The sequence below is a fragment of the Mytilus trossulus genome, chromosome 8 (genome assembly GCF_036588685.1).
Source record: "Mytilus trossulus isolate FHL-02 chromosome 8, PNRI_Mtr1.1.1.hap1, whole genome shotgun sequence".
Taxonomy (NCBI): Eukaryota; Metazoa; Mollusca; class Bivalvia; order Mytilida; family Mytilidae; genus Mytilus; species Mytilus trossulus.
The window spans coordinates 59,412,061-59,484,149 of record NC_086380.1 but is presented as its reverse complement, the minus strand read 5'-3'; the positions used below and the strand labels follow the sequence as shown (position 1 = coordinate 59,484,149).

Sequence of the window (72,089 nt, the reverse complement as noted above, 5' to 3'; positions counted from 1 at the left end):
CACAGGGAGTTCGATTAAACATACTTCGATACAGAAGATACTTGTCAAGATATAATATTTCTATAGAATTTGTAACTTACAGTTGCCTTTGAAATGGCACAAAGAAAAAAACCATAAGAGGTGTACTCCAAATTTAGAATACTATGCATGAACATGAAACTGAAGCATTTTTAAGAAAGCTCGCTACTCTCTTTCAGAATAACAAGCTTTTAAAAGAGACTATTATTAATTGAGGAAGTAAATAAAGGAAGTAAAAAAGTAGAAAACAAATTTGGGTCCGTGTGCTTGTTTTTAATTAAGACATTGAAAATTTGCCGGGAAATAATTATCTCTTTACTTTTTATACATTTAAGATTGGCGAAGTTTTCCTTCAAAAGTCATGAAAAAATAAAAGGGATTTTCGAAAACTGTTAAACCATTATTATGACGTCATTCTCTTGTCTTACTCGTTCTTTATTTCAGTGATTGGCATATCATTTTGAAACACAAAACACCTTTTTTCACTCTTAATGAAAATAAATTTTTGCTTGTTTTTCTTTTTTAATATATATTTTTCGACGTGTTAAACATTGTTTAAAAAAAATATAAGCCTTTAATAGTCCATTCTGTAAAATACTGATCAGGTCTTCGGCCTGCGGACTCAGACCTGTCCACTATTTTACAGAATGGACTGTTATCGGCTTATATCCTTTACTGTAAACAGTATTAAAATTAATACTTGAAGTCAGAATCGCAGTACTAAAACTGCCTGTTATTACAATTTCCTGAAAATCATAGACATATTCTATTTAAAACCCCATATTTGTTGGCCATGTTAGCTATGTTGATAAGAAATCAAACCTTGATAAAATATGCCATATATGTTCTTCAACATAAAAGGTTTTCTTTCAATTCATCAAATTAAATTGAGAATGGAAATGGGGAATGTGTCAAAGAGACAACAACCCGACCAAAATAAAAAAATACAACAGCAGAAGGTCACCAACAGGTCTTCAATGTAGCGAGAAATTCCCGCACCCGGAGGCGTCCTTCAGCTGGCCCCTAAACAAATATATACTAGTTCAGTGATAATGAACGCCATACTAATTTCCAAATTGTACACAAGAAACTAAAATTTAAATAATACAAGACTAACAAAGGCCAGAGGTTCCTGACTTGGGACAGGCGCAAAAATGCGGCGGGGTTAAACATGTTTGTGAGATCTCAACCCTCCCCCTATACCTCTAACCAGTGTAGAAAAGTAAAAGCATAACAATACGCACATTAAAATTCAGTTCAAGAGAAGTCCGAGTCTGATGTCAGAAGATGTAACCAAAGAAAATAAACAAAATGACAATAATACATAAATAACAACAGACTACTAGCAGTTAACTGACATGCCAGCTCCAGACTTCAATTAAACTGACTGAAAGATTATGATTTCATCATATGAACATCAGGCACAATCCTTCCCGAAAGGGGTTTAGTATCATACCATCATAACATATATGAGAAGAACATAACCCGTGTCATGCCAACAACTGTTTTTAGAATAAATGTGTTTAGTTCCGACGCAAAGACCTTATCAGTGACTCAATATTAACTCCAAAATATGCAATCTTTAATGACTTGACAACAGTATCGTAATTATATCCCTTCTTAATAAGTCTATTCAAAGGTTTTGTAAGTTTATGAGGTGAATACTGACACCTTTGTGCTTTATAAAGAATATTTCCATAAAAAATTGGATGTGAAAGCATTGTATGTCACCACAGGTAAAGAAAATGTGGCAAACATATTTAAACGTACAAAGTAGGAAAATTGTAAGAAAGAATTCAAAAATATTTCTTTTCATTACTAAAACGTATCAATGTACATAGACATATACTGTAGTTAACTTTTTGAAAAATAGAGAGTGCAACTTCAAATTGTTTTACTAATTACGTTTATTCCTTGACAGATGCAATGTATGCATTTTGTTTTTCATTTGATATTCATCTGCTAGCTTATTTGATATAGCAATCTCTATAAATTTGATAATTATCTTAAAGAAAAAGCACCTTGCGAAATTCTTTAATTTTACTTTTCAAAATAATGATGATGTTCTATCATTGAATGATCCATATTTCAGCCAATAATTACATCTCATATATCCCAGCGAACTTGAAATTAGGGATACTCCGTATACTAGAAGGACTGCTTTATACCTTGATCTTTTCCTCAATATTGACGCAGATGGACGACTTCACACGAAAATCGTCGATTAACGGGACGATTTCAACTTCCCAATTATTAATTTCCCATTTCTCAGCGGTAAAATATCCTCTGTCCCTTCGTATGGTGTTTACATATCACAATTGATACGTTATACCCCTGCTTGTTCACACCATACGGACTTCATATACAGGATTGTGCTCCTTACACAATAAACTGCTCCAACAAAATAATGAGGAGAACAGACTAAAATTGACACTCCTTAAATTTTATGGACACCATCACGAATTGGTTGATCCATACGATGTGTCTTTGACCATGCAAACTAGCTACGGACATTTTTACCACATGGTAGATTGTGGTTTGTCATTACGTCGTCTTATCTTTTAATTACCGAACGTGACTTATTCCCGATTGTGACTGTTTTGCTGAGTGTGAATTCGCATTACTATAAGACGTGTAACGGTACTTATCTATCCCAAATTCATGTATTTAGTTTGATGTTATATTTGTAATTCTCATCGGATTTTGGCCAATGTGTTGACGTCTTTTTTATTATATTCATGTGGTATGGTAAAGAAAATTAATCACCGCCTTCATTTATTAGATTTGATTTCGTTCAAAGTTATCTGTACGATATTTAACGTTTGAAGTTAGATTCAAAACAAACCGGACATAGTTATTTAATATAATTAATTGCTACCTCTGTTTGCTTTTAATAAGTATTGAAATGCTCATTGTTATTAAATGTTATATCAGTATTTAGTTCAAATATAATCTTAAATCAATCTTCATTATATCTTACTTTTTGAGAGATAGTTCTATTCAATCAAATGTGACGTCATTTTTATGCTGTTTCAGAATTTCAAATGTGACGTATTTTTTGTGCCTTTTCATTACTTCGTATATGCGTCACTTTTTTTCACCTATTGCGTTGAGGCCTTGACTTAGTCGTGTCGGTTTTTTTTTGCGTTGGTCTTTGTAATGTATCCGGGTTTTGTTTTCTGTAATTAGTTAATACTTCAGTTTTATTATGTATATCTTTTATATACATTTGATAAAATTTACTGTTTGCAATAGCATTAATTGTTTTTAATAATAAAGATGTTCTTATCCCAAGCAGAAAATCCTAGCCGTATTTGGCACAACCTTTTTGAATTTATGATCCTCAGTGCTGAATTTTGTACTTTTTTTACTTTCGAACTTTTATATCTTGGCGTCACTGGTGAGACTTGTGTGGACGAGGCGCGTTTCTGGCGTATTGCATTTTTTAACCTGATGCCTTTTGCTAGCTATTATTCATATGTTTCTTTGTCTAATATGTTCTCCTATTTATTTGTATTGTAGTCCTGTTATATTATGCTGACATTTTAATGTTATATTTAAAATTGCAATTAAAGTTTGGCATGCCACAAACCAGGTTCAACCCATTATTTTTTTTCTTTAAAAATGTCCTGTACCAAGTCAGGAATATGGCCATTGTTATATTATAGTTCGTTTCTGTGTGTGTTACATTTTAACGTTGAGTTTCCGTTGTGTCGTTTGTTTTCTTTTATATTTGAGTGTGAATTCACATTACTGTAAGACGTGTCACGGTACTTTTCTATCCCAAATTCATGTATTTGGTTTTGATGTTATATTTGTTATTCTCATCGGATTTTGTCTAATGCTTAGTCCGTTTCTGTGTGTGTTGTCTATTGTATAACCAAACGTTATCATCAGGATTTAACTGCAGTGCGACAACAATAGAACCGGTTTGATGAATTGTAATAGGGGAATCACTGTTAAATCCAGTCATTGTGTTAGTAATCTGTCTTCCATTCAGGTAAATGTGATAAAAGCCATAATGTTTAGTGGACATGATTAATTTAATTCTTTATTTATTTAAAGAGGATTGCCAACAGCCAGAGGCTACGTGTGGATCTCCTCAACATAAATATATACATATTCACATAACAAAGTCTTGAATACAAACATGTTAAATCCAAGACAAGATAATATGTACAGGACAAAACATACAAATATAATTTGACTACACACCCGTCCAATCACTCGCTCATTCTTACTCACATGCACACATGGACATGATTGACGCAGAAATCAGATATATTCCCTTTTTCTCACAAATAAACTTTCCAGTATTTTTTTACGATGCGAGGTTATTGATGCCAATACTGAAGCTGATGTCGTCAAACTAGAGTATGCCTGGGGCTGTTGCACTGGATGGAAGATGGGCTGTCATGGTCACTGAAAAAAATATTTCAATTGTACTTGTATTTGTTCTGTTTTCTTATTATCATTTGCTTTGTGTTTATAAGATAAATAATACAAAATGAAATATTTCAATTCCGCTTGTATTATTTTTTATTATTATTATTCCTTTTGTGTTTATATATTTTTATAAAATAACTGATACAAAATGTAATAAGTAAAGAATAACTAATCGAAAAATTCAAAAAGAGAAAAATATTCATCGAGTGACCGAACAACACATTAATTCACGAGTAAGATATCAATTTTGTTAGGTCACGGGTTGAATGATTTTCGGTATTTGAATTTTTTAATTAGTTATTCTTTTTATTACATTGACAAATTGTTTTTTTAAGAAATTAATGTAAAACATGTAAGAACTATATTTTTTTTCTACGCAACGACAATCAATCAGTTTATTCAGATTAGTGAAAGAAATCATATGTAAAATTTCTATTTTAAATGGGGAGATATACAGCTTATTATATTGGTATAGTTTTATTGAATGGTTTAATTACACTATTCAATGAAGGTGTTAATAGCAGGTCGGTGATCATTTTTAAGAGAAAATAAATCCATCACTGTTTCGATTCAGAAAGAGATGGAATTTCACTTTTAACTTAAAAAAAGTTGTTAAATTAGAATATAGATATTGAAATTGAAATTGTTTTAGAAGTTTTTCTTTTAGATTTTAGATTTGAAAAAGATGTTTACCTCAGTTTTGATACTTGGCCTTTCACAACCGCGCTGAAGTACTTCCATTATTCATAGCTCACTATTAATTAGTCAATATTAAAAAATGATGAACAATGAATAATGAAAAAGTTTATGTTTCATTATTTAATTTGAAGCGGTGAATAGTGAAATGAATATAAAAAAAATGACCATAGCACTATAGCGATATCCTGATTTGCAATGACCATAAGAGGGTTTACGGAGGACCTTAATGCCACAATACGCGTAAAAGTGAGCAAATAGCTAAGTTTGAATAATGAAATGGATATTTTGAAAAATGGAATGGACTGCTATGACCCTTCAGCCCCTTATTACATATATATATATAGTATACCTCAATTGAAAAATTGAGAATGGAAATGGGGAATGTGTCAAAAGTTACATAGTCAATTTGTTCCGCAACGGATATTACAGAAGTAAAGAAGGACTTAAATATCGAAAAACGCGTGAACATTGAGAAATAGACAATTTTGAATAATGAAATGGAAATTTTGAATAATGAAATGGATATTTTGAATAATGGAATGAAATAATATGACCCTTCAGCCCCTAATTACAAAAAAATATTATACCTCAATCGAAAGCTCATCAAGAGAGGAACAAAAGGTATATAGTCAATATGTTCCGCAATGCATATTAGAGGAGTAACGAAGGACTTAAATGTCGAATTACGCTTGCAAATTAAGAATACCCAATTTTGAGTAATGAAATGAATATTTTGAATAATGGAATGGACTGCTATGACCCTTCAGCCCCTAATTACAAATGTATTTCATACCTCAATCGAAAGCTTATCAAGAGAGAAACAAAATGTATTTATTCAATATGATTCACAACGCATATAAGAGGAGTAACGAAGGAAATAAATATTGAATTACGCGTGCAAATTAAAAGATAGCCAATTTTGAATAACGAAATGGATATTTTGAATAGTGAAATGGACTGACAGGACCCTTCAGCCCCTACCTACAGATATATATTATACCTCGATCGAAAGCTTACCAAGAAAGGAAAAAAAGGTATATAATCAATATATTCCGCAACGCATATTACAAGAAAAACGATCGACTAACATATCGAACTACGGGTGCAAATTAAGAAATAGCCAATTTTGAATAATGAAATGGATATTTTGAATAATGGAATAGACTGCTATGACCCTTCAGCCCCTAATTACAAATATATTTTATACCTCAATCGAAAGCTTATCAAGAGAGAAACAAAATGCAAATACTCAATAGGATCCACAACGCATATTAGAGGAGTAACAAAGGACTTAAATATTGAATTACGCGTGAAAATTAAATGATAGCCAATTTTGAATAATGAAATGGATATTTTGAATACTGGAATGAACTGGCAACACCCTTCAGCCCCTAATTACAAATGTATTTCATACCTCAATCGAAAGCTTATCAAGAGAGAAACAAAATGTATTTATTCAATATGATTCACAACGCATATAAGAGGAGTAACGAAGGAAATAAATATTGAATTACGCGTGCAAATTAAAAGATAGCCAATTTTGAATAACGAAATGGATATTTTGAATAGTGAAATGGACTGACAGGACCCTTCAGCCCCTACCTACAGATATATATTATACCTCGATCGAAAGCTTACCAATAAAGGAAAAAAAGGTATATAATCAATATATTCCGCAACGCATATTACAATAAAAACGATAGACTAACATATCGAACTACGGGTGCAAATTAAGAAATAGCCAATTTTGAATAATGAAATGGATATTTTGAATAATGGAATGGACTGCTATGACCCTTCAGCCCCTAATTACAAATATATTTTATACCTCAATCGAAAGCTTATCAAGAGAGAAACAAAATGTAAAAACTCAATAGGATCCACAACGCATATTAGAGGAGTAACAAAGGACTTAAATATTGAATTACGCGTGAAAATTAAATGATAGCCAATTTTGAATAATGAAATGGATATTTTGAATACTGGAATGAACTGGCAACACCCTTCAGCCCCTAATTACAGATATATATATATATTATACCCCAATCGAAGGCTTATATAAAAAAGAACAAAATGAATATAGTCAATATGTTCCACAACGCATATTAGTGGAGAAACGAAGGACTTAAATATCGAATTACGCGTGCAAATTAAGAAATAGCAAATTTTGAATAATGAAATGGGTATATTGAATAATGGAATGAGCTGCTATGACCCTTCAGACCCTAATTACAGATATATATTATACCTCAATAGAAAGTTTATTAAAAAAGGAATAAAAGGCATATAGGCATGTATCGAATTACGCGTCTAAATTAAGAAATAGCACATTTTGATTTATGAAATGGATATTTTAAATAATGAAATGGACTGCTATGATCCTTCAGCCCCTAATTACAGATAAATAGTATACCTCAATCAAAAGCTTATCAAGAGAGGATCAAAAGGTTTATAGTTGATATGTTCCGCAACACATAAAAGAGGATTAACGAAGGATTTAGATATCAAAATACAAGTGAACATTGAGAAATAGTCAATTTTGAATAATGAAATGTATATTTTGATTAATTAAATGGACTGCTATGACCATTAGGCCCCTGATTACAGATACATTGATGATCGAAAGCTTGTCAAGAGAGGAAAAAAAGGTATATAGTCAATATGTTCCGCAAGGGGAGTAACGGATGACTTAAATATCGAAATCTGCGTGAACATTGAGCAATAGGTTATTTTGAATAATGGAATGGACTGCTGCTACTTGTCAGCTCCTAATTAAGGAAAACAATACAACAAATCAAAGTTGATTGATAGAGGATTAAAACTGAGTATATACAATATGAGCCGTTATGACGATTATAGGGGTTACGGGGGACCTTAATGCCAAAATACGCGTGAAAATGAAAAAAATAGCCAATTTGAATAACGAAATGGATATTTTGAATAATGGAATGGACTGCTCCCACCCTTTAGCTACTAATTACAGATATACATTAAATCTCATTCGAAAGCTTATCAAAAGAGGAACAAAAAGTATCCACAACACAGATTAGAGGTGTAACGAAGGCCTAACACATCGAAATACGCTCGAATATTAAGAAATAAATTATTCTGAATAATGGAATGGACTGCTGCAATTCGTTCGCCCCTAATTAGGGATATATTTATTTACCAAATTAAAGCTTATGGATAGGGGAATAAACTGACTATAAACAATATGTGCCGCAGTTACCATTAGAGGGGTCACGGAGGACCAAAATGCCAAAATACGTATGAAAATTAAGAAATAGCCAATCTTAAATAATGAAATGGATATTTTGAATAATGAAATTGACTACTGCGACCCTTCGTTCCCATAATTACAGATATACAGTATACCTCATTCGACAACCTATTAACAGAGGAACGAAATGTATATGTTAAAAAGAATCGTAATGCACGAATTCTGTGTTACAAAAATTCCAAGAAAGGGCAGCTCGAATTAATTTAATCGAACACGATATTTGTATACCATTTGAACTTTTAAAGGATTCTGGAATTATTCCTGTTACTAAGATAATACTTTACCACTAGTAAATATTGATGTATTAATTAAAACACGAACTCGCACCAAACTATTTATCAAATCTAATTGTGCCTACAAATAGTAAACAGTCGTGCAAAACTTTCATCATCAAATATTGTCCCTGAATAGTAGTATGATTTATGAGACAGCTGCCACACGCCCATTCTGATGGGAATTTCTGATGGGACCGGACTAAAAAATCTTAGAATCTCACACGCTTGTTAACGAGGTTGTGCACTCAATTTTTTCGTTGAAAGCTGCATTATAGTCGACTGTAGAATAACGTTCTGAGTTGAGGGTGACGTAGATATTTCACAACCGGCAGTGGTCGAACAAGGCTGCATTTTGAGTCTCATGGTTATCTTTACCGGTCTGCAAAGTGGCTCTCTCTCATGATGGCATCGGCGTCTGAGTCACGCACCATTGACAATTTATGATTATTGAATCCATTCACAATATTGTTATAATCGTCTGCAAAGCCGAAAAGCTGAAGGTCGTCTCCGGATGCTGGTGTTTCTCGCCCCATTTAAGACCTTTGGTCTTTTGCTGTCTATTCTATGGTAGGGTTGTTGTCTCTTTGACACATTCCCCATTTCCATTCTCAATTGTATTCAGAGGGATAAAGAAAACGATCCTTTGTTGGTGGGCTTGGTGATAACGTATATCCATGGTGAGCTGCAAATCCAGTGTTCTCATCCTCGGTATCGGTGGAAGAATAATTATACCACAGTTGGTTGAGACCCTGCGATTTGGAGAAGTCGTTGGGGTAGGATAACCTTTCCAGCATAGTGGTGGCGATGCCGGGTCGTTAATATGTTCAACCTGCTAACCGGAAAGCCTGTTACTGATGCTCTTGAAGAGATACATGATACCATTATGGGCGAGGGACACAAGATCGGCATTGGCAAATTTTATGTTATCATTCTTAAAAAGTCGACCTTCCACCTTAAGATACACTCTCGGCGGGTGTATGAACAAATCCTGGGTGTCGATGTTGATTCTGATTTCGCCGGAATTTTTAAGCTGGGAACCGGCTTGTGGTTCGTATTCTCGAAACATGATATTCCTTTCGTAGAAGGCGACTGTAAGGATGTCAGGCATGTATTTATTTATATCGTTTAACGAAATCGTGGATGATTTTGATACCAGAGCCGGAGATTAGATTGTTCATCCGAACTTTCTCAGGTTTCTTGCGTTGAACACTGTGCTGTTGAAGGGTTTTACTGCGTTTCCTGGGGCAGGTCACTTTATCAACCACATGGTCGACGGCTTTGGAGGCCTCATTTCAAGGCTGCACTGATTATCCACTTTTTGTTCCTTTCTTCATAAGCTTTCAATTAAGTTATAATATATATCTGTAATTAGGGGCTGAATGGTCATAACAGTCCATTCCATTATTAAAAAAATCCATTTCATTATTCAAAATTGGCTATTTCTCAATGTTCACGCGTATTTCAAAATTTAAGTCCTTTGTTACTCCTCTTATATGCGTTGCAGAACATAATGAGTCCATTCCATTATTCAAAATATTTTCATTATTCAAAATTGACTATTTCTCAATGTTCACTCGTATTTCGATATTTAACATGTTTAAGTCCTTCGTTACTCCTTAAATATGCGTTCCACAAAATATTGACTATATATCTTTTGTTCCTCTCTTGCAGGAACTTCTTAGGAAGAAAGATAAGAAGTTAGCAATATCCTTTAACTCTACTTTCCGCTATATAGATGACGTTCTTTCACTAAACAATTCAAAATTTGGTGACTATGTGGATCGCATCTATCCCATCGAATTGGAGATAAAGGATACTACAGATACAATTAAGTCGGCTTCATATCTTGACTTACTTCTAGAAATTGACAATGAGGGTCGGTTGAAGACAAAACTTTACGACAAAAGAGATGATTTCAGCTTTCCAATTGTGAACTTTCCATTTCTAAGTAGCAACATTCCAGCAGCACCTGCATACGGGGTATATATCTCCCAATTGATACGATATTCCCGTGCTTGCATTTCCTATCATGATTTTCTTGATAGAGGGTTACTGCTCACAAGGAAGCTATTAAACCAAGAGTTCCAAATGGTGAAGTTGAAATCATCCCTTCGTAAATTTTACGGACGCCATCACGAGTTGGTTGACCGTTATGGAATAACCGTTTCACAAATGATATCGGATATGTTCCTTACGTCGTAACTACAATCCCCTTCCCTTTCATGAATTTGATCTACCGAATAAGACTATTTACCGGATTTGTAATCACATAAGCAACACGACGGGTGCCGCATGTGAAGCAGAATCTGCTTACCCTTCCGGAGCATCTGAGATCACCCCTATTTTTGGTGGGGTTCGTGTTGTTTATTCTTTAGTTTTCTATGTTGTGTCATGTGTACTATTGTTTTTCTGTTTGTATTTTTCATTTTTAGCCATGGCGTTGTCAGTTTGTTTTAGATTTACGAGTTTGACTGTCTCTTTGGTGTCTTTCGTCCCTCTTTTGATACGCTTTCGATTGAGGTATAGTATATATCTGTTATTAGGGGCTGAAGGGTCATAACAGTCCATTCCATTATTCAAAATATCCATTTCATTATTTAAAATTGGCTATATCTCAATGTTCACGCGTATTTCAATATTTAAGTCCTTCGTTACTTCGATTGATGTATAATTTATATCTGTTATTAGAGGCTGAATGGTCATACAGTCCATATATTAAAAATTGGCTATTTCTAAATGCTCATGCGCGTATTTCGATTAAGGTATGATATATATCTGTAATTAGGGGCTGAAAGCTCCTGCCATACCATTCCTTTATTCAAAATATCCATTTCATTATTCAAAATTGGCTATCTCTTAATTTGCTCTTGTAATTCGATATTTAAGTCCTTCGGTACTCATTTAATATGCGTTGCGGAACATATTGACTATATACCTTTTGTTCCTCTCTTGATGAGCTTTCAATAGCGGTATAATATATATCTGTAATTTGGGGCTGCAGGGTCATATCAGTCCATTCCATTATTCAAAATATCCATATCGATTGGGGATAAGTTAGAGCGAGGTTACAGTGAAAGCTTGGAATAGTGTCCCGTTAGATTTAAAAGTTGTCTTGTAAAAGAAAAATGTATCTTATAGCTAGAAATAATCACATGCTGTAAGATTTTTTCAACTTATTTTTTTTGTCTGAACGATTATCAGTTAATTTTTTTCCAAAAGTTCGATAGAACACTAAAAAAAAACACTATTTTATGAAAGGGCAGGCTAGAATATGTCAGAGAATGAAGACGAGCTAACCTAGAGAACACTAACAAAACTAAGATTTCTTAGCTTTTTCATTTCAAAATAAATATTTTTGATAAAGAATTACGGGGGAGGAAGTGAACAATGTGTCCTACTTTTCTATATTTGAATATTTTTTTATGAATAAAAATCAAATGTGCCTTGATTATAATTGAAAATGAGCAAATGGAAAAATTACCCAACTAAAATACACTTTTATTTTGATATTGGTAATATCACTAATCTTTTAAGTTTTGTGTGTCAAACACACCATCTTTGTTACTAAGATATTTCACTTCATCCATTTTTTTTCTGCATTTTTTTATATTGTGAATGCTAAAAATTATTATATTAAAATGTAGCCTTAATTTATATTAAAACAACCGAATCTAAAGCCAGATATATCAAACATTTTTGTTTCAATCTATCCGTTTTTCAAGACTTGAACAATCAGCAATAAACACGCCTGGAAAGTAAAACGCGTACTCGGCTGTCTGTAATCGACCATTTTTAGAAACCCCAGGCTCTCAAAAAACAAGCATGGGTGGGTTTCAGAGATGCAAATTAAGTACGTATTATTATTATTATTATACAATATTTATATAGCGCATTATATAATTTGAAAAAATGCCCTAAGCGCTTAACATGAGTAAACAAAAAATAAGATACATAAGGTAAAAGCAAAATATACATTCACATAAATACAATTTCTGAGCAGTGGCGTGTAAAATGAAAACATTGATTGTCAGTTAAATAGAATAATATAAAAGAATGTACAACCCACACAAAAAATATCAAAAATTTAGAATAAATCAAAATGAAAGAAAAGTAAAAAGTTTCAAAAAAATAAAAATGAGTTAAGAAAATAAAATTTCCTCTGTATAAATTTAAAACAATGATTATCATTAAACCACAGTGACTCAAGTACTTATATCAATATTTTATCTTTTCGTGTACGGTTTATGACCCCTTCTGTGGCCTGTCAATTACGAAATATGCAAACTGCAATAGTATCAAAACAGCACAGACAATGAATAATAGAGATATAATTTTGTACATTTATCAAGGGTAAACTTCTTGCAAAGCATTATTATTTATAATTCATTATTGTATTTAGTAGAAAAAGTTAATTTAGTGAAAATAAAATCACTATTTTTGTAGAAAATTCACATTGTACAGATATTTTTGTTTTGTTTAGCATGGGATCAACGCAAGGGTTCATTACCGAGTAAAAAGATCAAAATGTCTATCTACCTTGCACATTTCAAAAAATTCAGATCAGATAACGAAACTGGGTCCAGCAACATTTATAAGCAATTTAAGATTGTGACCCTCACAGTTTCTATTCACCACAAATATTCTCGTTACAACGAATTATTTTAAATACAAAAATACCAGTTGCAGCCTTTTGTTTATCTATTAATATATGTATACGGAAAAAAAAGATATGAAAGGCAGCAGGGTCACCAGGGTGAGGAGTCCATGTCATCTGAAATAAATGCTAAGCATAGATCTAGAAAGCGACAGATAATCATGACATTAAAAAAAACTCTCTTCTTTTCGACTTTTTTCGAACAAATTGACACATAAAATGAATCACACAGCATTGTGGAATTTTTAACTTATTTTAGATACTATATATTGGTATCTGATATTGAACGAAAGATGTTGCCATTTTATGTAATGATGTAATACAAGTTGAAAGCTTTATCTTAAAAAAAATGGCTATTCTAGAATATCATTTGTATATTCTACACATTTTTTTTTTGAAATTAAGTATACTTTTACCAAATTCTTCATATTTTGCAGTCATTCAGTTTAAAAAGGAAAAAATATTCTAAACATAATAATAATATTATCTTATTGAGGTCTGGAGCTGGCATATCAGTTACTGCTGGTAGTCTTTTGTTAATTCATGTGTCACTGTCATTTTTTTTACTTTTGTTGCCTGTTCTGACGTCGGACTCGGACTTCTGTTAAACTGAGTTTTACGGTGCGTATTTCCGTGTGTTTCTTTATTTTAAATTGCCTAGAGGTATAGGGGGAGGTAGAGATATATCAAAACATGTTTAACCCCACCACAATTTTTCGCAGGTCTCAAGTCAGGTGCCTCTTTGTTAGTCTTGTATTATAGTGCTTTTTTTTAATTTAAATTCATTTATATGTTATATGACGTTCAGTTTCACTGAACTAGTACACAATTATATTTAGAGGCCAGCTAATGACCGCCTCTGGGTGCAGTGATTTCTCGCTGCGTTGAAGGCCCCTCTTGAAGACCTATTGATAGCCTTCGCCAGTTTTGTGCTCTTTGGTGCGATTGTTGTCTTCGACATATTACCTATTTCAATTCTCAATTTTAAACGGACGTTATATACGCCCCAGTAGCCTACCTTAAATTTTTTTTTTTAAAACAAAAAAAGAACATAAACCCCAATTACTTAGCTGTGAAATGTTCGTTCCGTTAACACTAAATTGAACAAAAATTCTTGGTTTTTTTTAATACAAATGTTCATTATTCCATGGACTCAGAATCAGAAGAGCCTGAAGAAGAGATTCCAAAGATATCATGTCGATGTTTAAAAAAATACTTCAACATTTTGTGCGTCAAAATTTCATTTTTCCTCATCAATTGTTTTACTTTTTTTTACTTGGCAACTGCATATATCCATCGAGACATCCCCTGATAACACCATTTACTTCAGCTCCAATCAATCGACGTCCGTTTGCCCGTAGACGAAGTTTAAAACATTTTAATCGTGTAGTGAGAAAGTATCGTGTCTATGTAGAGCATGTTATTCGGTATCTCAAACTTTTTAGAGTTGTTGGAACTTTGTACAGACATCATAGGGATACTTTAAGTAGGGTTGTTTGTTTGTATACAACTCTTGCGGCCCGAAGAACCAACTTTATTTATTTAATTTCATATTGGGTTTATCATACGCGACGAATTGATTACTGATACCAACGATAATAAATTTATAAATTAGCAGGCAATATTTGTTCCGCAAACGGATATTACAGGAGTAACGAAAGACAAAAATATCGAACAACGCGTGAACATTGAAAAATAACCAAGTTTGAATAATGAAATGAATCCCTCCCCCACCACAAAAAAACCAAACAAATAAACAAACCCGCAATACTATTGTCATTCTTATAGTCAGCACTCAATTGTTCACAAACAAATGTGTTTTATGTTGCTAAAGACATATGATTCAAACGCTCAGAAAGTCCCTTGTTCTTTATTTTTGCTCTCCATTTTTATGCAAAACTTTTTACATTTTTATTTGATGGGTTATTGTTGAAGGTCGTACGATGACTTATGGTTGTTAACAAATACTTCCTTTGGTTTCTTATGAAAAATTTTCCATTGACAACAAACATACCACATTATCTCATCTACTTAATATAAGTATTGTAAAAATTGCAACGTATTTTGGTGATCTTGCAAAATGATCGGAATCCCGAAAATCGTAAACATATTTTCTTATCTTAAAAGGGGGTAAGAAGGGTTCCATTAACAGGCCAATAAATACGATTACAGTTAATTAAAAAAAAACAAAAAAAACATAAGGGTATATTTTCTCTCATAAAAACAATAAACAGATTCACAACAATGTCAATTTCAAGAAAGCAGACAACAGCTAATACGTCATTGACAGTACAGCATCAATGATCTTGAATATATGCCACTTTTAACTAAAATATAAAGGCACAGAACCAGGACATAGGAGCACATAACCAGGACCGTTTTTCTTATCACCAGCACAGCGTCAGGACAATTACGTTTAACGAACTTTCACGACTTTTGCAATATAATATTGTTGTAATATACTTTGCATGGTACTTAAGACGCATCAGAGAAAAATTAAGCAACAAAACAGTCGTTTTATTGCCGTTCTGATACAATGTAAACAAACCCACCAGCACAGAATCAGGACCCACCAGCACCCGTCGGGACCACATCACCAGCACATAACTTTATCTAGCAGGACAACCATACCCACCGTGTATGTTATAGATCTAATTAAAGCAATAAATATTTAGTGTTTTAACTATATTTCAACAACATTTGGTTCATATTTTACATATGTTTAGTTTTAATTGAAGTCGGGACAAAAAAAATATTTATACAAATCTACCCGACACATATACATCAATCCGTGCACGTATTAATAAACATGAATAATGCAAATACTTTAATAGTTGTTACCCGTGTGTTCATTATTACATGTAAATTTAAACATTATAGTAACAAATAGTTCTTCACACATCGATTGGTATAATGTAGTATTTAAGGTCAAGGAACAGTAAATGGGCTATGTCACAGATTTTAGTAAAATTTTGCATACAACTCTGGTTCGATGAACTTCAACTGAAAATCGAAAAAATAATACATTTATCTCTTTTATTATCTGAAAAATTGCAGATTGATTTCTTTAAATATGGGTGAATATTTGTATAGAAAGCACATACATTCCAAGAAAATCCTTCTAAAATTTGTCTTAAAATCGCCAAAACTCTAATTCTACTCCATAGATTTTTCTTAAAAAATTATATGTTGTTGATACATAAGTTTTCGTTATAATGATGCAAAATAAAGATAGGGTCACCGACTTCATTTTTACGGTATTCATCATTCAAAGTTGCGTTCTTTGTGAAAAAATCAAACAAAACGTCGAAATAATCGTAACGTTATCGCGTTGCAGTCCGTAAAAAGTTGATTTTTGACGTTTTTCACTACCAACAAGGTAAAAAATTGATTATTAGACAAAAAAAGAAGTCGGTGACCCTATGATTATTTTGTATCATTAAAACAGAAATTTATGTGTCAACAATATATAGTTTTTTAAGAAAAATCTATGGAGTAGAATTAGATATTTGGCGATTTTAAGCCAAATTTTAGAAGGTTTTTCGCCGATTTTATGTGCTTTCTATACAAATATTCACCCATATTTAAAGAAATCAATCTGCAATTTTTCAGATAATAAAAGAGATAAATGTATTATTTTTTCGATTTTCAGTTGTAGTTCAACGAGCCAAGGTTGTATGCAAATTTTTAGCAAAATCTGCGACATAGCCCATTTACTGTTCCTTGACCTTAATCCTGACTTGGTTTATAATTGAGTCTGATTGAATGCATATATTTATAATATATACATTTAAATAGTATTGGGTGTAATCTTTCAGAAAAGAGTAAGATTATCGTATTTCATACATGTACTTTCCGTTATATGTATTAGGGTAATATCCCCTTGTACACCGTACTGTCTATGTATTCATGTTTTGTTAATTGTGTTCTTACAGGGTTTTTATAAATGTCATATAAACAAACATTACGAAATACTCTGATTTTAAAAACATGTGATTTTCCAAGTTCAGATGCAAGGTTGTCGGCTCTCCGAATTTTCCTGAAGTCCTGCGTTTAACGTTTGATTGCCGAGTTTAGGAGCTTCGATCCTTGCTTGGAAGTTGGTGATCTTGGTGTAAGTCAAAGAGAACAGGTATCTTCTGTCGCCATTTATTTGAACGATTATTTAATAAGAACATTATTCATCAAAAATGAGGAAATCAAAATAGACGCTTTAAGAACCTTTAGTTTCGAGAAAGTAGATATTTGTAAGATGTACAAATGGAAGGTTATATCAATGATATATCATGTCAGTACAGGAGTGTACAGGAGTGTATATCGGAACGTTAACTAGTAGTTTCATTGACCCAGGTTTTAGACATAAAAACAAGAAAGTGAGGTTAATGTCTCGTCCATTACTTCCTGATCGAAATCGACTACGTCCCTAAATGCCTGCAGTGCATGGAAAATATCTAGTTTTTCGATTGAAAAAACATAAACAATAAATGTATGTTGTTGGAAAATATAAAATTATTTGTATGATCTTTAGAAACAGGACGAATAGCGAGGCTCCGCCGAGCTTTTCTCCTGTTTCGCCGCGAGTGTAAATAAATTATATATTTTCCTGCAATGTACATCTATTGTGACTAGGACACGACAAAATGACACATTTTGTCAGGATTATACAGGAGAAAACACCATTTTGTGAATAGAAACCAAACAAAATGATAGAATTGTTAAATACTTACCGAAAATGCATAGAGTTACCTCCCCTTAAAATGGCAATTTAAAAAAAAAAACACACCAAACAAACAAACGAAAATAACCAATTTTGCAAAATAGTAATATTTATAAGTTATACTCTTATAAATTGGTTCTTTAAAATAAAAATTCATATTAAATATCTGCATTCCTGCATCAAATTTTGCTAACTTGATAGAAAATATGGACCATTGGTACACTGTTTTTTACAATCCAAGATGGAGGAAGACACCCATAACACCTTAAGAGTCCTTAAATATCAAATAAGATATCTTTAATGTTATATAAGAAATCTTTAATGTAATATAACATGTATAAGAAATCTTTAATTTAATATAAGTAGTGACCGACTTTAGATTGTATTTTGAATGTATTGGTTCACCAGACTCAGATAGGAATATGTTAGGTATTATTTTAGATACGCTGAGCGCTAATAATATTTACATAATACATAAACATTATCTTAACATAAACTTATACTTATATATAAATGACATTTTCCTTTCAAATGATAAACTTAAGACTTAACATTGATTTTCACGAAAGACGTCATTATTCTAATTTTATTCAGGAAATTAACCAGATTTCGTGTCAAAATTTAAAGTAAAAGTATAAGAAAGTATAACAAAAACAAGCACGCTGAGAATTGATTATTCAACCTTTGCATGTATGTTTGTATGCACAAATGTCATATATTAATGATTTTACAAACATTTCTAATTATTTGCGTGTATGCACTACTCGGTAGGAAGTGCAACAACATTTTATGGTAATGTTTTTATTAAAAGTTTATAACCTGCCCTCAACAGTACATTCACAGTTGGGCATATAATATCAAAGTCATTACATTACCTAATACATTTTGGTTCGATTTATGCATGTGATGACTTTAAAAGATATAAATTGAAATATAAAAAGGAGGTATTTTTTTAGGATACCTTTTTTTCTCAAAATCATCCTGCAAATAGAAAGAGAGCATTCGTTGGATATGCTAATAAAAAAATAATGTTTAAAACTGAGACCAAATCAAGTACTGTTTAATAACTAGAGATCACCCTGCAAACTTCAACAATAAGTATAACTCATACCACATACTAGTTGTAAGCTTTTAAGTTGGTACCTAACACTACAGGGAAATAACTCTGTAATATCAGCTAAACGTTTTAATTACGTTGCATTGTGAAGGCAATGTAAAGCTTCTCCATGCTCAAAATTAGTGTGTGTCAAACTGCTATATAACCTGTGTAATTTTTCTGATAAAACGCTTGGTTCAAATGTTTAGATTTTTTTATATTTTTGTAAGAGGGTCAAAATTAATACTTTCAAAATATTATGAAAATTTAACGAGTAGAATTATTTTTTGGGAATGTGTTAGGTCCCACCTAAAAGGCACCGAAATGACGAATATAGATCATTTAAAATGAAAAAGAGGTAGTGGCCTACAAGACCATAAACGGAAAATAAATATGATTCATAGCAACAAACGACAACCACTGAATTACAGGCTCTAAACATAATTTGTGATAGGCACATACAAGATTAGACGGAGTTAAATATGTTTTCTTGCGCCAAGCCCCATCCCAACCCCAACATTTGACAGTGATATAACAGTACATCATTAGAACAAACTATAAGCATCAGTTGAATAGGGTTTTCAGAAAGAAAAAAAACAAGAGACACAATAGACAGACTAAAGAGTACTCGCAGTTCCTAAAAGCTAGTTCACTGTCAATAAAACTAATAATAAAGTCATATGTGACCCAGATATAATATTAATATCAACGTGATATAACTACAACATTACCTCGATGCAAATACAATAGTTTTTATTTACTTTTATATACAACTAGATCACACCCGTGATATCGCGGGTCCGTGACTGAATTAAAGTATATATAACTATGCGCAAGCCTTATTTTAGTATAAGTATGGTCATCTGATAAAGTCATGCCGATTATAAGATACACAGTTTTCTCTGCTTTCAAATCTTTCTGGTCCGTGAATGGTGTATTTTTTAATCAACAGCATTGTCCTATATTAGTTATAAATAAAGTTGAATTATTTGATTCCCTGTTTTACGTCATGCCCACTAACAAATTGAAAACTGTACCTATACGCCTTATTTTACGTCCAGAGTTTTAGTATTCTTCGTATTGTTATCTTAGAAAGTCTTACTGATTAAAATACTACAATAGGTAACAATTTGATAATTAAGTAGTGTCAACCGTGTGATTATGACCCGTGTATATAGCATATTAATCCTGAATACACCGTTTGGTGGTGCACCTGTCAGATGCGGAACGTACAGATAAGGTTATAGGTAACAGGTGAATATATTACTATTGGTATCAGTATCGGACTCGACCCGGAACTTCTTAATTATTGGTAATATTAATTACGTTGAAAACAAAAGCAAGGGGTACAATCAAAATCACGTGATGGATAAACACACACCGGAAGTAACAGTCGAGCAGACCGCTTGAAAGGTAAGTAGTCGTATTTACTTGTTTATATCAATAAAATTTAATAAATAAGGTAGTGCACCGAATGTCGGATAGAATGTAGTTTTAAAATACACAATTGTTTTTGCTAGAAAGCGTGCAGTTATTGCAAACACTTCGACACAGAAATTTTGGAACTGTGTCGAAGTGTTAGCATTAACTGCACGCTTCCCATCAAGGATAATTGTGTATTTCAAAACTAGATAGTATCCGACATTCGGTGCACTACCTTATTTATTAAATTTTATTGATATAAACAAGTAAATAGGACTACTTACTTTTCAAGCGGTCTGCTCGACTGTTACTTCCGGTGTGTGTTTATCCATCACGTGATTTGGATTGTACCCCTTGAAAAGGGCCTGGAGTGGTTTTAATTTTTAATCTACACCTCTGTACTATATAAGTAATATATAAAGTTGAATTCTTTGATTCGTCGTTTTTACGTGATGACGGCTGACAAATTGGACCTCGTAATTATAGTATTATAGATATATTTTATTCCTTTACAATTATCGCCTCTGAACCAACATAACAGTATAAGTAAGAGATTGATACAGGACAAGGTAAAAATAATGTCCCTAAAAGTAGAAAAATATATGATTTAACAAAACCAAAGAGATGATTCAAATGCTTCAGAATTTTACTTTTCTTTTAAATTGAAATCTTTATCACTTTCTTGATGGGACCGTATCATATTATCTAATATATTATTTAAACATAAAATTTACATGTTAATATATATAAGAAGAACCACACCGAATCTATGGAATTCACAATAGAAATATTTAAGATACCATTACATGAAATTAGAAAACCTGCATTTATCATACGTTCCAATGAAAAGTGATGAAATTGCTGATATCCCTCCCCTCCATTTTAATGTATGTGGTATTTTTTTTTAATAACTAATATTGTTCAACCCCATAAATAGATTTCCTTAGCTTTATTTGTCAAAACATAAAACATTCAGAAATTTTGTGTTCTCAGTGCTTTTCACTTTCGTACTGTTTTTAGTCTTTTTAACTTCTTTGATTGACGCGTCACTGATAAGTCAAACTCATAAATCACATAAACTCATAAATCAAACACAGTTAAGTCAGCTTCATATCTTGACTTACATCTAGAAATTGACAATGAGGGTCGGTTGAAGACAAAACTTTACGACAAAAGAGATGATTTCAGCTTTCCAATTGTGAACTTTCCATTTCTAAGTAGCAACATTCCAGCAGCACCTGCATACGGGGTGTATATCTCTCAATTGATACGATATTCCCGTGCTTGCATTTCCTATCATGATTTTCTTGATAGAGGGTTACTGCTCACAATGAAGCTATTAAATCAAGAGTTCCAAATGGTGAAGTTGAAATCATCCCTTCGTAAATTTTACGGACGCCATCACGAGTTGGTTGACCGTTATGGAATAACCATTTCACAAATGATATCGAATATGTTTCTTACGTCGTATTTACAATCCCCTTCCCTTTCATGAATTTGACCTACCGAATTAGACTATTTACCGGATTTGTAATCACATAAGCCACACGACGGGTGCCGCATGTGGAGCAGGATCTGCTTACCCTTCCGGAGCACATGAGATCACGCCTAGTTTTTGGTGGGGTTTGTGTTGTTTATTCTTTAGTTTTCTATGTTGTGTCATGTGTACTATTGTTTCTCTGTTTGTCTTTTTCATTTTTAGCCATGGCGTTGTCAGTTTGTTTTAGATTTATGAGTTTGACTGTCCCTTTGGTATCTTTCGTCCCTCTTTGATAAGGCTTTATAGACGGAACGCGTAACAAATTTCAATCATGTAATATATGATGAGTTTATTAACAACCATTGAATTGATGCAAATAATGGTTTGTCACCCCGATAGTATAACCAGCCAAGTAGTCATCACGTCTGTGTTAAAACATGAACTATCATTAAAAATGGTCAAATTTATACATAAATTGTTCGCAGTACTGAAGACTTATACCCAAGAAATAGATTACCATAGGTAAGCTATGTTTTGCAAAACTTTAAGGAACTTTGGTTGCTTAATGCTGTTCGTACTTTATTTAGCCTTTTAAAAGAGGGACGAAAGACACCAAAGGGACAGTCAAACTCGTAAATCTAAAACAAACTGACAACGCCATGGCTAAAAATGAAAAAGACAAACAGAAAAACAATAGTACACATGACACAACATAGAAAACTAAAGAATAAACAACACGAACCCCACCAAAAACTAGGGGTGATCTCAGGTGCTCCGGAAGGGTTAGGAATAATCATTCGAGTATCACGCCTGAATCTTTTGTAGACGATATTCGACTCTGGTGTACCAAATTTAAATCCTGGTATCTTTAATAAATTGTACTACTACCACTGTATTACATGCAACTTCTGGTTGATTTTGTCATCCAGAGAGTATCACAATCTTACTATTCAGCAGTTCTGTGTTGACATGAATTATCATTTAATTGATCGGTATAATAAATTGGTTCTTTTTGAAAATATTTAATGTTGGAAATACTGAGGATTTCTACCCAACGAATAAATTATCTTAGCTATATGTTGAAAAACCTTCTGGAATTTTGGTTTTAAATGCTCTTCAAATCCATACTTTCTTTTATCTTTAATTCTTTTGACTGGAGTATGAACTTTTTGAAGACGTACAAAAATTCTGGTATATATGAAGAGATTTTTTTTAGATACACATATTTATTAAAACGAAAAGAGCAAAGATATAAACACAATTTATTTCTCTCTGTTCATCCTCTCCACCCATAAAAAAAAAGAAATTGGTAAATCTTAAACAGTTTTTTTTTACAACATTATCATAATAGATACTTAACGCTATTCTGAATGGAGGAATTTTTAATGTTTGAAGATAGCATTATGAAATTCATCTACTACGAGAAAGCCAGCTAATTAGAAAATCTATCACTTGTGTCATCAATGCCATCAAAATGTAGTGATTTTGAGTTCTAGACTGGTCCCACGAATTACAGTTGTCCTGTTATATTCCTTTGTGAAATGAAGAAACTTTTAAAAATGTTTAAAGATAGCATTATGAAATTCATCTAATATGAGAAAGCCAGCTTATTAGGAAATATATCACTTATGTTATCAATGCTATCAAAATGTAGTGATTTTGAGTTCTAGTCTAGTCCCACGAATTACAGTTGTCCTGTTATATTCCTATGTGAAATGAAGAAACTTAAATAATGTTTAAAGATAGCATAATGAAATTCATCTAATATGAGAAAGCCAGCTTATTAGAAAATATATCACTTATGTTATCAATGCTATCAAAATGTAGTGATTTTGAGTTCTAGTCTAGTCCCACGAATTAATGTTGTCCTGTTATATTCCCATGAGAAAGTTATATCTATGAATGCTGATTGAAAGCACGAAATTTACAAAGCGTTTATTTTATTAACATATTTATACGTATTAGGATTTATCCATGGAATATTAATTCCGATAGTTTCGATAGTCACACAGTTTAGCAAAAGAAATATAAAAGGTTTTAGCATATGTATATAATATATATGATTGACGTTTTGGTTCATTATGAACAAATGATATTATCATATGTATATGCACTTACAGTGTATCATATTTATATGCACTTATCATAATCTGTACTTTAATATCTCCTAATCCAGCAGAAATGTTTTTGACATTTTTGGCAGAGTTGTTATATTTACCCATACAAATTGCGTAACTGATAACGATAACTTTGACTTTCCTAATAATTAAGCACAAGAGATATACATAACAATATTAACGAAGTACCGTATAGCGGGTTTTTTTCGCGGGTTGTAAATTTTCGCTTATTTAATTTAAACATGAATTGCCTGGCCTGTCTTGAACTGAAAGTAGGTACCAAAAGGACAAAAATGCTGCTATCAAACGTTTGTCTTTGAAGTTTGTTGTTTGTATTTCTGATTTTATAACATTACTTAAAATTCCCCAAATTCCCGCAAAAAACAACTGAATATTCACTTATTTGCAATAAATAAATCAATATATTGAATTTATTGCACGTATGTCCTATGTCTGTTAATTTAAAGTTGATCAGTACATGAATTTTCAGAAATATAACGTATTTGATAGTTTTTTCTAAATATATACCAGGATATTCTTTTGGGGTGTGGATAAAAAAGAATCGTACCTGTTTGTTTCTAAAAAAATCAACATGTAATTTAAAACTTATCATTACATGGAATGTTCCCCCTTTCCCCCCCCCCCCCCCCCCCACACACTTACAATTTAATTTTAAAAGTGTATAAAAAAAGTGCTGTTGATACATTTTCCACAGTAAGGACCCATTTTGTGGACAACAAAAATCAAAACACGAAATCTTGTCCCCCGACCATTTATGTCTTTTTGTAGGCAGTGATATCAAAACAGTATATATGAAAAATCATAAAAGATAATACATATTAGTTTGGTATATTTACGTCAGTCGTGTGTTTACTGAAGTTTCAAAATTATTTCTCCCATTCTTGTCATGTTCCATGTTTCGTTCAACTTGATACAAAGTAACAATCGCATTCATGTAAACATACCACAAAGACTATTGAAATATCTGAAGTAGCTCTGTACAATTCTTTGGAAACCCCTCGTTTCAACATTATAAAAATCGCGAAGAGTTTACATGACTATAATCACTTAAATGTCAAATTGAACAAAATAAAATCATTTATCAGAGATCCTCCTTATTCTTTTTTTTTTGTGTAAATAGTTCTTAACCAATAATACCCAATCATTCAAAATCTAATCATAAGGACCAATTAAAACAGGTTGCATGTTGAGCAACATTCATTGAGACTCAAGTATTTAAAGGTTTAAAGTCCAGTTTAAAGTTACAGATATTTTGTTTGTCGACGACACAACTAAATTGACTAGAAATGTATTTCAGTCACGCTATTCTTCTGGTTCATTGTATAGTGCTGGCTGGAGCTGCCCATTTAAAGAAAGGTAAGCGATCACCAAGCTATGTATATTAAATAGATTACTATTTCATTTTCATTTTCTTACCTAATGCAAAACATTTTAGACGTAATCTTTAATATAAACAGCCTGTAGTTTGAAGCGGTTTTCAATTATTGCTGCCTGCTACAGTTTTTAGTGTTTTTTTTGTATTTTCGTTAATCTGGCCGTTGTTTTTTTTAATTGTTTTACATAATACTTATGCTTAATTTCTTTCTGACTTAAATCATTTACACTTAAAAGATATGCTGCATGCCTACTGTCATTTTTTGCCCCTTCTTTATCTCATCATGAAATACAAATCACGGATTTTTTTAAGAATTTTGAGAGCAGTCTTCGATTAAGATTCTGAAATAGTAAAAAACAAATGGGTCCATAGTATACTGATGCTACTCTGGCACTATTATTTTCCATGTTCAGTGGACCGTGAAATTAGAGCAACACTTTATTTTGGTATTTAAATTAAAAAGATCATATCATAGGGAACATGTGTACTTAGTTTAAAGTTGATTGGATTAAAACTTCATCAAAAACTACCTTGACCAAAGACTTTAACCTGAACTTCGTACTATCATTTTCGATGTTCAGTGGACCGTGAAATTGGGGTCAAACATTTAATTTGGCATTAAAATTAGAACGATAATATCATGGGGGCATGTGTACTAAGTTTAAAGTTGATTGGACTTCAGCTTCATCCAAAACTACATTTACCAAAAACTCAAACCTGAAGCGGGAAGGTTTTGTTTAGGGTTGTTTGTTATATGTTTTATTTTTAATCATTATTTTTACGTCTTTTTGGATATCTAGTAAATCTTTTGGGGATAATAGGTAATCGTTTTGAATTGTTTTACTTTTTCGTTTGATAGTTATTTGTTTTTACAAAAAAACTTAAACGAAGTATGTATGAATTGAATAACCTTCATTTAGGAAATGCGTTCAATTTCTTTCTTTCTTTTTTTCATATAGAAGAAATAGCAGAAACCATTGATGAACTGGATAACAATGACGGAAGACAAATACGCAAGGTTAGTTTGTAAAATATTTTCAAACTTGATAATAATATATGATCAAATAATTGCAACGATTAACATCCAAACTATCTTGATCATGTTTAAAATTAACTGATGCATTTGCCAAATTAGATTATAAATTGAATAAGAGTGTAGATTTCACAATATATGTATTTTAAGATTAGCTGCAAAAGACAATAGCTTCACGCAATATCTCCATAGACAAACTAGCTCAGTTGGGGATTCAAGGGGAAGAAGAGGATATACGTACCCCCATTGATCGAAAAAGATATCATTTTGAGCAATTAGTTTTCAAAAATGTGTAAATCATAGGTACACTCTGTAGTATTTCGTCACTTTATGGCCCTTTCAATAATCCTGGATCCGACTAGGAACTAGCTTCATCAATTGTATTTCATAGGTAAAATTGGGGACTGATACGATAATGTTTCAGTTTATGGTATATTTCATTACATTTATCAAATATTACACTCCTCAAGAAACTAGTTTGTCTCGTGAAATAGTGGGGTTATCTAGAAAATATATTAGCGAGTTAAAGTCATACATGCAGGAAATGATACTTTCCATTAAAGATTTATCCCATTTTCGTTATCGCTTAAATTTGATTCATTATTTTAAAACTATTTAATGTTCAAAGGCTACTGTGACTGAAAAAAACATATGCTATGATCTAATATATAAGACCTGAATGAAACGAACATCGTTGTTTATAGGTTATTGATGGGAAGCTGTTTTAGAAAAAATAATAAAAAATCTCATTATTTGAATATTCCGAAAAAGACGTTAGGCTAGCATTATGATTTAATGTCCCACCATCGAAATCCGAGGAATCTTGTTTTACGTCAATTAATAATGAGTGTATGTTTTTGTTCTGTAACACAAATATTTTTAAACATACGCGTCTTAATTTCAATTATTTCATATATATATTTCCGGTATACTTAGTATACAATTGTCTTACAGATGTTTTGAGGAATAGAAGAACACCCCGATCATCGTAAAGTAGTTTGCTATTTGTTCTGTGTATAAAGCTATTTTTTTTCAAATTTTGCATGTACTTATGCTTTGATAAAAGAGGGACGAAAGATACCAAAGGGACAGTCAAACTCATAAATCTAAAACAAACTGACAACGCCATGGCTAAAAATGAAAAAGACAAACAGAAAAACAATAGTACACATGACACAACATAGAAAACTAAAGAATAAACAACACGAACCCCACCAAAAACTAGGGTTGATCTCAGGTGCTCCGGAAGGGTAAGCAGATCCTGCTCCACATGCGGCACCCGTCGTGTTGCTTATGTGATTACAAATAATAACATTGCATTGTGTAATTTGATTTTTTCAGATAAATCAACACAGGCAATTACAGGACAAGGACGAAAGCTATATCCGCAATTATAATGCCTTTCGAGTCAAAAGACAGCTTAAGAAAAACCTACGGACACTTGATAATAAAAAGGGTATCGATGAGGGGTACAAACTTGATAATATAACGGTATGTTTTTTAATCTATTAATCTGAGAAATAAAAATAATTATTAATTATCTCTAAAACATTTAATCTAAATGAAAAGGTTGAACTGAATTCTATCAATGGTTTTGAAATTGAAAGATTATTAGTTCTTCATACATTCGTCATATTTTCGATATATAATATATACAGGTTATTTAGAAAGAGTTGTCATATTTCCAGTATAGTTAATAGAATGGATCGTCTGTTGATGAGTTGCCAATATTAACGTGTTTTTTTTCATCTGTAAAAACAAAACCATGAAATTTAATAATAAAACGATTATTTAAGTAATGAAATTAATAATGGAATATAAGATGGCCATGATCTTCTTAATGAATTAACCTATTTAGTTTTAAGCCTCTACGAAGCGAAATGAAGAATTTTGAATAGAATCTAAAATATCAAAGTAAAAAGCGAATATGATTAAAAAACATGTCTATCCTTATAATCGCATCAAACATCGATGTTTGATAACCTGATGAAAAAAAGAGTTCAAACGTATACATTCGATAAGTTGTTAAGTCAGTTTTTTCAATCAACTTTACATCGCACCTTATCAAAAGTAGAATAACAAACATACCGAACTTCAAAACAAAATTAAATTCGGATAATTCAAAGTAACTGGACAAATTGCAAAATTTAAAGTTCAAACACATAAAACGAAAATTAAGAATATTCCTGACTTAGTACAGATATACATGTATTATTATGTAGAAATGCGTGGTTTAAACCTGGTTTTATAGATCACTCAACCTTTCACTTGTATGACAGTCGCATACAAGTCCATAAAGTGAACCATAATGTGTGAACAATTCATCAATGAATTTTAGCACGAGTAACTTAACATATCGTAAATCGATTTGGGAGAGACAAATTAAAGTAACAAAAAATAGAAACTGACGGAATTTATCATCATACAAGTAGGCTTGTTGTTCAATGTTAAGTATTCTGTACAATGATTGTAGACTCAAACAAAGTTATACAAATGCATTTTAAAGAGAGAAAAAAAAACAATAATGGAGTACTATCTTGGGACAGTAATCTGATAAGCTAAAATAATCTAAATACACGTTGAATCTAAAAGTATAGAATTGGCATACATATAAAGCAAAATGCGAGCGAATGACTGTTGGCTGACACTTAACATATAAAACCATGAAAAAACGTTAATGACGTCACGGTCACATGACTAAATTATGTCTATGGGCTCATAACAAAATAACTTCAGCCAATCAGAAGACGTGTTACATCCAAAATTAAATTTTAAAGCTGTAATCGACAAAAATTGCCAAAACATTCAGGGCGTCATTATTAAGAGCTATTTTTGAAAATCAAACAAAGAAATTGGGATCTCACATAATTTTTGAGATATAAACTTTCCCGCAAAAGTCTGGGTCGACAAATTTCATGTTTTGTTTTGAATTACATCGTGACGTTCTACGGTTCAACTATTCTCAAACTAGGCTTTCGGATGTAAGAACATGTCGGCACCGCAAAACAATATTTAACGATCAATTCACACTTGAACACATTGATTGTGTTACATTTTAATGTTCTGTAGTTGTTCTCCTCTTATATTTTATGTTTTCCCTCAGTTTAAGTTTGTTTACTCCGATTTTGTTGTTTTTTTGTCCATCGATTTACGAGTTTTTAACAGCGGTATACTACTGTTGCATTTATTTATACTTATTTTTTTCACAGGATCTTGATCCTAATTCGTATTTGGCGTTTTTATTGAATGGAATGAGTATTGATGACCACGGAAAAGTACACCAGGTAAAATTCGCCGTTTCAGAGTCTAATGCATCCTGGTAATATTTTCAAAAGCGTACACCAAAGTGTTTTGATTGGATAAAAAAGTTATAAACAATGGAAATTAAACCAATGTCGTAACGTTGTTTCCACTTTGGGGTACGAACAATGAAATTACCCATGATGCTTTAGATTTTAAAACGGCAAATTTACTTCATAGATAATATATGTATTCAGTGTTAAAGGAGTCTTCATTTTGTCATTTGAAAAGTTATGCGTTGACTGTGGTTACCATTGACTGTATTTGATTGTATTTCACAATTTCATTATTTTCTTATCTGAAAATTTTGATTCATGTTCTTTTAAGAAAAACAATCAGTATCAGTGTGTGATTATCAAATGATACTAACACTCACCCTTGTTTGTTCATTTGTTCACCTCATTGTTTAAACAGTTGAGCATAATAAAAGATGTACCATTACAGATTGTTAAATACACTTAACAAAATTCATATGAAAATAAGGAGCTGTGATATGACAAAGTTAGGCAACTGTTCAATAGAGACGATTAAAAAGGGGGACGAAAGATACCAAAGGGACAGTCAAACTCATAAGTAAACAAACTGACAACGCCATAGCTAAAACTGAAAAAGACAAACAGAAAAACAATAGTACACATGACACAACATAGAAAACTGAAAAATAAACAACACGAACCCCACCAAAAACTAGGGGCGATATCAGGTGCTCCGGAAGGGTAAGCAGATCCTGCTTCACATGTGGCACCCATCGTGTTAAGACAGCTAAACACACTACCTTTATTAACAACTATAGCATGTTCAAAGACACGAAATCGTCAAGTGTAAATTATTTAAAATTATAGAACTGGCAATACTATGTAAGTTAAAATTTATTGAGATTCTTTATGATTATTAATTAAAAATGTTGCAAACTATCCCTCGACGAATGATGATATATCACCACAAATAGCAAATAAGTCCTGACAACCTTTAACTGTAACATAAAAGATAAAAGTATCTATATATTGTGAAAGTATGTTCATTTTAGTTTAAAAACAATATTTGAGAAAATAGTTTCCATTTTTAATTTCACATTCGTTCACGGTTCAGGGAACGACGATGCTGGTGATGTCTTAGTCAGAAATAGACAGGAGGTTTTCACTTTTCTCTTACTGCATCAAAATCACAAAAATATTGAACTCAGAGAAACATCAAATCGGAAAGTCCAAAATGACAAAGTCCAATATTCCTGACTACAGGCATTTTCAATTGTAGCAAATGTTGATGTCTCTATATAAAGTATGTTCATTCTAAATTTAAAACGAAATTTAGAAAAAATAGTTTCCATTTTTAATATTCACATTCGTTCACGGTTCAGGGTACAATGATATAATTTGGTGATGTCTCTATATACTGTGAAAATACGTTCAATCTAAATTTAAAATAACCTTTAAAAAATAGTTTCAATTTTGAATTTTCACATTCATTCACGGTTCAGGGTACGATGACATAATTTGATGGGGTCTCTATATATTGTGAAAGTATGCTTATTTTGGATTTAAAATAACATTTGAAAAATAGTTTCAATTTTTAATTTCCCATTTGTTGAGGATTAAGGGTAAAGTGATAGAATTTATTGATGTATTAGCCATTATAAGACACAAAGTATTCATCAAGCCGTTATTACATCAAGAATAATCAAGTGGTTTTACTCATTATATTTTATATTTTGATAAGATAACCTGGAAGCTGGAGATTTTGATCAATAGTTAGCACCTAAATGACAGGGGGTTCGTGTTGTAAAATGTTTAATTGTGTGTGCAGTATTCTGTTCATTGTTGTTTTTCTTTTGTCTTTTGGATTTTTATCATGGTTTAAACCTGGGTTTTTTTAATTATTGTTTTTGAACGCCTTCTTGGTTTTTGGTGCACCTTTTTTGAAATTAGGTTGTTGGATTCATTTGTGATATTGGGGTGTTATCAGTAAGTTCTTAAATTTGTTTATATATCTAAAATTTAAAAAAATATAAAATGATGATGATGACTTAATATATATATATATATATATGTTTTGTACAGGCTCTGAGTTATGATGATCATAAACGATTTTTTGTAACATTTAAACATATGGTCGTGTATGAACCCGAAAAAGTTATATCTTAAACACACGAGAACTGAATTGGTGTCAAATGTGTAAATCGTCCCAATTCTAGCTTGTTTTTTTTATTCTTTTTCTTATATTTACTTAAACGTCTTAGGATTCAATTTTTGGGGTTTTAGCGTTCCCCACTTTGGAAGAAATATATACGAAATATTTACATTGAAAATTGCATGGGCAAAATATTCCCTTTTGTTACATAAAAAAACCGTTTTTCCTTTATTACCATAACCATGTTTTTGACCATTTTTTCTGTTTTAGCCCATTGGACGTCATAACAAGAATACAACGAGAGCCATTGCAGACAACTTAGATCACCATAAAAACTCTCGTTCTGTGAGTATTTTCATGTAGAGAGTTGAGTTATGATAACATTTTAATATCAATTTAACACATCAGTCTTGATAACAAATATAAAAGTAATGGCAAGTGATAAGATTCGAAAAGAACAATATTTAGTTTAAGATGATGGACAACACATTTGGGTAGTCACTTGAAAAGACAATATGAACGATAAGGACAGAATTGCGGCTTCGTATCAGGCTACCTCATAGAGATGTTCACGAATTTTAAAACATCCAGAGACCGTTTCATAATCAGTCAAAAAGAAACGAACCCTCGCCTTCCTTTCCACTTTCATTTTGTAAATGTATATATACTGGTCAACTAAAGAAACGATACACAAGTTTGAACTCAGATTTATCGTAAAATATAATAAATACGTAAAACTGTTCAAATTATGTACAAAGCAAATGCATATGATTAAAGAATTTGACCAAATTGGAAACTTAGAAAATATCGAGTTATTGAAGAAAATGATGACAAAATCGGCACTATTATCACTGAACTAGTATATATTTGTTTAGGGGCCAGCTGAAGGACGCCTCCGGGTGCGGGAATTTCTCGCTACATTGAAGACCTGTTGGTGACCTTCTGCTGTTGTGTTTTTTTATTTTGGTCGGGTTGTTGTCTCTTTGACACATTCCCCATTTCCATTCTCAATTTTACTTTATTTCGAAGATGAGAATTAAGTATTCAAATATCTGCAAAGGCATTCAAAATTTTACGCAGACATTATTTAAGTTTAAAAGTTTTAAGTTATGATATCGATTTTTGAATTGTGGGTTAAAAAAATCATTTTTTTGAGTTTTTGCCTTTATGTCAATTGGTTTGGTGAGAAAATAACACTCTGTAAAAGTTAGACGGGATTCGGCAACTATTTACCTCGATTTATTTTATCCAGTTTCGTTATATATGGAAAATGCATTCCCGTGTATTGTTTCTTTTGTGTTGACTAGTAAACATGTATACACCAAACACAGTAGAATGAATCTAAGGTCAAATTTGACCTAAAATAGACAATTGCGAGGAAACGATTTTCATAACCACCTTTAAGCCTGTACTTCTTGTTGTATTATTCATAGTTTGCTCATGTGATTAAGCGATTGTTGTCACCATCCTCTAACCGCCAATGAAAAAAGGTTATAACAATACGAAATAAAAACAAATCATTGTCACTAAGTTCCCCCAGAACGGCGTATCGAGCATCTCAAGAGCATACAAAAAATAATTGCTTTTGGACCTTGTTAAGATAATGCATATTTTTGCGTAAGAATAATTTGTAATTAGAATTGACAATGCAAAATTGTAACCTAGGTTTAAGGTATTGTGTACCAATTTAACATTGTAAAAGAAAAGCAGACGAAAGGGGTGCAGAGAATCTGAAACTTAGAGCATAGAGAAGCAAGTCAAATATTAATTATCTGTATTATTGATCGACATTTTAGCGCATGTCCTAAGTTTGACCTAATAGTTCCGTGCGATATTTTAAAATTTTGGTTCTTCACATCATTCAAGATTTCGTGTGGCGTCCATTTCGCGGAACTGGTATATTTATTTTTAAGGGTCAGCTTAGTCCACCCTGGATGTAGGATGTTTCGGTGTCCGAGACAATGATCTGTTGAATTATTCATTAGGTAAAAGAAAAATTACAAAAAATATTGAACTTTGAAGACAATGCTTAACGACAAGCCCCTAATAAAATGGAAAAATTAAGAGCTCAAACGAATTGATAACAGCCGACATATTCTTAAAATCGTACAAACATTTTTTAATAAACCTCTCACCTCTGTGCCCGACGATCAACAATCATATATGTCAACAAAGAAAACAAAAGACATATAAACAATACACTTCAGCAAAAACAAATAAGATAACAAACAAATATACCATAACACAACAACATAATGACGGGATATATAAGTACAAATGTACCGTGCCACGTCAAATGGATAGTCACAAAAATGGACTAAAAAGTAAAAGATAAAAATAACAAATACATAAATAGCCCTATGTTTTTATAATTAAGATATGCATAAGCTCATCAAAGGATTGAATCATCAAAGGTACCAGGATTGAAACATCAAAAGTACCATGATTGAATTTTTTCTCGCCGTTACTTGTACATCTCGTAATGAATGTAAATGAAATGATCACATGTCTTACATGGATCCGATAACAAATTAGCTTTCATTCCTCATAGTTCTAATTGGTTTAATGCTGGTATATATTGTTTCTTTTAAGGATCCATCTAAGAGAAATTTTGAACCAAATTGGTTTAGTTTGTGGCCGGGCGGAATTGTTCCTTATGTGATTCATTCAATATTTTGTAAGTTGGTTTATATTTAAGACAATTGCAAATAAATAGTATTCAAGTCTTAAACGGAACATTTTATTTTATTTTATCATATACATGCATACATGTATTATGGTTACCAAGTGAAAGAATTAGATCATAAAAAAGATGACATTTGCATAGCTTTTGGTTTCTTGCCAAACTCGGTCAACAATTCTCGTTTTCAAACATTTAAGATGGTAGACCTTGATTCAGGGAGATAACTCTTTACATCAGTAATGAGTTTGTAAAAGTCAAGTTTCATCAACGTATTTTAAGCATTTACCTGAAACAGATTGAAAATAATCTATGTAACATATAGAAGCTTAGAATATATAAATGAAAATGGTTGACACAAACGTACTGATGATTTTAAGAGTTATTTCCCTTTACCAAGGTCTACCTCTTTAAATTACGTAACCACCGTTAAACCTGGAAATCAATGGTTGCATGATTTAAATACCTGGTGTTTACGTGATAACTAGTTGGATAATTTATTATCTATTCATTAATTGCATTAGAATCGAATTTAAGGAATCAGTTTAAACAAATGTATTTATACTGGATTGGGAAACAAGTTTTGCAACTTATTTTAATCCCTTTCCACTTTGCGGGTGCGAGTGCTGCCTTGTGACGGCATCCGCCTGGTTTTTTTTAAATCTAAAAAAGTGTCTTTTACGTGCAAGAGATATGGCTCTTTCGTAACACGGGTCAGTCATTATTCGTCCCTTTCAGACGAACTATCATCGTTTCCTCAAGACCATTCTTGCAAATGATATCAAGGGAGAACCGAAAATTCAGTCCCTGAAATGTTCATCTCGGAACAATAACAAGACTTTAACCCGCCTAAGATTAATATTTGAAACTCCTAGGGAAACCTTTCAAATAGTTTTATCATGACAATGCAAGGAGAAGATATTTTGGGACAAAAAAGTCGACGAAAAAGACACAAAACCAAGGACCTGTCAACCAACTTATGGTTCGAGATGCGTGTTGTGGCTGTTAATGTAAATGTATCGATTGTTTCTAAGTTGTTACAAGTTCATATTCATGATTTATTATCGATTGTGTCATACCCCTTGTGTAATATTTGCGACGAGAGCATGGCTTGTAATGCATTCATAAGAGATGACTTCCGGTTCGCTTAGTTTGTATTTCCCAAAAAAGTTTTTAAACGTCGGTTAAATCTCCTGATAGTTGGCAAATTCGTCACTATGGAGCATGTTTGTGTAAAAATAAGGTTTCAAATAAAATTGAATGTGTGCCGATGTTTTTGATAATTGATTTTCACTGCGCATGTTTGCAACATAGATTAACCTTCAACCTTATAGTCTTAAAAACAAGCGATTATTCTATCATTCGACAATCGAACAGACCCTTACAGTTCCATCTCTATAGTTAAGTTTTTAATTGATCTTATTTATAATAATTCTTTAATAATTACAGGGTTAGGGCTATAAACTCAGTTTTAATCAACCATTTTCTTCATGTGAAAATGCCTGGACCAAGTCAGGAATATAACAATACTTGTCCATTCGTTTTTATGTGTTTTGTTATTTGATTTTGTCATGTGTTTATGGACTTTCCGAATTGATTTTCGTCTAAGTTCAAAATGTTTGTAATGTTACTTTTTATATATAATTAGTTTTGTTTGTTTGGCTTTCTCTTTTTTCCTTACTCTTTAAATTCCTTTTATTCTAATTGTTTTCTTAAATGTTATATTTTTTTCACACATAATTCTTAGATATATCAATGTTATTTTCATCATGTATGATGATTCAGTCATTCGACACTAGAACAATGCCTTGCAGTTCTCTAGGACACCTTTATCGATGAATATAGTTATGTACTAGTATTTAATTCATCTAATTCACTATTCTTTACAGCTTATTTCCTAAAGCACGTAATGTAAGACTTTAACTCGCTTGCTTGCTTTGTTTCTATATAGTACAATCATAAGGATAACACCCAATTAAATTCAAATATTATATAAACAGGTTTAACTATGCCTATATATATTGTTTAAAGATGTCAATCTTATTTACAAAGCTTCTATAAACAATTATACAAATAGAGCAAGCAAGCCAACCATTATTTTGCTTTACATGCAGTAGGAAATAAGCTGTAATAGCTTCATAAGTTTCGTTTATTTGCCGATCTATATTTTTTTTCAGCTGTTTCCGAAAGAATACGAATTGATAAAGCAATAGCAGATTTTAACGAAAAAACATGTGTAAGGTGGATTCCATATGACAGCAGTATTCATACTCATTACGCCATTTTTCGGGATGAGGGCAGAGATGGGTACGATTACTTTCAATGTAATTGATTAAATTACAATTTGCCATTTGTACGATTAAATTAAATTAACGATTACATTATTTCTGAAAGTGTCTGATTAAATTAATGATTACATTGGCAAAGTAATCATGATTACATCTGATTACAATGAATAAAAAAACAAAAAAACATTTTGAATGATGTGAATGAATTAACGTTTAATATGACTATAGCACTTTTTCAAAGGGATTTTTGTTTTGTATATTATAAAATGACAACCTCAAACTTCATCTATTGAATAAACCACAAAAGTTCACTACATACATTACACTTTATCATCATTTATCTCTGAATTATTTTGACTTCAATTGAATAAAGAGTTTGCTGTTTGTCTTCTGACCTCTTCCAGGGTTTTTATGTATTTGTGTATGACAGTTAAAATATGTATGAAATAAATTTAAAGTTACCAGATAAAAACTATGTAAAATTTAATAGATTTTTTAAAACAAATTGTTAACCAAATTCAATACTATAAATCAATGCATTTTACATGTCCAGTCCAAGTATATACTAAAAGTTACTTATTTTAAGCAGGATATTTGTCCAACTTTTAATTTAGTTTGTGCTAATTAGATAAATTTTCACATGTCGGATTAATCATTGTTCATATATATTGTCCTACAGCTACATTATGTGTACTCAATTGAGAATTGCAATAAAAACAAACCTTAATTGGTTTCCTACCTGTCAATACAGAGTTGACAAAAATCACAATAAAACAAAATATTATAATTCAGGGTTAAAGAAAAGTATAATACTAATTAAAATATTATAATTTTTAACCAAATATTATATGTACATCTTTAAATTGTAAATATATGTACAATATCTTTTTCTAGACACATAAAATTGTATGACATGTCTCTTCTTAGAATAATGATGACTTTTAAATAGTGTAACAGTTTTGTTTTTTTACTGAAGTATACAAATCAATTACATACATGCTTTAAAAAGTAAACCAAACTATCTTAACTTGTTAAATATCTATTAAATAAGAATAACAAAAAGGTTCATTTATTGACCATACTCACAGTTCAAGATTTTTTTCATTGTAATCAGAATGTAATCATAAAGTAATCAGGATTACAGGGCATTTTGAAAAGTAATTGATTAAATTAAATTACATGTAATCAGATTTTTGGCTGATTAATGATTACAATGATTACTTGGAAAATTGTAATCAACTACAGCTGATTAACGATTACAATTACAATTACCCCAAGTCTGGATGAGGGAGAGTGAGTATATATAGGAACATCATTCAATTTATCAAAAGTATTAATATCATATCACTTATGTTAACAAGAATCATCAAGAATACCGCACAGTTAATTGTACAATATAAACCACAAAAACCCGACTCCTCTCTTATCACTCCTCGCAACGCAGAAGACAGAAAGTCTGATCTGGTACGGGAACAACCTGTGGTCTGGTTGAACTAGTTGTACATGCGTTATAAAATTTCATTATGTCGTGTGTTATTTATTACGACGGCTAGCTTTAACAAGGTATAAAAAGAGCCACAGAATTTTGTAAAGAGAATCACAATGTGTTTGTCTCTTCAGGAAGCTAAATGCGTTAAATCTGAAAAATTTCCAGCCTTTTCATTATTCATTTCTAACTTGTATAAGATCGAAGAATTCATGAAACTCAGTAAATCCTCGTATTCTCGATAGTTATATCCCTGCTGTTAAGGTGATAAAATCATAATAATTTTCTGATATTGAACCTATGAAAAAAATCTAAACAACTCTTATGTAGAAAAAATGGTGGAATAAACCTCGTTTTATAGCCAGCTAAACCTCCCACTTATAAAATTCTATGATATTTAATTAATTTAGGATACAATACGAAAACGTGTTTGCTACTGGTTAACATGTGATTTACTGTTATATGATAAGTATCCACGCATAGGTTGTTTTTTTCTTCATACATCATCTTTGAAAATAGCCCTTCATAAGGCATCATATTAAACGGTCCCATTTCAAATCGGACTGCAAGAACACTGTACTTTTTTCACCACAGTTCACCATGATTCAATTGTAATACCGCAAGTACATATTTAATATGTACACTATTAAAGCTCGTTATGAAATGTCTGGTAAAGCTTTCTGTACAGATTTGTATTCTCAGCCATATTTTTAATCATTTGTTTTCTAACTACTTGAAGGGGTTGCGCAGCGCATGTTGGACAAATTCCGGAAACTCCCAATGAAATAGATTTGCAAAGAGACGGATGTTTAGATGTATGTATTGGGTATTTTTGTTTTCTGTTTCTTTTATAACTAACATTACGATTACTTTCATTGCTATTCTCATTCCAGATAATATGAATTATATCAACGAATATAATTGTTCTTATATTAGAGAAAGGCATAAGATGCCGAAGGGACATTCAAATATTATTATGTTTCCACTTCAAAGCGCTACATATAATTTACAATTTCAATTCAAATGAAAATCTTTTTTATAATCGAAATGATACTAAAAAAAATTATAAAATGATACTAAAAAAATTTATAAAATGATACTAAAAAATTTTATAAAAGGAATATAATGAATAGGTTTTTAAATAAAGGGGTCTTTATGGTCTTTAAAGAATTAAGATATTATTGAATTCCATGGAGAAAAAAAACATAACTTCAATTTATAGTTTTTTTCTGTTTTCATTTTTTAGTCAGATTCCCTGCCATTTAGATTTTGATAAGAATATAACCATAACTGAAAAAGGTATTTTAAAAGTCTACGTAGGCCAATGTATATTCTCAGCTTATTGCATTCATTTACAGAAATAAAAGTTGGCAGCTAGATCAAACGTCGTTCAAAAGATAACACTTACAGCAACAGGTGCTTTCGTATGTTTAATATGCAAATTACTTGAGTTTAAACAGACCAGATATGACTAGTCAGAAGATGTATAGTCTGTTTTACGTGGCCTGTCCATGGTAAAACGGTAACTTTCGATATTAAAACAAATAACTGATTGCATTTAAGTGTACAAATACAAATCGATAAGCCTTTACACTATGAATAATATAATGTTTCATTTCCTATGATGTCCTATGCTATTTCGTGTTATATTGTTACTTTTACAGCATGGAACAATTTTACATGAAATGCTACATTGCGTTGGTGCTGTCCATGAAATGTCTCGACATGACCGAGACAATTATATGACTGTTGTTATGGAAAATATCGAAGAGGGACAGGATACAAACTTCGAATTATCTTATACAAAAGATATTTCTCCATTTGACCCAGCATCCGATTTAATGTATGGTATATATGTAAGTCTTATTTAGAATCATTATTTCTTTTATTGTCGGGTGTTTGTTTAATTGTTTCTGAAACAAACATCTCCATTTATAAATTTTACCTAGTAAAATTATATCTCCATTACGCCATTTCAGTTTTACAATTGTAAAACTGGAAGCCATCGTAGGGATGGCGCACTGCCAATTGAGCTTTTGAAAAAACAAAAAAAATATCCACACAGCACAATTAAGATCCTTATATGCCAGTCGTATTTAAATCGGCAGAATAGTAGCTAATGAGCATGTCTGATCGGTTGTCAGGTGGAATTTAGAAAAAATCTTAAACATTTAAAAACATTTTCATTAAATACTTTGTGGAAGGGCAGACTAAAAATGTTGAGTACCAATAGTTTATATAAAATTTGCTATTCGAAAACACCTCCTCTGTGGTTTTGATTCTCTAGAAAGGTATTTCACTCGAACCATATATTTCATTTTTTAGTACTGTGACTGGTTGATGTTATAAAGTGAACCTGTAGCCTTGCTATATATAAAAATGATGAATCTGAAGCGAAATGACGTATCAAATACGTTTTCAAGACAAAGTATTTAAGACAAACACGCCCTAACATATAGAGATGCACTTGATTTTCTCTTTTCGATGCAATAGTTACTCATTTTTAGGACATTTTTCGTGAGGCACATAACGGAAGGACAGAAACGAAAATTAAGGAACAAATCAATTGATATATTTTCCGTCCTAGCATTTTTATTTCCAACTTAATAGACACTTATGTCGTCGACTTGATAACTAATTGTTCTGCTTAATTATGCATAAGATAAATTAAAAACTTATGCAAATGCTGTTTATATAAAAAAATAAGTCGTAATTTGTCCGAAAATTGTCCTTTTTTAGATCACCGGGCTCGAAGGGCCAAGTGAGCTTTTCTCATCACTTGGCGTCCGTCGTCCGTCGTCCGTCGTCCGGCGTTAACTTTTACAAAAATCTTTTTCTCTGAAACTACTGGGCCAAATTAAACCAAACTTGGCCACAATCATCATTGATGTTTCTAGTTTAAAATTTGTGTTTTTTTACCCGGCCAACCAACCAAGAGGGCCGCCATGGCTAAAAATAGAACATAAGGGTAAAATGCAGTTTTTTGCTTATAACTCAAAAACCAAAGCATTTAGAGCAAATCTGACAGTGCTTAAATTGTTTATCAGGTCATGATATATCTGCCCTGAAAATTTCAGATGAATCAGACAACCCATTGTTGGGTTGCTGCCCCTTAATTGGTAATGTTAAGGAAATTTTACTGTTTTTGGTTATTATCTTGAATGTTTTTGTAGATGGAGATAAACTGTAAACAGCAATAATGTACAGCAATTTAAGACTAAAAAATAAGTACCCCTTTAGGAGTTATTGTCCATATAATCAATTTTTAACAATTTTCATAACATTTGTAAATTTTTACTTACATTTACCACTGAAACTACACGGACAAGTTCATTATAGATAGAGATAATGTAAGCAGCAAAAATGTTCAGTAAAGTAAGATGTGCAAACACATCACAATCACCTAAACAAAATTTTGTCATGAACTGTCTGCTTCCTTTGTTTAATTTACATATACCAAGGTGAGCGACACAGGCTCTTTAGAGCCTCTAGTTTAGTTCACTTATCAGAATTGATGTAAAGTCGACATTTATCGTCGTCCGCCCTAAAATATTATGTTAGATTTGTCAAACTAAATGTATTTGAAACTGAACTTTAAAATAATCTACATTAACACTGTAATATTCAAACATAATAAGAGTTTAATAATATTAGTTACATAGTGCACTAGTGACCTAATACGATAGATATAGCGTCAATAAATTCCATATGGAGTGAGGGCGTAAAACACTATGTAACGAATTTATCTTACCAACTATCTAAACATGTGATATTTAGACTTATGGCCTATATAAGTAATCAAGTCTCCAATACTGTAAGTATTATGATCCAACGTTCATATGTCTATTTAAACAACTATAAAAAAATGCCAACAATAACAACTTGGTAGCTTTCAATGTGTTGTATGGAATATATTTCACTCGTTCATTATCCATTTTATCGTCTGTTGTTATCACCGCCGTGTTGTTTGTATAAAGGGACACAACTCCATTACTAACCTTATACTAGTATGGAATATACACAGTATCCACGCAGTTGCTCTTAATCAATCATGTTCTTAGAAATATATAGGACCTTATATAGAAAGATAATTAACCGAGTCATCAAGATGTCTCACTCAGTATTGTTCTATTAATCCCACACCATTCTTTTCTAAAGCAAAATATTGCATACTAGTAGTATGTGATTTTTTTTATAAAACAAAAGACATCTTGGAAAATTTTCAATCGCAATTTTGATATTTTGGCAGTTATATTAAAACTTTGATTTATACCTCGCGGTCTAGTCAGTGTTAGCATTTCATATATCATTTTAAATTTGAGATTAAGAATACTAACGAAAATAGAGAGTTGCTTAATTTTTTAAGCGTTTCTTCAAACTGACACATATGGACAACTTCAAACTAGAACTTTTTAAAAACGTTCTGACATCAATTTTCCAATAACTATTCCACTTCTCATCAGTAAACTGCCCCAAAGTCTAATCGCTCGCATATTGTCATGATTGTTTATTAAGAACAAGGAACCTAAGTCTTTAGAAAATAAAACAATAGTTAAATATGTAATTAAACATGACATTTTGACTGGTTATGGCGGATTGCAGATACTGAATACATAGCAGGGGACGAATACAGTGTCGACGAAAGGTTTCGCCCCTTTTATAGTTTATGAGATAAAATGGTTTTAGTTTAAGCGTCAATTTGTCTACTTCATGAGTTTTCAAGATGTGAACATAGGTAGACTACTGTTGCTTAAAAATGTTGCATACACGTTGCTCTTTTTAAATAATCCAATATATTTATTTTTCTTTCTGATTCCTAAAACAAAAGTGCTAAGTTGATAATATTTATCATTAATTTCTAATGCCTTTATATTTGTATTCCGTATTAGATCCTTTAATATGTTGAATATGCTTTTATTTCTTTAAATGTAGCGTATTTTGTAGTTTTGTATCATCATCTTTTTAGTCATTCTCAACCAATGGAGATAAAATAATTAAATTCCATGACTGGAGACAAGAGTTTCTTGCAGGAACTGGTACAGGTTTCAGTTTCTATGATATTGCGGATGTCACTGACGCTTATGGATGTACTGGTAAGAATATTAATACTGTTTAAATGTTGAAAGATAAAACCTATGTCATTAAGTGTTCTGTATGAGTCGTTTTACAATAAATCTCTCACTCAAACTAAAACCGAAAAAAACACATTAATTATGAGAGGTAAACAACGAAACAATAGAACAACTGAAAAAAACATAAAACAACATACATCCGATATGTATATCCATCTCCAATGGAGAAATATATTTCCGAACATATTCCTTATTTGTTTTGTGTTTATAGTGATACAATTGTATTTAAATGTTAGGGATTTCTTTTGGGGCATAATTTCTTAAAAGACAGTATTCTATTATGTTAATAGTTCAAACGATATTTTTATGATTAATCTTAATTTCAGATTTTTTAAAACAGTTATTTTATATTTTAGAAAAAAAGTACCATGAAGTTCTCTTGGACTATTTCAATAATATTTAATGAATGGCAATTATTTATTTTGATTTTATTGAAACATAAAACGAATTTTTGACTCTTCACATTGAATAATCCGCGAAGCGGATTATGTTGAATGTGAAGAGTCAAAAACTAGTTTTATGGTTCAATAAAATCAAAATAAATTATTGCCATTCATTATAAATAAATTTTTATCAAAAATAAGGCTCAAAGAACTTTTATATTATTTATATTAACAATAACAACGTACACACATGTTGGCGTATGAATACAGTGAGCGTGTTGCCATAAAAATTAACAACATTGAAAATAAAACTAATAATTTTAACCAATCAGAAGACAGTAAAAACACCAAATTTATTTAAATTTATATGTACTACTTTTTTAGATTGGTGTGACTCACCACCTACCTGTCAGCATGGAGGATTTGTTGATAAAAATTGTTCATGTGCTTGTCCTCCAGATTTAACTGGCACTGTTTGTCAACAACTTAAACAAAGTAATTGTAAGTATATTCTGGGTATATAGTGTCTTCAACCTTAGTGTAATGCATTAAACATTTTTTCTTTTACATTTTAATATGTGTACTAGTAGACTTCAAATAATTTCTGATTCAAAAGTACTGCATGTATCATTATCTGGAACACTCTAAAACAAATAATTGAATTCAAGAAATTATACAGATAAGGAGAAACGTTAGAAGCTATCTAATTAGTTATCAAAAGTACAAGGATTATGACGCGCGTATCGTCTTCATAAAACTCATCAGTGACGCTTAGATCAAAATAGTTAAAAAGCCAAACAAATACAAAGTTGAAGAGCATTGAGGATCCAAAAAACAGTTGTGCCAAATACGGCTAAGGTAATCTACTCCTGGGGTAAGAAAATCCTTAAATTTTCGAAAACCTCAAAGTTTTGTAAACAGAAAATTTATAAAACTGACCACACAATGGATATTCATGTCAACACCTAAATGAGGGAAATAAAAAAAATAGCACAGTTAATTTATGTCCGTATTGCTTGATGGATTTGGAATTATTATTTTCTTAGAAAATCGTAATTTATCAAAGTAAGGGTTTAGTAAAAATATATATTGTATATCATATCAGTAACCAGACACCGACTAGTGATTTTAGTGATACATCGAAAACTAACAGTCTATCAGCAGTGGTATCAAGCCAGCAGTTAATAACTTTATTTTAAGGTTTTGATAACATTGCGATATCTTATTTCAGATAGGGATGAACATTTCAAAAATCTTAAGACTCTTTCAATAGGGAAAATATGAAACTCGAGAAAGTAAATGTCTATTGAATTGACGCATACATTTAAGATAAAAAAAATGAATGATTTGTTAATTATTGTTGTATGTGATAGAAACGGCGGTAATTTTGAGTAAATCAAATGACATGACGAGTATACTTATTATGATTTCAGTCAACTGCGGAGGTACTGTTAATATATCAGGCGGTAAAACATATTTCCTGACGTCACCAAATTACCCATCGAATTATGACCTCGATGTGCAGTGTGTATGGTTAATACAGGTATGTATAGTGAAGAACTTAAACACAAAATTATACATTTAATAGGAAGTGTGTAATATTGTGTTTATATTTGAATGTAGTATTGAATATATGTTAATAGAGATATTTGTAAAGATTTCACAGCTATATTTGTATCCCTTGATTATTGTTTTTGATCAACAAATTTTATCCAGTGTAAAAGTTGGTTTCAAAGATTCGTATTTTTTTAAAGATTTGTTATGAACTTTTGTGTGTAAAATATGAATGACAGGTTTTCGACTGTTCGGTGTTTGGCCAAGGCTCCGTGTTGAAGGTCATTCTTTGACCCATATTTTTTCTATACTTTTTATACATTGTTACTTGGATGGATATAGTTGTCTTATTGGCACTCATATCACTGCTTTTAATTATACTTTTGTAGACTAAATACATGTCAAGTTTAGCAAATTATAAAACAAATAATTTCTTTAATGTTATATTTAAAGTCTTAATAATTTTATAGGGAGATCCTGGCAACCACATAAGAGCAACTGTTACCGATATGGATATAAGCAATAACGACAATGCGTGTTATCACTGGATAGAAATGGTTTATGACCTCCTTGCCAACAAAGGTCCAATGTACGTTGTGTAATCTATATGTATGAAACTAAGTCATATAAGAAAAAAATGTTTTTGTAATTAGAATATCAGTGAAATTATACAGAAATTCAAACTTACACATTTTCAAACAGAATCTTACAAAGAAGCATAAAAGAGCGGCAGTCAAATAGTTACTGTTTTGAATGCTATACGTGTGCAAATTATGCAGTAAATATAAAAAAGGAGATGTGGTAAGATTTCCAATGAGACAACTATTAACAAAAGACCAACATGACACAGACATAAACAGCTATAGGTCACCGTACGGCCTTCAACAATGAGCAAAGCCCATACCGCGAAGTCAGCTATAAAAGACCCCCATAAGACAATGTAAAACAATTCAAACCAGAAAACAAACGGCCGTATTTATGTAAAAAAACTACTTTTTGATCTTAAAACTTTCATGATCATTACAATTGTTTAAACTACTGCTGTTAATTGCCTGACATTTTATGACAAATTGTTTAACAAATGATACTACAATTTTCTATTTTCAATTTTCATGCTGATGAATAGTGATTATTTTTAGGAGATGCGGTACTACGAACCATGAAGTATGGGATACATCTTTCGACGGAGAAATGAATACAATGATCATCAAATTTGACAGCCTTAAAGGAGGTGATAAGGCTGCTAGTCGGGGTTTCAATATAACATTAGAATCAATTGGAACAGGTAGGTTAAAAGTATATATACTTACCTACCTAGTCCTTATTATGTCCGGGGGCACATAGGGCAAGGACTAGTTCTTTCCACTTTTCTCTGTTCTGTGCTTTCTTTTTTATTACACCCCAGCTGATTCCATGTTCTTTCATTTCAGCTTCAACTGTTGCTCTCTGCACTACAAAAGTCAAAAAGTCTGAAAAGACCAGTTTTTGTCTTGATTTGCATGAACTTTTACTTGACATTCTCCAAAAGTATGACTCGTGTCTTAATTTTTCTTGACAAATTCTCATTTATATCAAATTTGTATGAAATTAACTCGACATATTCTTGACATTCTGAATATGTCTTAAAATTTCTTGACAAATTCTTGACATTTGAATACTGTCTTGAAATTTCTCGACATATTCTCGACATTCTTATTCTTTCTCAGTATGGCTTAACATATTCTGAACATTTTGAATTGTGTCTTAAATTTACTTGACAGTTCTGAGTTTTACAAATCATGATCAATATTCATAATATAACTTTAGTCTTTATTTCTTTTTACATAATATACTGTTGTTTTAAGTTACATATCTTACAACAAATATGAAAGTTGGGCATGTAAAATAATTGAAAATTTGGGTATCTAAATAATTTCACAAATGCAAATATGGCTATGAAATCTAAGGTATAAAATAATTTAAATGAGGGTGTGTTGAAATAAAACAATTAAATGTGGGTTGTTTTTAAAATTACAAATGTTGATTCCTAAATCTTATTAATTAAATGATTAAAACCAATCATACGGTAGACATATTTCATTCTACATTCATAATATCAAATGTTAATATGGTAAATAATTATTGTACAAAAATGTGGTTTATATAAATAGCAAATTATGATGATATAAAAATCATTCATTTAACAGAAGAAAAATGTGTGTAATGTCATCTGTTGGAATGTATATTAAGTAGTACACATGGAAAGGATGTTCCCCATAAAATTAAGGTATTACACACCCCAGAATACACCCAACTGTCAAATAGAAATTACTGATTTACCTATAAGCAGCCATACAACTTATCAGTTGACCTGCCATAATGATTCCAAAGATTAAAGGAAAATTATTATCTACTATACAGGAATAATAATTTAAAAAAGTATTCATAATGGGTCCCATCAATGATTTCTTTTTTCTATTCAAATTTGAGTGTTGAATTTTATAATTTTTAATCAATGATTTCATTGGTCTCAAACATTTAACATACATACATAATATAGATCTAAACATTTTTTCTCTTTTTAGGAAGGAGTTATCACAAATTTTTGTTGATAAAAAATAATAAAATTCAACACCCAAATTTAAATAAAAAATGTTTTTGGGTTGTTCTAAAAAAGAAAATCAGTTTGAATCAAGATGAGAACAAATTCTTTGACCAACACGAACGCCCCCCCCCCCTCCTCTTTTTTAACCACACAGACCTAAAAGATGTCATAAACCGTGCAGAATAAGTCTGTACACATTTCAGGCAAAATTTTTACTGTTGAGATAGTGTCAAGACATAATTTATACTGTCAAGAATGTGTCAAGACATATTCAGACATTATTTAGAATGGCAAGAATATGTCAAGACATATTCAGACATTATTAAGAATGTCAAGAATATGTCAAGACAGATCGAGACAAATTTTAGACAGTCAAGAATTGGTCGAGACTAATCCAGACTCTTATCAGATGATACAGGAAGTGTTGAGAAATTTTAAGACAATGTTAATACTGTCAAGACACTTGTCAAGAAAAACCAAGAACCTTTTTAGACAAACTAATACTATGTCAAGAATTTTTTTAAATTATGCAGACATATTAAGAATTTCAAGTACAAATTCATGCAAATTCAGACAAAAACTGGTCTTTTCAGACTTTTTGACTTTTGTAGTGCTGGGGCGTCCTTTCTTCCTTTTGCCCTCAGGTGTCCAATATATATAAGTATCGTATAATGTTTTTGTAACTGGCGTCAAGTTGTTTACTTTTTTTAGAGAAGGCAATTCGTTTCTTTAAATCATGTTTTTTAATATTTAAAAAAAATGGACATGTGTATCATATAGATATAGGAAGATGTGGTGTGAGTGCCAATGAGACAACTCTTCATCCAAATAACAATTTAAAAACTGTTAAGAGCGCGATATACCGGGATTCTGGTTCTAAAAATAATAGCGATTGTCTAGCGATCGAAAAATCTAACGATTCGTCTACGTATGCTTTATGTACACGTAATCGTTATGTAGTCGTTATGTTCACGCTTAAATCTACGTTAGTCATTATTGTCGATTGCTTTATGAAACTGCCATCAGATGTATGCGAATCTGGTTATCGCAATACACTTAACATATCCGCATCCGTAAACTCTAGCAAAAATACTTAACTCCGAGAAAAATTCTAAATGGAAAATCTCTAATCAAATGGCAAACCCAAACGACAAAACACATCAAAAGAAATGGACAAAATCTGTCATGTTCCTGACCTTATCCAGGCATTCTTAAATATAGAAAATGGTGGTTTGAATCTGGTCTTAAAGCAGTAAACCTCTCACTTATACGACAGTACCATCAATTGCTATTATATATATAACGATGCATGTGTCAGCTACCCTTTGAAAATTCTCAGGTTAGCTTTCATAGTAGGTTATTTCATGTACAATATAAGTATGCTGATTTTAGATATTTCATTTCAATTTGGTTGACACATGTTAAATTGGATTATGAATGAAATGGCAAACACTACTGCATTCCGTGCGAATAGTCCAGTGTATGTTAAAAATGATTTGTAGGTGTGGTTATTTTTTTTTACAGTCGGTGTTTTTGGTCAACAATAAGATAAACAACGATAAATATTTGTGGTATAATTACTAATGACATGCTAATCTAACAAAATTTCAATTTTTTAATATGAACATCTTGCAGTCAGGTTTTTTACACTCATTACAATAATCAAAAGATATCTATAAATGTTACTATTATTTATAGGATGTGAGGATTATCCGTGTATTCATGGCTCGTGTTTCAGTCCATTAAATTCAAACAACTTTACCTGTACATGCACCCAGGGATTTATTGGAACTCACTGCGACGTACCCTCAGGTTTGAAATAAACATACCATTGTATTCTATATAACGTCATTATAAACATGATATCGTATTACTGCAATTATATATATATATATAATTTTAAGTCGTCATTTGAAATCACATGGGCATGCCCAAGCTGATCTAAAAATAAACTTACCATCACAATCATAGATCATAACGAGGATTGGTCAAAGGCCGACAGACCTGCTAGAGAAAGTTTTTGGATAAGAAAGCTCAGGACAGTTTTCCCAGAGGGCATTAATGGAAAAACATAGAAAGGTCACTCATTTTCCCTACCATCACTTATTTTACTGCCTTCACTTGTGTTCAGTAAATTAGATGTCATTTGTGGAGGACTAATCACAACCTAATTCACACGTGGCATCAGTTATGTTGCTCATTATACGTCAATTGATGTATCTAGATGTCTTTTGTGGAGGACTAAGCACAACCTGATTCACACGTGGCATCAGTTATGTTGCTTATGATACACCAATTGATGTATCTTCCGGTGTTGTCAAAATCGAGAATTAAAGGAAGGAATTTGAAAATACATTTAGCTCAACATCAGTAAAGACAAACAACATCAACAAGAAAATCTTCAAAACACTTTGCTTTTTCCAATTAAACATGGGTAATGTATTCCAAAAACAAAAGATAACCTCATCTTAGTAAGACCAACTCTTGAATATGCTTCCCCGGTATGGGACTCTCACTAATCATACACGACATAGATCCGATACAGTTCGCTTTGTTTATCGTGACTATAAGGACCAAGCCAGGAATGACAGAAATACGCGAAAAAGAAGACTGAATTATTGCTGCAACTATTTGTGTAAAACAGTTCATATAAAACTGATTACTGGCACAAAAGTTCTGTACAAAATATAATGTGTACAACATTACAACCTGAACACAAAATATATAATGCTACAGCTGCATGGTTTTAAAAGAATTTACAATTATGCAATATTCTAAAACATATTTCATCTTTCGGTCTAGATATATATGTTTATTTTGTTTTATAGTTGATTCAGTATTCGAGTGTACTGTAGAAATTGATCGTGACTGTATGTTTGTTCAGTCCACTGATGATGATTTTAACTGGGGGACAAAAGCCGTGAGTAAACATATCAGTATTATTTATAATTTTTGTTCATTTATACGAATTAAAACCTGTGACGTTTAAAAAACAATCGAACACTAAGCTACTATGCGGTATGAGCTTTGCTCATTGTTGAAGGCCGTATGGTGACCTATAGTTGTTAATGTTTGTGTCATTTTGGTCTTTTGTGGGTGGTTGTCTCATTGGCAATCATACCACATCTTCTTTTTTATATTATATTGATAATTCTTTGAATAAAGATAGGCACTACGTTTATCGTTTGATAGCTAAACATTGTAAACATAGTAGCTCTTACCAGAGAATATTCCAACAACCAACTACTGACACCCTCGATACAAATAAAGAACAGATAACAACACATTGTTTATAGATTAATGCTCTTCAACATTGTACTTGTTTGGCTTTATAATTATTTTGATATGAGCGTCCCTGATGAGTAATGCTCTTCAACTTTGTACTTGTTTGGCTTTATAACTATTTTTATATGAACGTCCCTGATGAGAAGTGCTCTTCAGCTTTGTACTTGTTTAGCTTTATAACTATTCTGATCTAAACGTCCCTGATGAGTAGTGTTCTTCAGCTTTGTACTTGTTTGGCTTTATACCTATTTTGATATGAACGTCCCTGATGAGTAGTGCTCTTCAGCTTTGTACTTGTTTAGCTTTATAACTATTCTGATCTAAACGTCCCTGATGAGTAGTGCTCTTCAGCTTTGTACTTGTTTGGCTTTATACCTATTTGTATATGAACGTTCTTGATGAGTAGTGCTCTTCAGCTTTGTACTTGTTTGGCTTTATAACTATTTTGATATGAGCGTCCCTGATGAGTATTGCTCTTCAACTTAGTACTTGTTAAGCTTTATAACTCTCTTGATATGAGCGTCCCTGATGAGTCTCATGTAGACAAAACGTCTTGTGTATAACATTATAATCCTGGTACCTAACTAATTAGAGACCCAGACTGAATACTGTTAAACTGTTGAGAGGTTAAGACCAGACCCATCTTTCCTTATTGAGACCAGACATAAGTAGTAAATTGAAAATCAATATATAAGACTTGCACATATCAGTTAAAAAAAAAGATGACCATTAACTTGACCTGGGTGTTTACCATATTTTTGCATCCATATAATTTAAACCTGAACATAAACACTATTTAGATGTTAACTAAGACGCATGTGGTTGGATTATTTAAATTATCTACGAATTACATTCATATTTTTATTAAAATGCTGTAAACCATTTTTAAAAGGGTATTAGCTGCCGTAAACACGTTCAACAAATTTGATTCACCTTCAACTTTAAACTTTGAACATTCTTAAAAAGTTTACAAGAGTTTCAGAGTAAATGATGAACCAGGCAAGATAGATATCATCAATTACTGCGAATTGTTGGATGGTAGCTATCTTACAATCGACATGAACTCCGAAAAAGAGTTGAACATGTTTTCCGATATGAGATATAGATCCCGATTAAAATAGACGCGCATGGAATCAATGTTCTGTCTATGCTATTGTGCCTATATTTTGGCAAATTTTATATCATTGAAAAGAATGTATAGCATCGTGTAACCTATATAAGGACGAGTTTTTGCACATCATTACCTTATTGCTGCCTATGTTTGCTTTTTTATGAAACATTACACACACTTAATATTAATATTCCTTGAACAATTGATTTCCAACTGAGGTCATATCAAAGGTCGACATTGACAATTTTCTATTTGCTCACTCTGTAAATATTATATTTGTTTTTGAAAATAATCTTTGTTGCTATGTATGCACAATTAAAGAACCCCGTACGCAAGTTTTACTAATGGATATCTGCCTTTATAAAACAGACATTTTGAGTAATTTAATTTAGTTCGAGTTCACTACGCTGAAAATAATTTTATTTTTTTCCCTAGTCTAAAAACATTCCACTTTTCTTCAGGGTCCAGTTAGTACTGGTTATCCTGGTGGCGCAAAAGAAGGATTCGTATATTTATATACAGTGCATAAATATGACAAGCCAATGGCTGAGGATGCAGTTATGTCAACTAATATATCTTTTCCAAGTGAGAGCTCTAAATACTTTTATTTTTTTTCATTTTGCTCAATTGTTAGTTGACAGGTAAAATTCTTGTAAAAACATAAGTCTAGGTAAACGTAGAAAATTTAAATAGATGATATTGACTAATTGAAACATAATATAATAAATGTCATTAATTTTATGTTATTTTAACTGATCGAGCGGTGCTTATGTTTTAATTTACATAGGGAAAAAGTAAAATCACAAAAATACTGAACTTAAAGGAAAATCAATTCGGAAAGTCCATAATCACATGGCAAAATCAAATAACAAAACGTATTAAAACGAATGGACAAGAACTGTCATATACCTGACTTGGTACAGGCATTTTCAAATGTAGAAAATGGTGATTTAACCTGGTTTTATAGCGCTAACCCTCTCACTTTAGTGACAGTCTCATCAAATTCCATTATATTTACATTGATGCGTTAAATAAACAGACACAATAAATAAAATAGTCGAAATATGGGTACATCAGTCATCATCGTATAACAATTTTAAAAGGAACAAAAACATCTACTATCTACGAACACATTCATTGATTTGAGTGTCTGACGTAAGAAAATTTTATACGTCACATAAATTTGTCGTTCAATGTGCATAAAAACGATTTTAAAATTTACATAGGCAATGTAAGCAGTGACGAGGATTGTTTTACACTTTTTAAACATTCATTTCTTAATTGTTCATTTATTTTACATTTAAAAAAGAAATGAAACTCATCATCTAGTACGTGCATACAAACCATTTTTAAATGTACATAGGCAATGTTAGCATACAGGGTTTAAAAAATCAAAAGTATGTAAGAATAAATTTCAGAAATAGACCGAGATTTTAACTAGTCCAAAAGTTATATATAGAATTTATAAGACTCCACAAATAGTTAATTCCACTAGGCGATTGAATAATTTTGATGTTTGTGGTTCAACGTATATAGTAATTCATAATAGAAATATATCATAATGACATATAATAGAACAATATCATACTGACGGGATCTTTTAAAGTACAGAGTCACGTTGTAAGAACAAAAGAAATACAAAAAGTCGAATATACAAAACAAACCACCAAAAAATGAAAGCCAATACAAACACATTGACGAGATGTATAAGTACCGAGCCACGTCAAACGAATATCACATAAAACCATTCAACAGTAAAAGTAATATTAATAATAGAACAAAGACAAATTAAAGAACTATAAAACACGATGTTAAGATGATAAACAACATCAGTACGCAGAATCTATACATCAAGACCATCGTGTATTATTTGAGAAGTTGATACGGAATATTTATCAACAAGGTCTTGGTACCTTCCGATGAACTTTTTGAGAAAAAGGACGAGACGTTCTTTGACATAACCCTGGTTCATCAACTTTCTACTCAGACACTGATGACGTTTTACAAAGTCGGAGTAGGAGCTGCAAGCTCTTGAATATCGAATAAGCTGGGAAATATATATCCCATATGTAGGTGAAGTTGGTATATTGCTACTAAGGTGGAGGAAATTTATTATTTTAAAATTAAAATCGTCTCGTTTGTCATAGATTCTGGTACCGAGATTACCGTGTAAGTCAAATTCGAGATATAAGTCTAAAAATGAGGCGGAGGAAGCCGTGTCTGTTGTTTCTTTAATCCCTAGTTCTGGGGGATATATTAATGGAACCTAACCCAGGGACAGTCTATTTGATGATGTGTGCAATAAGGTTGATAGTCGTTTTAATTATTATTGATTTATAATCACCTATCAGCGTCACCAAATGGATTAACAAAAGAACTGAGTGTATAATCTGGGATAAATACTAATTCATTGATGATTGTATCCAAAACCTCATGTCTATAGATGGACTGGTCTTTAATAAGTGAACCGGTTAAACCCCGCCCGGTCAAGTGAAATAAATCAAGTAATATAAGAGACGAAACAGCTCGAGAGCAGGGCTAGATAACCAAAAGGACATAAAAAGAGCCAAATAAATCTAAAATTAACAAAGGCGTTGACAACTTTAGTTCCTTTGCAATTTCAAAATTTATTAACGGACAATGTTAAAAAGTGTTATAACAAATCATGTATTATCAAAAATCAGAGCAGATATTTTCTGGTGATCTTTTTATAGACGGTGTTATCTGTCTTAAATTAAGATTAAGTGGGTTTTTTTTCTTTTCGATAGAGCACCTTTAAATTGTAATGAAATTATCCTCAATTCAAATATTTAAACTTGCGTAAAAAGTAAGATTGAATAGACTTCGGAGATTCGGGTAGTTCTCGTTGCAATTCAAAAACTGACAAGGAATTTAAATATTGTATTTTGTAAATGGTGGTTATGTAATCAAAAGAGAATACATATTGTTACTTGTATCCTAAATGTTCTTCAACTTTGTACTTATTTGGCGTTTATCTTTATATATTTCTTTGAAAATAGTTTCAATGATGAGGCTTTTAAGGACGAATTGCGCGTTTGACGTATAAAATTTCAATCCTGTTTTCTATGTCTATTTATTAAGATAAGTATTGATGACTTTTTATACGATTGCCATTGTTTGCCTAATAAGATTTATTTTAACAAATAAATGTGAGTTTATGTATTGATAGTTATAATAATCTTAGGAATTCATCAGATTGGAATGAATTTATTTTTTATTGATTTGCATCAATATTACTCTCAATGAACTTTTTGACTTTTTTGCACGATAGAGGTCGCCCGATGTTTGTCTTTCTGGTATCATATGTACAGTTATCCTTCATATGAGATGGGGACACTACAGATTACAATGACTGACAGTACTGGTATTGTAACGTTATTGTTTAGCCGGTCGCGTAGTCAGAGCAAACTATGGTTACAAGAAAAAATAGACATACCAGCTGTTGACAATTTGAAGGTACGTAAAATGTAATTTCCCTTTTAACTATAAAGATGTGTTACTCATATGGCTTTTAAATAGTATAAAAAAGATATGTGGTATATAACTGCCTATGAGATAAGTATTCAGCAAACATCAACGGACAAGGAAAGTAGAACATTACCAATTGTCGTCGTACGGCCTCTTATAATGAACAATTTAAAGTTACACTGGGTGATATGATATAGACAACCCTGGGATGATAATTTAAAACGATTAAAAGAGAGAAAATGAGGCCGAGATTAAACAAAGGCCATTGACCTTATACATTCGCATCAAGACGTACGTTTGCAATGGTAAACAGCATAACAAATACAGTTTTTCTATAAAAAACATGCAAAACAAAATTTTGATCGGCTGTGTTTGATTGGATGTTTGTTATTGTTTTACAATTGATAGACTGGAACAGATTATATACCTGTTGTTTACAAATACCAAAACAAACAAAGCAAGCAAGTTAAACAGAGGTTTAATTTGTATAATTTTATAGAAAAGCTGTAAATATACTACAATGCAGTCGAAAAAGTGCTTAACTTTTGTTGCGGGGCAAGTTTATCTTTAATCTATGAAATATTGTTGATAGCCAATTTTGAAACTCTATAAAAAAAATCTAAAACCAACACAAATCTTAACTGGATGGTCACCAGAGATTTGTGTAGGAATGCTTAAACCTTACAAGACTGTTACACTGAATAATGAATATTTAATGAACACGTTATGTATTTTCGTCATATTAATCGAAATATTTTGTGTTTTTTTATTTTGTCTTTTTTAATGCCCTATGTTTTCTGGTCTGTGCGTCCTTTCGTTCCTGTCCCACTTCAGGTTATAGTTTTTGGTCGAGGAAATTTTTGTTAAAGTTGAAGTCTAATCAACCTGAGACGTAGTACACATGGTCCCTATGATATGATTTCCACTGCTGAAGAAGATTAATTTCCCCGAGGGTATCACCAGCCCAGTAGTCAGCACTGTTTGTGCTGCAATGAATTATCATTGATATGGTTACATTTATAAATTAACTGTTTACAAAATATTTAATTTTTGAAATACTAAGGCTTTTTTACCTCAGGCATCGATTACCTTTGCTGAATTTGGCAAAACCTTTTGGAATTTTAGTCCTCAATGCTTTTCAACTTCGTACTTTCTTTAGCCTATACAAAATTTAGTCCATGTATCTATAATGAGTTTATTTCCTCATTTGGATGCCAAATTAGAGTTTTCCCCCAATTTCACGGTCTACTTAACATACAAAATTATAGTATGGATGGGGCATTCGTGTACTACGAACACATCCTTGTCTTTTTTTTTATTTGTTGATTTTGGGGGGAGGGGGGGCATTTCAATTATGAAAGAGTGTGTGCTTAATTTCGTTAAGTTTAGTTTAACAATTTTTATGCATTTGCAGAGAATTTGCATCGATCTAGTGGACGTATAATTTTTCCTGCATACGTGGCAGCAATAATACATTTTTTGGCATCCGATAAGCATGACAAGATTTACCATAATAAGTTAAAGGAACCCGGTCATTAATTAACCCTTTCGATCTTAGTTATCTCCATTAAAAGACTAGTGTAACCAATTTCGAAAGAGTTAATTATTTAAAAAGAAACAGTTGGACTTAAGACAGAAAAAAAAATATCTGTATGAACATATCCTATGTCCTCCAAATTTCTATTGAATCCCAAAAACTGTGTATTTCACAATTTTATAAATGAGTTCTGATCGTACTAGACCTTGTAACAATCTCATTTAGCGATCACAATATGAAAATGCTGTTTCAAATTTTAATGTTGCATATTGCTTGCTGAGTGATCGGTTCAAGCTCCTTGAATTCTTTTATTTCTTAATGCATTTAGCGGTTTTGCTATTCTTTCTTGTGCTTGAAATTCGATAGTAAAAGCATTTGACAGAATTATTATTCCTTACAGATTACAATTAAAGGAACCACTGGGCCTGGTTGGATGAAAGAAATGGCTCTAGATGGTATATTCTTGGTTCCTGGTACCTGTGGTTAGTACGACTGCGTTATAAGAAAAAAGTATCCAACTACATATCCCTTTTAAAGTTCAACTGACGTATCTCAATCAAGAGTAAAGTGGCATACATCAAACATATCTAGAGGGAATGCACAATAATCGAATCTATATTGTATTACATTTGTTATATTTCAGGTTTATTGTATTAAGAGGTAAATAAATAGTCGAGGATTGGAAATGACAAAACAAAGGCTGGAAAAATCGGTTGTATGCCTGGAACGTCATTATCATGTTAATTTACTCGTATGTGTTTGAATTAGATTAATGGTTTGAAATATATATGCTTCCAGATTTGCTACGAAAAGCTGCGATATACAATTGGATAATTATCAAATGTACCTTTAATTAGTTAGTAAGTTCCTTTCTAGTTGATCTAGTTCTGCAGACTTTGTGGTCCTTTTACATTATATATAATGTCTTTGAAATTTTTAAAAACGTTCTTTAAAACGTTTCAATCTATAAATTTGGAGCTTCTATCTGTTACCCACACTTTTGTGGGATGTCTCAACTGTATTGACAACATTTTTATTATTTCCCTTGGACATTCAAATATCAAATATCAGTCTATCCCTTATGTACAATAGAAGGCATTGTCTCAATGTAATGTGTCAACTCATCCAATCATCGGTGTTTGTTGACAAAGTGGCATGCGATATACCTTCAGAATGCTAGGTCATGTTTATATGTGTAGTTCTTTTTTAAAGAAAATCAATGTTTACCTGCATTTTCTTACACTTTTGGCTCGTCTGAATCGAATGCGAGCGTGAGCTTTCGTCGTCACCTTTCCCTAATTGTCGCTGGTTTTTTAAAAGATCATCTCTTCTACAACTGCTAGACAAAATTAAACCAAACTTTGCCACAACTATCATTGAGTATTTAGATTTGAAAACAAATGACTCTGATGATCACCTTGCAAACAAGTATGACAAACATGGCTTAAAATAGGGGTAAAATGCCGCTTTCGTCTTTCAAAACGTGAAAACCGCTACAGAAAGAGAAAACCTGTTCAAAATGAAGAAATGTACAATACTGTCAGACGGCTACTTGTAGGAATAAACAAGAACGAATCCGATTTTGTTTTGATTTTTTTTTTCTATCTCAAATATAATAACAGAAAGGCAGTAAATTTGAACATCAAAAAGAGCAAGACAAGATCCACAAATAATTCAAAGAGCAATTTTCATTAGTGATATATTTTAAATAGAAGAAAAGACCAGCAGGACAAAATCTGTCAATAAATAAGTATGACCGAAAATGTGAGTCGACTTCTCACTGAAGTTAAAGTCTGTAAGTGCAATTTTCCTAAAATAGATACAAAGAAACTTTTTAAACGGAATTCCTTTTGCTTATTTGTGCTTTTCTTTTAATTTTTTAATCCGATTCTCTTAGGATAAAAAATTATCTCACTTTAATGTTATGAATTTTACAGCCAGTCAAACCACAACAACAACTACTTCGACAACAACAACTACCCCGACCACAACAACTACTCCGACCACAACAACTACTCCAACTACAATAACCACTCCGACCACAACAACTACTCCGACCACAACAACTACTACGACCACAACAACTACTCCGACCACAACAACTAATCCGACCACAACAACTAATCCGACCACAACAACCACTCCAACCACAACAACCACTCCAACCACAACAACTACTCCGACTACAACAACTACTCCGACCACAACAACTACTCCGACCACAACAACCTCTCCGACCACAACAACTACTCCGACCACAACAACTACTCCGACGACAACAACTACTCCGACCACAACAACCACTCCAACCACAACAACTACTCCGACCACAACAACTACTCCGACCACAACAACTACTCCGACCACAACAACCACTCCAACCACAACAACTACTCCGACCACAACAACCACTCCGACTACAACAACCACTCCAACCACAACAACTACTCCGACTACAACAACTACTCCGACCACAACAACTACTCCGACCACAACAACTACTCCGACCACAACAACTACTCCGACCACAACAACCACTCCAACCACAACAACTACTCCGACCACAACAACTACTCCGACCACAACAACTACTCCGACCACAACAACCACTCCGACCACAACAACTACTCCGACCACAACAACCACTCCGACCACAACGACCACTCCGACTACAACAACAACTCCGACTTCAACAACTACTCCGACCACAACAACTACTCGGATCACAACTACTCCGACCACAACAACTACTTCGACCACAACAACTACTCCAACTACAACAACTACTCCGACCACAACAACTACTCCGACCACAACAACTACTCCGACAACAACAACTACTCCGACCACAACAACCACTCTGACCACAACAACAACTCCAACCACAACAACAACTCCGATTTCAACAACTTCTCTTACCACAACAACTATTCTGTTCACAACAACCACTCCGACTACAACAACTTTTCCAACTACAACGAAAACTGTTCCTACATGTGACAAAGGTATAAAGAAGTAAAATCAAGGGGAAACGTAGATGTACTGTAATATTCTTTTTTAACATCTTATGCCATTTGTATCTTCTCCTTCTTAATCGTTTCATGAGACATTCGATATTATTGTACACATATAGTGTATGCAGCATATTTTTTATCCTTTTCGGAGTATTGGATGTTATCAATTAAAAGACGTGAATCGTTGTAAGAAGATTCTGGTCAGTTTAAACTTTTTTTAAATGTAGCAACGAGCAGTTCTCGTCAACTTTCAAAGTAATTTAATCTGAACTCAATTTTTTACTTATTGAAATGAAAGAAATGATGAAGGCGCGGGTCAAGATATAATTTGTTTATTGAGCTAACTATTCGGTGTCAAACAGTTGCTTCATCGAATACAGGGGAGGGTTGCATGAAAACAAAATATAAACATCAGGTCTGCCTTTTTTCTCTTTAGTTATTGAATGTGGATTTGAACAAGGACAAACATGTGCATTCGAAAACACTAATGGCGACGACTTCGACTGGACTTTATTTAAATCAGTAAGTTTTATTTAGGAGCAAATTAATAATGAATATTCACATACATTAATATCACATAGTTCTGCTATTTTGATTAGATTTGTGGTCGAAAGAGTTTCAGTTTATTTAGTTTGCTGATAAAAAAAAACTCAGAATACGGTTAATACGAATAGTCGGAAATATACGGTGTTTATCGTTTTGATGAGGTAACAATCAAACGAAAAAAAACAAACAAATAGAATTATCCATATGAACTACAATTGCTAAACGTGTCGATTTGAGTTGATATTAGAGTAATAATAGTTATTCCTGACCCAAGATGATATTTATTGATTATAATGTTAAAGAAAAAATGTTCAAATATTTTTCAGCAAGTTAAAATTTATATTTGAAGAATTAGTCATCCTTTTTTTTTCTTTTTCACGTACTCTTGGTCTCAATCTCATTGCCAGCTTACGCTTAATATTCCATTATAAGACAACTTATTGTCTTGTACAGCTAATGGCATACATTGAAAACACAACTACATTCTCAATATGAGACTAATTTCGAAAAGTGCTAACAAGTTGGTATCGAAATCAGATAATATAGAAAGTAATCACTGAAACACTTTTTTGTGTCGAACAAAGTTTTGTGTTATAGCAATCACTGTAATATTTTCTTGTGTCGAACTAAGTATTGTGTTATAGCAATCACTGAAATATTGTCTTGTGATGAACAAAGTGCTGTGGTATAATAATCACTGAAATATTTCCTTGTGTCGAACTAAGTATTGTGTTATAGCAATCACTGAAATATTTCCTTGTGTCGAACAAAGTATTAAATTATAGCAATCACTGAAATATTTCCTTGTTTCAAACAACGTATGTACTAAAAGAATGACTGTTATATTTTTCTGTCTATGAAGAAATAGCATCAAAAGTGTGGTGCACACTTAATAATGAGCGTAGCGGGTTAATCGACAGTGTGCACCATATTTTGTTCGTTAATTTTCTTATAATTGAATTCAAAATTCCATTTTAACCGGCGTAAATCATGAAAAAATGTTGACGACGTCACCGTTACATGACAAAATTATGTCTATGGGCTGATAGACATAACAACATCAGCTAATCAGAGGACGCGTAACTTCCAAAATAAAATTATTGTGGTATAATAATTACTGAAATATGTTCTTGTGAAAACAAGTATTGTGTTATAGCAATCAATGAAATGATTTCGTATGTCGAACGAAGTATCAGTCGCTGAAATGTATTTTTGTGTTGAACAAATAATCGTGTGAACGACACACCAAAGAGGGAACTGCAAATAACATGACAACAAACAAACACAATTTTATTTTTCATATTATAAATGTCATTGCAATACAGGGATCAACACCTACCCCAAACACTGGTCCTTCGGCTGCATACAGTGGTAACCAATATGCCTATATTGAGGTAAATGGTAAAGGACAGGACTCTTACGCATTTTTGAGCTCAAAGAATACTAAACTGTTCTGTAAGTATTGAAGACATTTATTTATATATGTTATGATTTTACCTTTAATTGTTTAACAGGTCTTTCATTAGTATTTCTTTTATTAGTTCAGTATTCAACTGCACTTTTGTTTTCTTGTAACAATCTTTCGTGTTGTCTTTATTGCTGTGTGAAGACAGTAGAGTGCATCCTCGTGCCTCAGGTTTATGCTTTTGTACAATGCAAGATAATGGTCAGTGTCGGAGCGATAGGATTTTTACTGTGTCGAAGACCCATTGATTGTCTACGTCCGTTATCTGCTCTGTGGTCGGGTTGTTGTCACGTTGACATATTCCCGATTTCCATTCTCAATATTATTTATATACGGTCTTCGATCTAAAATCAGCAGATACTATATCTCTTTATTTTCGATGCAGTTGGATTTTTTCGGTTTTCCCCCTTTGACCCTCCTGTTGCTTGTCAATTGTAACAGCATGGTTATCATCTGCTATATGTTCTTTCAGTTTACACTCGTCATGTTGGGCCCCTTTATAGCTTGCTGTTCGGTGTGAACCAAGGCTCTGTGTAAAAGACCGTTCTTTGACCTATAATGGTTTACTTTTACAAATTTAAGCATTCACAATAGTTTCTCCCCTACCAATGCTACATATAACCAGGGTTTCCCCTGGGTCAATTATTTTTTTCGCCAATTCTTTCGTCAAAACAATATATTTTTCGCCACTTTATTATTTTTTTCGCCAAGTAATACAAATTTATTTTTCTTTAAAAAAAAATTCAGACCCCCCCCCCCCTCACACACACTAAATAAGAAGTGTTTTTTACAACAAAACGAAGAATCTTATCACTTGAAATTGATACCTCGTGTAAGGTGTAGTCATTAAATTGAATGGTTACTCTCGTGCCAATCTTTTGAATAGATTTCTTCATAACGACAGTTTTCTTTTCTAGACCATCGGCATCGGAAATAAGTAAAAGTATATGCTTGAAACACGTGTATCACTGAAACGACTTTGAAGTACCCACTCAAAACAATAATCTATATGAAAGTTAAATGATATAGTTTTAAATCAGAGACCTTTCTTGCTTTTAAACATTTTTCGTCATAACAACAATTTTCTTTCTGGACTATCATACAAAAGAAGGAGAGGAAGCGTAAAAGTTTTGCTTCAAACACGTGCGTCGCAAAGTGGTTAAGAAACCTTTTTGTGACATATGACAGTCGCCATTTAACTATATCATTTTGTCATATCATACAATCAACACCTTTATTAATTAGTCCTTTGATGTCGATAGCTATGAATGCAATCAGCCGATTATTGATTTTCTGTCAAAATCTTAACGAGTTCAAGGACGATAAAAAAACCTGTATTAGTGCTAAAATTTTTATTAGTAAGTAAAAGCTATATCGTTAATGAAATTAGTGTCCGTGGTGTATTCTTATAAAAATCAGTTTGTAATGTGAGTTGCTCACAAAGTTTCTATAATTTCCCTGTTCATTTGTATAAACTTCATATTTCAATTGTTTTGATAATCAAGTACATATATAAGTATTACAGTTTGTGTTCCAATAACCATAATTTACATATCTCACTTGTCGAATAATTATTGTGATTATTTCAGCCTCTTCGTATTGCCTCAGATTTTGTTATCACATGTATGGTCAACATATCGGGTATCTAGCAGTGTACACACAATATCAAGGCGCGGGCTGGTGGTCCAAGCCTTGGACTAGGTCCGGAAATCAAGGAAATCAATGGATGCAAGCTAGTGTGGATATTACTGGTAATACAGGAAAGGGCATTGTTGTAAGTATATAATCAAAATATCAGTTTTTCCTTCACATTTTCCCACCAGAGTAAACTATAAATACACATTCATTTGTTTGTTTGTAAAGTTTCACTGAGATTACGTGAACTTATTATAATATGCACTGAGCTCAAACATAAAACTCGTCGATTGCATTATTTTAAAATCCGTTTGGGCTTGAAATTTATATCTAGGGCTTCTGACATAGAAATCCCTCCTGACCGAAGATTCGGGTTTTAAGTAGGAAATACATTTGCTGAACAGACGGATAAGCAGCTGCAAGTTTTTTCATGTTATAACTTTCTAACCGTTCACACATTGCTTTTAAATGCGCTGCTATATGTTGTTTCAAGTACTACGATGGATGTCAAGTTCTATGTTGATTATTTCCACTTTTGTTTGTCAGAATTAGTATTATATGGTTTTTAATTGATTAGAACATTTCAATCTTCATGAAATGAATTCAGAGTTATCACACCAACGCTTTGTGGATTGGTTATGTTTTAGATGGCAAAAAAGTGCAGTTCATTAACGGGGTTGACGATTTTTACTTCAGTTGTTCAGGAGAATTATGGTCCTTTAAAGTTTAATAGTGACACTAATGAATATAAACTGTCTATATACGTTCGTTGATGACACGTTTGTCCTTTAAAATAGGGTGAATGTATGAAAGACGGCATTTTGTGTAACATGATTTATCATTGACGCATGCAACGAAATTAATTGTATGCATATCAAGACATTAAGAGATAAAATAACAAAAATACAAAACTCAATGGAAAAATTCAAACGAAAACTCCCTTTTCAAAAGCTCAAACAGTAACTCATCAAACGAACTTGAGAGTAACTATTATATTCTTTACTTGATACAATATGGTTACTCTCTTGATGTAGCCATGACGGGGGATAAGACCTTTATCGGGACTCCGGGATCGGGTGTTTTTAATGCTCGGGATTTCGGGATTGATCCTTTCGGGATTCGAGAATTCTTTTTTCGTATTTCGGGACCTTGGGATTTTTTGATTTTAGACAGGGATGTCGGGATTTTGTGTTTTTAAGTCCGAGATTTCGAGATCAGGACCCCTCCTACCCTCCCTCAGCCATGTATTGGAACAAAAATAACTAAACGATTTTAGCGCATGATACATACAATTGGACTCTTCAATTTTAAATTTGTCAATTAAAACAAGGTTAGATAGTGAATTTGTCATAATGCTATCATTTTCCAAATAAAGTACGCAAATACATTTAAAACTAATCAGAATGTAAGATATCAATTGCATTTAACTACTAACTGAAACATTCAAAACACGTGAATGACTAATTTGTGCGAAACAAAAAAAAAGATAACAAAAATTGTATTTCAACTTATTGAAAAGAACATAAGTGTGATTGGCAATTTTATTAAATACTTGTAAACCTGAACAAAATTCTCGCAACAGTATTTTCTATATTGATCTTTTTTTTTAGATTGATATCGAGGCTTCGAAAGGAAAAGGTGGTGATAACGGTGATATTGCAATTGATGATATATCATTGTGTACCGGTTCTTGTAATTAGCTTGTAACACTTATCCATATTGTGTGAACTGACGTTATCCCTTTTTTATCTGTTCTAGAAATGTACCTGATAGTCCAGTTTATATTGCCCGAAATTCTTCTTTTAATTATTTTTTTTATATCGGATTATGTATACTAAAAACCATTAGGCACAACAAACAGCGTTTTTAGTATTTGATGACATTTTTCTTCGTGCATCTATTTTTTTTAGAGACGAATATCATATTAAATGTATTAAAAACTAATAAAAAAAACAATTTGCATTCAACAAATGTGTTCTTTGTGTAAAATAATCTTATTGTACCATACCACAATGTGCTCATCGACGTTAAACATCCATGAAGACGTTAACTGTCAAAATCTGGTATCTTATGTGGGTAATTTAGTCGCGTAATTGTTATTTCCAGAAGTCCATTACTAGACAAGTGTGTAACCCGCTATATAGTAAAGCTATCACGTTTTCTCCCAACTTTTACCTGTGGTTGAAACGGGATTTGAACGAGATTGCTATTAATAGCATCAACAATCAATGGCAAAATGTTAAGTGATGCATTCCGGGTAGAGAGAATATATTCAAAACGCCCTATTACTAATAAGCACACAGTTGAAAATTATCTTTGACCATCCATGTGTTAATAAAGCTTATTTAGATGTCATTATGATGGTTTAAATATCAAAAAAATCAAAGTTGTTTGCATTATTTATCAATTTAAAAACTCTAATTTTAAATGAAGATAAATGTTCAAACGGAATAAAACAAACACTTCTTCAGTAATCGTTTGGTATCAGAGGAAATTGTCATTAATATGCTGGCAAGTAAAATTTAGGTCGGGACAATTTTGTTTATACATGCAGTATAAGTAACACTGATTAGGAATAACAATAGGATCAACTTTCTATAATAATTAATTTAAGTATATATGCAACGGTTTGTAAACTTTAAAATTTATTTTTCAAATTACACGGGAAGTCTACCGATAATAAGTGTATGCCTTTTATTCAATCTCTAATATCTCTGATCCTGCGTGACTGATATCTTAGTCAGTTCAAAGCCGGGACTGTAAATTCAGAACCTCGTTTTCAGTATAATTGTTATAGGCTCTTTCAAGGATTGTATTATTAATAACTTTCTTAATGCCGTAAATAACCGACACATAATTCGTCAACACAACGAACTTTTTAAAAAAGAATTATGACTATATTTTGACAAAAACAACTATATCATTTAATTAAAAAGACGATACAGTTTTAGTTCGACATGGCAGATTTTATATGACTAAATAGTTTGCATTTGCCTTTGAGCGAAGAAACAACAGCACTAAATGGTCTAACGCTATTTTCAACAAACTGATAAATAATCAAACACCTAAGAAGACTGATTAACACCTATAACAATGAATATAACAATTTTACGCATTTATCCATAGTTATAACACAAGATTTGGGGGACCACCAATAACGTTTACCACTGACAATTGGGAATATCGTGATAGTCTTACTATAAAGCCCAGCTTGCACACTTCGTGACATCTAGTTATGCACTTCTCTTATTTCTTATTTTCATATGTAAACTTCATTGAAAGAAAGTACTTAGTGGATTTTTTCAAGACGTAAAATCTCTACATACACTTAACTAAACATAATGCAACTCAACAGTAAAGCATTCAACACAAATGACAGGTTATTATTTTAAGACTGTCTTGGTCATTTAGCTGTTCAACTGTTTAAACATCCGACGAAGATTAATCCAGAAAAGTGCTTCGAACGCATGGTATTTATTTAGTGGTTGTTGTCCTTTGTAATATATTTTTCTATTATTGTCTATCATTCTCAAGTCTCATCTACAAATGAATCAATTATAAAATAAAAAGTAATTAATACGTTACAGGTGCATTTTCATTGAGCTCTATTTCCCAATAATATTATCAATATTTTCGAACAGCGGTATACGGAATTTAATGAGACTGTCGTACACAGTGAGAGGTTAAGCGCTATAAAACCAGGTTTAATCCACAATTTTCAACATCTGAAAACGACTGTACCAAGTCAGAAATATGACAGTTGTTGTCCATTCGTTTTTGATGAGTTTTGTCATTTGATTTTGCCATGTAATTAGGGACTTTCCGATTTGATTTTCCTCTGAGTTCAGTATTTGTTTGATTTAACTTTATACTACTGATGCCATTTTGACCATTTCTTTTTTATTCTTATTGCTTCATTTGTCGAGTACAAACTCATAGATACCATGTCAAAATAGTGATATATAAGCCATTCAATTGCTTCACAACATATCGGACTGTAAATTTAACTCTTCGTCAGTAAACATGTCACCTCAATATGAGAATACATGTAAAAAAAATTATCTTTAAGTCAATAATATTTTACACCAAAGATTATACTTGATAAGGTTGGTGACAACTTATTTTATATACCTCTTCCAACTTTGAAAAATTAATCAGTTAGATCTAGAATGTTTGTATATATCTACATTGAAAAAAGGGGTGAATATATATTTGTTTTATGTCTGTACAGAAGGTGCACTATTCTGTTTCACTACGTATACACATCTACAAGTTAAGTATTTGTTCAACGAAATGGAGTAATCTGTATTAAAATGCCAGTAGAGTGGAATCTTCGGTTATAAGTAAAAGATGGCTAAATGAGACACTCCATTCTTTAGCCAAGATATGCATCCCCAGTTTTATTTTCCATTTCTCTTCAATACGAAATGGGGTTTCCTTTCTGTTATCTAGAAAAAATGTTTTGATTCTTTATCCGCTGGTTTTTTTTTTTTGCGGTTATGAAAATTATTTTATTCTTTATCCAAATATTATGAAAAGGTGATCTTACATTTATAATGGTATTCTTTAAAAAAAAACAATGGTTGAGACAAGATGTGACTTGGAGCTGTGGTCATAGGTACTAAGTGAGGCCAACCATGAAATAAGTTGTTATTCTCATTTTAGCGGCACTAGGGTTGGTACCGTTGCTGGTTTACTATTATTTTCCGAAGATATCGTCGGCTTTATAAGCAGTACCTCGGTAATAACGTGATTTATAATACACTTTTCGCATTAAATATAAGAGGAGAACAACGACACAGCATTAAAATATAACACACACAGAAACAGACTAAGCATCGGACAAAAACCTATGAGAATAACAAATATAACATCAAAACCAAATACATGAATTTGGGATAGATAAGTACCGACACACGTCGTATATAGTAATGTGAATTCACAATCAAAAATAAGAGAAAACAAACGACACTACGGAAACACAAAGTTAAAATGTAACACACACAAAAACGAACTATAATACAACAATGGCCATATTCCTGACTTGGTACTGGACATTTCAAACGGAAAGTATCTACTCAAATGACAAATTCAAATGACAAATTAAAATACTCAAACAAACCAATCGAATGGATATCATATGTCATATTCCTGACTTGATATAGGTAATTTATTATGTAAAAAATGTTGGATTAAAGCTTGTTTTATAGCTAGCTAAACTTCTCAGTTGTATGACAGTCGCAAACAATTCATTATATTGACAACAATGTGTGAACCAAAAAAAACATAACAGGAAAAAAAAACAAAAATAGTGTTACAGCAGTCAACATTGTATAATATTCTTAATCACTATTATAACAAACAAATATGTCAAGAATGAAAAACAAAACAGTATATGGACAAAGCACATAAGCAACAATGAAAAACAAGAATACAAATCATTATCACAGCAAACATATTGGCTGGACACCGGGATAAGTACCTTGCCACGCCAAATTCATATTGCCAAATATGGACTAAAAATAAAGGTGTTAACTAAATAATTGAAAAAAAGACAAATACAAAGAAACCCCATAACACGTAATTCAGATGATAAACAACGCCAGTAATCTAATTGAAGACCGTGAAGTTTATACGGAATATTTATTAACAAGGTCTTGATATCCTATGTTGAACTTTTTTGAGATTAACGCCAAGAGTTATTTTACATATCCCTGGTTCATAATTTTCTGCTAATACACTGGTGACGTTTATAAAGTCTGTGTAGCAGCCGCAAACTCTTGAATACCGAATGAGTTGGGAAAGGTATATCCAATATGCAGGTGGGTCAAATTACAAAATTAAAATCGTCTCGTTTGTCATAGATTCTGGTACTGATCTGACCGCCTTATGTCACATTCGATGTATGAGACTAAAACGGAGGAGTAGGAAAAATTAATACACCAGGCTTTTCGATATCACAAACTGTTTTCGATATCACAAACTGGTGAAAACATTAACTAATTAAGATGAGTCTTATGTATACGAAACGAGCGTCTAGCGTATTAAATTATAATCCAAGTACCTTTGATAACTATTTTCACCACTGGATTGATGCCGCTGATGGTGGACGTTTCGTTTCGTCCCCGAGAGCATCACCAGCCCAATAGTCAGCACTTTGGTGTTGGCATGAATATCAATTACATGGTCATTTTTATAAAGTTCCTGATTTCGAAACTTTGAATTTTTTGAAAAACTGAGGATTTTCTTATTGCAGGAATAGATTACCTTAACCGTATTTGGCACAACATTTTTAGAATTTTGGGTCCTCAATCCTCTAGAACTTTGTATTTGTTTGGCTATATAACTATTTTGATCTGAGTGTCACTGATAAGTCTTATTGGCACTCACACCACATCTTCCTATATCTACTTATGTAGACGAAACGCGTGTCTGGCGTATCAAATTATAATCCTGGTAACTTTGTTTACTATCCTCATCGGTACAAGGATATTATTCGTAAATATAAATTCAGGTATTTCACATCCAATAGTTTATGGTAATATTCTTTATAAAGCGGCACAAAAATATATTTATCCTGCAATTGAATTCTCACTATACAGATACAGCCCTACATATATCTCTATGCTGTATCTTTATACTATACAGATATCAAAATGAAGCTCCGTCCACTGCCGGACTTGACATCAAAATGTGTATTGCAGTCGCATTCCAATGACGTATTATTTGACCTTTTGCGAATAAACGATTATTTTTATACATTCTATTTGTTTTCAAACATTTTCTTTAGAGAAATTAAAAATTAAACTAATTTTCATGTAACAGGCAAACATGAACAGCAGAATGTTCTACGAAGACAATAATCAATTTCAAAAATCAACCATGTCAATTTCAGCATGCATGTTAAAAGTTAATGTCAAGTTCTGAATTCTGAAGCGTAGGACAACTCCTTGCACTTCTATTTTAAATTGGATAATGTTAGTTGTTTTTACTTTTGAAATAAGTTTTTATGATGATATAGATGAATATTCACCTTGAGCGATGTATTATTGGTGACCATTCGAGATTTTTTTGCGAACCCGCCTTTAACTGGTTGTGCGATTTTATATTACTACGCGGCCCTCAGGAGATTTCAAATAGAAAATAAATGCAAAATATGGGAGTTTATTTGTCTTTCAAAGCACAAACGAAATACAGAATTAATTGAAGGATAAAGTAAATAACTGTTTAGTGTCTTTAAATATCAGCTGTATTTTTACTCGGCTCGAAACAGGAGTGATAGCTCGCTAAAGCTTGCATTACACCTGTTTCTTAGCCTCGTACAAATACAGCTGACATTTAAAGACACTTAACAGTTATTGATACTGTTCATTCACCTCAAAAGATAATTAAACCTTTAAACAGACAAATTTCGAAAGGATGTAGTTATGATATTGTTGTCAAGTTATTATTAATTGCATATTAACGGTATTAATATTGATTCACTAATAGGGTCTTTGCATCGGAAATAAACACATTTATAATAAAACCAGTTGTTGTCATGATACAGGTAATGTTCTTCTCATATTCGTTGAAGACTTATTGGTGGCCTACAACTGTTGTCTGATCTTTAGTCGGGTTGTTGTCTATGACATATTCACCATTTCCATGCTCAATTTTTTAGAAAGATTTCTGTGCAAATGCAAAAAAAAGGTTAAGGTTTTTTAGTGCATTCATGACATTAGTGTTTTGGAAGTTATATTAATTTTTTTTAATTATTATTTTATTAATTTTTCTAATTCTAAGGGGACGAAGCTACACTTCATTTCGATAATTTTAACTCTCGTGCTATTTTAGCCAT

General features: G+C 32.0%; 2 protein-coding genes across 2 annotated transcripts; both read left to right on the top strand.

Annotated features, from left to right (window-relative positions):
- Nucleotides 1–25,491: 25,491 nt before the first annotated feature.
- Nucleotides 25,492–49,990, top strand: LOC134727819 (protein SpAN-like). Its single transcript, XM_063592211.1, has 15 exons — nucleotides 25,492–25,581; nucleotides 26,560–26,618; nucleotides 27,975–28,124; nucleotides 29,843–29,917; nucleotides 32,331–32,405; nucleotides 34,653–34,737; nucleotides 36,918–37,047; nucleotides 39,254–39,329; nucleotides 40,179–40,370; nucleotides 43,481–43,607; nucleotides 44,414–44,530; nucleotides 45,463–45,572; nucleotides 46,054–46,172; nucleotides 46,723–46,868; nucleotides 49,866–49,990. The coding sequence occupies exons 1-15, from the start codon at nucleotides 25,512–25,514 to the stop codon at nucleotides 49,988–49,990; spliced, it is 1,656 nt and encodes a 551-aa protein (XP_063448281.1). The 5' UTR covers nucleotides 25,492–25,511.
- A 3,055-nt stretch (nucleotides 49,991–53,045) lies between these two features.
- LOC134682011 (MAM domain-containing glycosylphosphatidylinositol anchor protein 2-like) lies at nucleotides 53,046–66,160 on the top strand. Its single transcript, XM_063541618.1, has 7 exons — nucleotides 53,046–53,148; nucleotides 55,856–56,040; nucleotides 57,990–58,071; nucleotides 61,040–61,125; nucleotides 62,475–62,604; nucleotides 64,204–64,388; nucleotides 65,860–66,160. The coding sequence occupies exons 1-7, from the start codon at nucleotides 53,106–53,108 to the stop codon at nucleotides 65,947–65,949; spliced, it is 801 nt and encodes a 266-aa protein (XP_063397688.1). The 5' UTR covers nucleotides 53,046–53,105; the 3' UTR covers nucleotides 65,950–66,160.
- The last annotated feature ends 5,929 nt before the right edge of the window (nucleotides 66,161–72,089 follow it).

Excerpts from the sequence above, each read along its gene's own strand:
- LOC134682011 (XM_063541618.1), top strand. The coding sequence starts at position 53,106 with ATGGCTGAGGATGCAGTTATGTCAACTAATATATCTTTTCCAA. Across the intron at positions 58,072-61,039 it reads CTTGGTTCCTGGTACCTGTG|TTATTGAATGTGGATTTGAA; the intron begins GTTAGTACGACT and ends TTTTCTCTTTAG. Across the intron at positions 61,126-62,474 it reads ACTGGACTTTATTTAAATCA|GGATCAACACCTACCCCAAA; the intron begins GTAAGTTTTATT and ends ATTGCAATACAG.
- LOC134727819 (XM_063592211.1), top strand. The coding sequence starts at position 25,512 with ATGTATTTCAGTCACGCTATTCTTCTGGTTCATTGTATAGTGCTGGCT. Across the intron at positions 29,918-32,330 it reads ACCACGGAAAAGTACACCAG|CCCATTGGACGTCATAACAA; the intron begins GTAAAATTCGCC and ends TTTCTGTTTTAG. Across the intron at positions 39,330-40,178 it reads AAAGAGACGGATGTTTAGAT|CATGGAACAATTTTACATGA; the intron begins GTATGTATTGGG and ends TTACTTTTACAG.